Below are 72,089 nucleotides of genomic sequence, written 5' to 3' on the forward strand. Positions count from 1 at the left end.
AAGGTCAAGACTTATTCAAATCAACAGCCTTTTTCAATGAACAGATCGGCAATAATTAAAGGGGAAATTTAAATATGATCAAATCAAATTGCAAAGCAGTTAAAAGTATTCACAAGTCTGCCATAAGATGACCTCTGAGTTTGTTAATTTAGCTTCTGTGTAAATCATTGTCTGTTAGACTTCACAGTCAAGCTAAAAGTGTTAAATGAAAAACAGGCTAAGTAAAAATGACATCAAAGAAAGAGGGAAAATAAAACTGATATTTTAATTAAGTTTGCACCAGAACACCGACCTTGGCAGTCGGGACCAAACAATGATGTGAATGAGTTTCAGCGAACATTATTTAAACACTAATTTGAGATGTGTTCTGAGGAGTTTGGGGAATGTGGTGGACATCTATTAAAGTGACTTGAGTCTCAAATGGTCATACGAATGTTATTCAAGATGATGTGTCTTCATTCTGTCTTTGTCTTACTTCTTAACCACATGTGAATGTAGAGGGTCACTCTGTAAAAGGTCTTTAAAAATCCTCGCACCACTCTCGCCAGTCTATTATTATTAGGAGTGTAATTACCTGACGATTCGTAGTGCGTGTCTGCATTTGCATGACGCATTCACAAACCTGCATATTTTCTTTTCTTCCTTTCATTGTGCGTGTCACCGTGCTCCTCTCTATCACTTGTAACAATGAAAGGGCCTTTGTGCGTCTACTCATCAGTATGTCAAAGAAGCAGCCTGAGTGACTGTGACCTCCATCAAATGGGAAAATTCTGAGGATGCATTGGAACTCTATGGTTCCCATGGCCTGAGTGCCTTCTGACAGATGGACTCTAACGCAGCCTGAAAGGACAAATCAATCTTATTTCAGGAGATTAAGTGACCAAGATAATAACCATGTCATTGAGAGAGAAAAGTCCCACTTTTTCAAAAGAGCGAAATAAATGAATTCCTGCAGATGGCTCATTGTTGCGGCCGATTGTCACATCTCTAGGTGAGCCCTTTAACGGCAATGTTGTCTGACAAAAAACATGTGGCCATTCCAACAACTGGTTATTATTACACATAACAGGGGGGAAACTTGTGACATTTGCGCCGCGTTTCGCCGTATCTGAACACCTGTGTGCGTACATGTGTTTTCTAAGCACCGGCTTGAATGACAATATGATCAATGGGAGGGCAAGTGTCCTGTCAGCACGTCCTGTTCGGCGGTGGGCGGCGAGGGGGAGGGGGGCGGTGACAGTGGCTGTCTCAGGTGATCTCATTATTTGATGGACACCGCAGCGGAGAGGCCGTATTCATAGCTTCTCCTGGCGTCGCTCGCTTAATCAGGCCATTACTCATGCAGAGCAGCGGGGGGCACTTATAGGAAATATTGATCACATTTTGACAGAGTATTCTCCCCTCTCCATAATCAGCAATGCATTACTGCCACTGACGCCGATTCCGTGCACACGCGACAACATCATCAGTTGCCGTTGCAGAGGGGCTACACTTATCAGCATTCCAGAGCAGGCAGCCTGTATTTTGTGTGTTAAGATGTTTGCCTAATGATTTGAACTAATCTGTTTATTTCCAATGTTTATCTAAGCAGCCTGTGAGGGATGGGATAGTACAGCACGGAGCACAGCTTTTCAAAATCAAAGACTTCAAAGCGTTAATCGTCTGCGTGAAGATTAATGAATTACTCTTACGAATGCTCCTCTCAGTTTTCACTCATGCAGTTTTATTTTTTTATGTGTGTGGATAGAGTCAATACGCGTGCCGAGCCTCTTTATAGCCAACCCAAAGGCCAGGACCCTTTATGAGTTAGATCATCGTCCCATGGGACTCCGCTAAAGATACTGTGACATGCCTAAAGAGCAAAGCTCCAGCGGGGGCCCCCAAGGGCCGTTTGCATTTGGCAGGACAAGCCAAAAGTATCTTCTCTTTCCAAATTAAGCCTTGCCAAGGGTCAAGTGAAATCAATATGTTAATCCATAAATTGTCCAGTGTGATAATTACTAAGAGGAGCTGTAATTACAGAAGACATTAATTCACCTCTTGGATTTTGTGCCAGGGGAGTTTCACCCAGCCTTGATTCATCTGGAGACAAACAATTCAAGGAGGAAGCGTCCCCTATTTCTTTAAAGCAGTGGTCGATTCTTTTAGGAACAGTAGGTGCACACAAGCTCTCAGTCAAAGCACTTTTGGATATGCTGAGGGATTGTTTGAAGGTCTTTGAACCCCTGTGTAGTCAGCTCCAGGGTTCCTACATTGATCAGTCAGTGATGACAAAGGTTTCACAAAATACACACTTGTTCTCTCCGACAATGTGTCTCGGGTATTTACATAATAATAATATAAAAAATCTATACGGGCTATTAAGGGATAAAACCTTGATGTCCTCAGCTAAAGACACATGGCGCGCCATACAAAAGCCACAGTGCATTAATAGGGCGACAACCTGTATACATTTTGATCTTTTTTCTTCCCAGCCACTTTGAGGCATGGCACAAACATTGCTCAGGCATTCTTTTCGAAACCCCAGGTTGCAGCTGGTCTGCCACTCGCTGTGCACTGCCAAGTGCAAGAAATGGGTCTCTTTTATCAGGATGGAGCAAATCTGGGCTAATGTGTCTGGTAGAGAGTGTCCCAGGGAGCCCCGGTCTCCCATTCTTTGGCCATTCTTTTCACTTTTCTCCTCTCCTGCACTTGGGATAATTGCAGTTTAATTGGGTGACAAGAAATGAAAACTGTGTCCACATTATCTAGGATTATCTCTTTTTCCTCCAGCCTGCCATCAATTCAAAGAAGCCCATTTATCAGCACAGGGAAGCTGATGCTTGGTCAGCGGAGGAGAGGCTTTGAGCACCAGTTAGCAAAAAGAAGAGAGAAAGAGGCTGGGAGCAATGGGGGAGGGGGGGGGGGGGGGGGGGGGGCTGGCAGCTAAGAAAAATACTCTTTGGATCTTATCGCAACCGTACATTCATCTTCAAGATGCAAATATTGTGCACAATCAATAAAAAATACAATAATACTATTCTAGAGGATGATTTCTCCCAAAAAAAGAAATATACTGTATATTAAAAATACATATTTATCTGTTCTGCCATTGTCAGTTCCCCAAACTCAAATTCAACAGTGACAGCTTTGAATACTTGAGTTTAATTATCCAGAAACATTTCCCAAAACCTACATCTCACCACTGTAGCAACCTGGACAAAACGTGTTAATGAATACCAATAAATTCCCCGGGCATTGTGGCTTGGATGTGCGTTATAGTCAACTTCATTCATCTCCTCTGCATTCTTGAATCCTTCACGGCAAGGTTATAAACATTGAGTCATACTCAGTCCAGCCGTAGCTCACCTTCATTTTTGTTTGAGCTGTACTCAACCCTAAAAGCCTCTTTCAGGATGCATGAATGCACTTCATTTTCTCTCTGGGAACTTTGCTCTGATAGCTGAAAAAAGGAAGGTTGTTTAGAGAAGGAAGGAGAGACAATGAGGGGGAAATGAAAGCTTTTAGATTCCATTATGAGCATCTCTATTCTTTTCAGCTGTACATTTTCTTAATACGCTTCTCAGTCGCTCAAGCACAATTCTAAATGGGTTTCGCATCAGAGCTATGGTAAAACAGGAAATACTAGAAAAGTTATAGAGAAGTATTCTGGGGGAGGATCAGGGTAAAGAGAGCAGATCAGAAAACAGCTTCATTAATACCTTGCACTTTCATCTACTTCTGCACAGAAGTAGATGAAAGAAAAGAGACCTTGCCAATGCACTACATACATGCCTATTCAGTCTCAGGTGCAACATTTAAGATGGCCTGATCATTTGGTGGAAAGAGCAGGCTTTGTGTAGCACTAAAGCATGAAAATCTGCTGTACAATGACCAAGCTGGAGTGCCTTCCACTCTGAATGCAACGGGGGACCTACTCTAAACACAATACGTTTGAAGGTTACAGGATGTATTGTGTGCATGTGTGTGTGTGTGAATGTGAGTCTGCGTGTGTGTGCATATGCATGTGTTGCACATTAGGGTTAGAGAAAATACAATGTAAATAACAAAATAAGAAATACTACCAATACAACTTGTAGATAAAAAGTAGTCTTGCTCGGTGTGTAGGAAACTATGAACAACTTTAGAATCATGATACAAAGTTGGATCATATTAGCGTTAATGCCAGTTAGCGGTATTTGTCCAACCCAAACGTGATGTTTTTGGATCATTTTCCAGACTGTTCTCTTCAAATATTTAATAAAAAAACAAACCGTTTTTGAGATGATTTGGGAACTTATGGGCTTGAATCCAAACTATACCTTTTGACTTTTAGCTTATGGCTTATGAATTCCGCAAAGGGGCAGTAGCAAGGTTTGTGATGTCCTAGAGGATATTGAGAGGTGAATTACATCATGGTTTTTTTGGTAATGCTCTTTTACTTACTGTGTTGTGACCTCTTGAAGAAACGGTGTACATTCTGTAATTACTTCTATCGAGGTTTAATGAATATCAGGTGCATTTTACAGCTGCGATTCTAAGAGTTGATACCTGACACCTGGTTCAGAATCAAGGCTATGCAGGAATATGGTTGTGGTGAATGGCGGCCACATTTATCCAGGCGGTGTTAATAATGTTTTACGCAGGGCAGCAGTATAAAATTGCTTCAGCCAGGTCAGCTCAGGGAGCAGTTTGTCTAATCAGAGTGCAAATAAGGTTTGATCACTGTCCAGTCTAATCTGGCCCACAAGCAGCATTTACAGCACTAAATCAAGCATCGGGGAAGCTGCAGGTGCTGCCTCGCTGACAGGCCTCCCCCCCCCCCCCCGGGGGCCCTGAGCTGGGGAATAAACAGCAAATAAATGGCAGTGCTGGGAGAGCGATGAGCTGATTAACTCACTGCAGGGCAGTTTCTCATTATCCCCTTAACCCAGACGGAGACCTACCCAATCTTACACCCTGTCTCACTTACAGTAGAACGCTGTCCTGCGTCAGCCCGGCTGACATTGTCTGGTTTATACTTACAGTGAGATAGAGTCTGTATAGATGATGCATAAAAAAGTGAGAATATGTGGGTGTATTTGTGTGAGGGCGTGTGGATGTGCTAGCAGTGTCAGTGTGTGTGTGTGTGTGTGTGTGTGTGTGTGTGTGTGTGTGTGTGTGTAGGTGTGTGTGTGTGTGTGTGTGTATGTGCGTGTGTGTGTGCTGTGTGGTCCATCTCTGGGGAGACTGCTAATGTGTCAGCTCCATGGCTCATTTCTTTCAATTACAGCGGCTGGACTAGGAGAGCCCACCAGCGGTCCACTGACAGCTCCATATGGGTCCCATCACCGCTTATCACAGGCCACTCGTGGATAATTCATTTACCCTTCATTGAATATGACATATTACCATCAACAAAAGCAGTTATATATCACACAATTCACACATTGTTAATTAAGAGCAGGTTATCATGACAGTCATTTTAGATGCAAAATTATTCTATTCAAACAGAGGTGGAATTATTTATCTGAGCTACAGAAGAGCCTTTTATGATTTACCACAAAAAAAACTGGGGAAATAAACCAGGAATAATGGGATTTTCAAATAATGGATTTCCTATTCAAAGTTTTTACGCAAGTGCAAAAACTGTATTCAAATAAAAGGAAAGTCACATTGTAATTGTCTCTGAGATTGTTTTCAGAGAAAAACGAGATTGTTCTATTATAAAATGTTGATTTAGCATGTCACCTGAATATAAAGCATCCTCAGACATACTTTGAAATGAGCTGCACTGTTTTCAATTGTTCCTCCCCCTGTGGTTTCAAAGTGAATTAATTAACATGATACAGAAATAGGTAGAATACAAATGTTGGAGCCCTCACTTTATGCCCGGGTATCCCTTTGTTCCCCTTTATTGTACCAAATTATTTAATTGGGTCTCTCTGATTGTGCACATACACAGGAAGGAACACAGGCCATTGTTAGCTTCCATACAAGCCACAATACGGTATCAAATTCAATTCCCATCAAAACGGCAGGCAGCTGTAGAGCCCACAGCGGCCCCGGAGATTAATGAAGATCTGCATCAAGCCAAAGCGCTGGTCTGAGATGGGAGATTTCTCCCAAATAAAAGACCCCTTCACCAAGAACAAAGGGGGCCCTGAAAAGCAACGGGATGTTTTGAGAGGATGAAATAAATCAAAACAAAGACTGGAGTTTGGTGTGTGGGGGCAGCTCTGAAATAAACCTTTTGATTCACTTAAATCAGCTGAAATAGTTTAAATATTAAATTCCAACCTCAATATCTGACATGAGATTAAATAAATACAGATGTAAATACTTATTTTCCATACATTACCGGACTGTTGTATCATATAATATGAATCTACAAACAGCGCAAAAAAAGGGAATGATTTTGGGGCAGAAATGCTATCTCTAAAATCACGAGTTGGGTTTTTAAATGACATTGTGTAGGTACGAATGGGTTGTGAAGAAAAACATGTTACTCACTGCCAAAATCAAAACAAGTCACGGTTCACCTTGATCGGCTCTGTGTTGATCAAAGCACGAGGGACTAACAAGCAATGACTGAGGGTCTGGAGCGAATTAATACACAGCCTCTCTTTTTGTTTTTACAAATAACAGTCATCTGAGGAGATGCAATTCAAGTGTGTGACTGGATTTCTTCTCCTCACTCGCTTTGTACGAGCTGCAACAACTGGATGACTCGTTCTTTGAATGTAGCGTGTCGACAGGTGGTCTCTTTTACATTACATTACATTACATTACATTACATTACATTACATGTCATTTAGCTGACGCTTTTATCCAAAGCGACTTACAATAAGTGCATTAAACCATGAGTCCAAACTCAGAACAACAAGAATCAAGCAAGTACAATTTCTTCAATAACGTTAAACTACAGAGTGCTATCGGTAAGGGACATTTAAGTGCTACTACGGCTCTACCCTCCCTATTCAAGGTATAGTCGAAAAAGATGTGTTTTTAGTTTGCGACGGAAGATGTAGAGACTTTCTGCTGTCCTGATGTCAATGGGGAGCTCGTTCCACCAATGAGGAGCCAGGACAGCAAACAGTCGTGATTTTGTTGAGTGTTTAGCTTGAAGTGACGGAGCTACAAGCCGATTGGCAGAAGCTGAGCGAAGTGAACGGGCTGGGGTGTACGGTTTGACCATGTCCTGGATGTAGACTGGACCCGATCTGTTCGCAGCACGGTACGCAAGTACCAATGTTTTGAAGCGGATGCGGGCGGCCACCGGTAACCAGTGAAGGTCGCCGAGGAGCGGAGCTTGTATACTTAAATCCTAGCTGGTTTGGTTGACTTTTCAGACACTTGTGTAAAAAAGCAACAAATCGCAACTCAAAGTGTTCAAATTAGAAAGACAGTACAGACTAGCATTCTAGTATAACTAAATACAGCAGATACAGTAGTAATATAGCAGAGAAACCTTTCAGCTCAACTTAGCACAACGCTCGTTTGGTTTTTGCCTGATAGATTTACTACACGTTGGACTCTCATCTTTCGAGCTGCTTGGTAACGACACATTTGTTTTCGTCAGAAAATGGATATTTAATATCCATTTCCTTGCACATCGGATTATTATATATATATATATATATATATATATATATATATATATATATATATATATATATATATATATATATATAATTGTTATATTAAGTGATGTTGCATTACACAACTACATTTGGTGCCACCTTTTCAAAAAGAGACTGGAGAGAGAGCCACAAAGGAGGTTTTTAAGTTTTTGGTCAGTGCCACCTAAACGCTGCACTCCACTCTTTCACATTCTGCACATGGTGTGTCCCAGCCAGCCATATTTACTTCATTTCCCCCGATTCATAGATGCTGCTCGCTGGACCAGAACATTCCAGCTGCCACCTCAACATCTCATTATTTTTTTTGAAATATCAAGCTTGTATCTTCTTGATAAATAATTCGCAGTAGTATAATGTATCAGACTAAAACATATTTTCAGGGGGGCACGGAGGTTAAAGTGCCAATCTCACCTTTTTAATTTTTTTTCGCCCCGAAGACAGAGATTTCCATATATAGAGTGACCATGGTTTGTGTTGAACATGAGCAATCGGGATGAAGCGCACGGCGACACATATTGCTGTCAGAGATTGGAAATGAGGCCTGCTAACCTGTAGGCAGCCTCCCCAGACCAATCAGCTTTACACATTGCCAATGCATTCGCCGCCTCTAAAAAGAATTGTGACTGTGAAGTTTTTATCGGAGTAGTTGACAAACATTACTCTTTAATGCAGTTTTGTAGAAATGCATTCTTATCCCTCTCGGAAGGCATTTATCTACTTGAAACCTGCAAAATGGTTGCCACAGGGAAGGATTTCTTTTAATAGACTACAATAGGCTCAGTATGGGACACATTCTGATTTTTGTGATAGATAGGGGTCCCAGCCATATATTCATGGGAAATTGTTTATCTTCAAGCGGGAGGAGTGAAAGGCCATTTTACAATAGCATTTCAACTTTCATCTGAAACGATTCTTTTGACTCAAATAAATTGTTCCGTAGAATTTCAGACGGGGTGCTTTTCATAAAAAAATATCAATCTGCAAAAGGAGATGTCACAAAACATGAATAAAAACCACCTTGATAGAAGAAGAAAAAAACGCGTGTCTACATATAGCATAAAAACATACACATATGTATAAATGTGTATACACGCACACATTGTTATCTTTCATTTATAGCATATATATATTAGCATATATATATTTCTATACTATTTAATAAATCAGACATACATATACTGTTTAATAACAATTATGACATGATGATTAAATGGACATATAAGAATCCAAAGAGTTTAAAAACGCAGAAGGAAAAATGGCCCCCGTAGAGTTGATGTGTCCCACGAAGTCTGCTATTCAGACGGAGCCACATTGTGCTGCCGTGCTCCTGCTCGGCCTTCCTGCAGCTGAGGCCTTTTCTTGTGGGGTCCTTGTGATGCTTGGGCCTTTTCCTGGCCTGTCTCTGTAACAGAAGCCAGCAACCAGGCGACACAATGTAAGAGCAGGGCCTGAAGACTGTGGGGGGGGGTTCTTAATGGCACTCTCAGCAAGAGGGGACAATAAATCAATAGACTGTCCCTCTCCAGTAGGGGCCAAATGTAAACAAATTGAAAAGGATGGAGAACAAAACAGATTGGTGACTGAAACAGACATACTCAATAGGGTTTCTGCTACAAATGAAATGTCTTTGTGGTTGTTTCCTTCCAGCCTTCACCGTGATTTGTGTCATTCACAGCATCGTGACATGTGATAGCAAGTGTGACCAACTTCAAATGTTGACTAGAAAACAACAGGTGCAAAGAATCTTTTTAGGATTCCTTACAGGTAGCTGATTCTCGTATCAGTTCATGTGTCAAAATGAACATCTGCAATGCAATGAAATGAATTCAGCGTTGGAGGTACTTTAATCTTTCGGTGCACTTCTACTCAGAGACCCATGCCGATGAGCCACAGAAACATCTCACACTGTATAACATGTCGCGCTCGAGGGCACGAGCTCAGAACTCTGTGCATGTCGGAGCTGCATGCCACAAGTTAAATTAATGAATCTTTAAAAGGTTTAGGTTTTTTAATGAGAGAATCTGTTGTCGCTTTTTATCAAACCTCTTCATATTTCACTGAGGTGGAATGGTGCACCACATTTGCGAGGCAGAACTAATGCTATATAAATCTCAAGTAATAAGCAGGTCCTGGGGACATCATCTAAATGAAGATTTTACACCAATTTAAACCTGCCTGCGATTTGATTCCTGCCTTAAGTGCATTTGTTTAACAGGTGCTGGAGATGCAAGCGTTTCCCTCCAAAGTGTCGCTATGTCTCCTTTATTAATTTCTGGATTGCAAGTGGGTGGGGGAGTATGAAGAGAAAGGGGAGTTGACAAACACTAATCAAAGGTTCAGAGTGGGCTGATTCTACTATAGAACCAATGTACTTTTGCTTCATTTGCAAACTAATGATTTTAAACCCCCACAATCTGTTTGAGGTCAGCTCCTGTGTATTTTGGATACGCTTGGCTATTTGCATCACTGAAAGCTTCAGATGTGTCAAGTCTGCTCCCCCTGCAGTGATAGTCACCTACTTTAATTTCCCTGCAGGCCTCAGAGGGGGATGAATTCAACTAAAATCACAAGCTGTTTTGTTGGCAATCCTTTGTGGCCTATAATGAATCTAATGAATATAAAGAGAGGAGAGGGGAGGGAGGGGGGATAGGGATGGAGGCGAATACATTTCAACCACGCTGTGTTGCTTTTACTTGACGATTTGTGACCCTCAACAATGGGACAATGGCGAGTGTTTTTGTACCCTTAATTTGCCTTTGTGTTTCAGCTTCATCTCTTTCACCGCCAAGCATTGAAAGTCGTCAGTTGAAGAATAACTGCTGACTCCACGGTCTGTCAGACAAAGGGGAGGTTTTAAGATGAATCCCTAACTATCAGCCGGCTAGTGGAGCAGAAAGGGAAAGGGGCTCAAAGACAACAACAGACAAGTCAAAAGGTAGAATTAGCCGGGGTTCCAAAACATGCCTGAGGCACTTCCTCTCTCGTCGAACACGCCACAAACAGCGTTTCCACCCCCTAAAAGCTGCCGTACATTCGTACTCACCCTCTGAGAGGTGTTTGGCACATGAATTAAAGTGGCTCATCAGATAAGAGCAGAAGCTAGTGAAGGTAGAGGCCCAGTGGAGTTGTGGTGCTGCTGTTAAAGCTGCCATGTTTCTCATTTCACAAGCCCCTCAGGTGGTTGGATCCTATTAACATCCTTGTTGTTCTCAACTCCAACCCACATTCAGATGAGGGCTTAAAGTTGAAGGGACCTTTTCAAATGTTGGATCTGTTCACAAGCAAATATATGGAGGAAAAAAAAAAACTAAACACAAATAGCAAATTAAATAGAGCACAAAATGACCACATTTCAACTATGGCCTTACTAAACGTTTCACGTTAACTTTTTAGTGCTGTAGTGAACGCTGGGTAGATGATAACAAAGTTCTGTGTCACTGGTTCAATGCCGGTATGTTCCCCAGTCCCTGTAATGATCTCTATTCATAAACATGCAGTGTGCTATCCTCCACCTGGCAGCTGCCTCTGTGCATATGAGATTACTATTATGCATCTTCCAATCCCAAGGATAAACATCTCTCCACTTTTGAAGTTTGCAAGCATGAGGCATATTTTAGTGCCATACGACTTAAGCATCCCTTCAGGTATCACTTGCAATCTTTTCTCATTCTATATACATTGTTCAACTTTAATGGGTATCTAATTTGTGTTATCAGCTTACAGGGCAGTAAGTAATAATTTGCATGGCTGCCCTAAGCAAATATGCTTCCATAAGCATCCCATAGTATAGACACAAGAATGGATTAACCTCCATATTGGCTATGCCCCGGTGGTCAATGCTTTTTTTAGAAAAAAGTCGAACAGATAGCTCACTTTGGTAGCAATGGTGCTATGAAAAACTGACTGTATTTACCATAAAACCCATTTACCTACAGATGCTATGTTGGATATAATCCTTGAAGCCAAATGGTGAAATGCCATCCATAGATCTACATTTCCAGCAATGTCAACGATGGTTAAGACACCCTACTGGAATGAACATGGGTTTGTACTTTCCTCTTGTAACATACAGCGTGTGGTGTCATAAGTGGCCTTTTTTTTAAATCTCTTTTAAATCCAGTTGCCCTCTAACCTGACTCATAATAAGAGTGACTGAATGCCTTTCTGTGCTTCTCTATCTTTGCTATCTATGAATCTGTAGCACTCAGGCATTTTTAGGCTATGTCTTTTTTCTTGCAGTGATAACACACCTGAGCAGTGTGAGGGTCAGCATGATTTTAATGTGTTAGCTGTACACAGTAGAGGCCATCGGGGGCCGATAGTTTCAGTAGATTCACCACTAACAGTCCTTAAGACACAGAAAAGCCCATTGAATTTGTCTGACAGGCTCTTTTCACCCTGACAAGGTCTCACCCGTCCCACATGGTCGGCATCTCTGTGTATCGCTAGTGGATTTCAAATGTCAGTCGCACTCAACTTAAACCCCCTGTACCAATACTGGTGAGAGTAAAGGTCCAGAGCTGCAACTTAATCAAAATGTAAAATTAATCTGCACATGTGTACTGTGTGTTCACAGCGGCACCACAGGGTAAACGGGGGTACATCTACTGTAGGAGCTTGGTATTCTACTGGCTTGCATCAGGCATGTGTGTTACGCTTGTTAGCTTAGTAGACAGTTAATTGCCATGGTGGGTGGTTAGAGTGCTAGGAGCCTGATCTTAGGAATATGTCATATTTGTTAATCGGACATGCAGATGCAAATAATGTGTGACAGACTGTGACCAACACTACCGGAACATAAATACTGTTAACTTCAGAAATGTTCTTGGCTCAGAAATATCACTGCATAAAGGCTATAAAGACAACCCACTGTTTATCTATTTATTTATTTTGTTTAGCTATTTCTGTTCATGGGCCAATGTGACAAAAGAAGTGTGAGGACAAAAAAAAATCCTACTGGAATAGTAGCGTGCCAGATTACGCTTTGTTTTGAGCTCTGTGTACTACAATCCCACGCTAGTTGGGAATTGTTGGCCTGATTACATTAGCTGGGGCTGAGAAATCATATAAAGTGAAATGTGAGCTGTGTACACCATGAATGGAAGGAACACTCAGGGTTGCACAACCTAATTTATATTCCTAGAAGGAATTGTAATTTACGAAAACATATCAGGTATGTGACAAGAGGGCACAGCCTCTTTAAAACTATGCTATTCAAACTTGCATATAGTTTGCAAAGATCATCCATAAAGATTGATTAAAGTTATAAAGATTTAGCATCAAAAGGGGGGGGTTCTGATTAAAGCTCTCTCGGCCACCGAGACGATACTCTTTTGCCTCGGTCCTGTAATCTCTCTCACTTGGTGAAATTGTTGTTAATGCAGAAATAATATCAATGCAAACTATATTAATAACCATGGTGTGAGAAGCTGAGCAATGTCACTTAATCAATGAAAACAAATCATGTACACCTTGCTGTGATTATCTGGAGGAGTGTGAATATTAATGTCTCGGTCGGAATCAATGTTAGGGTTGCATATATTGCCTCCTGTATTTGCTCATGGTTAAGACATTTCTTTCTTTTAGATTGCGGCTCCGTCGCTGAGAGCGATCAATGAAATACTAAATAGAGATATGATACCGGCTATTATAGTAATTCCACAACAGTAACAAAACACTAGTGATTGTATTATGGTAAACTATAGAGATGGGATGTTCAAATTTCAATTAACTTGGGTTTGTATTTGCTGATATTAATTAAGAGGGCTTGCAGAAGGACACAAAAGAGACAGGTTTATTGTCTCAGTTTATTCTCATGAAAGCGGCATTAGTATGTAGCACAAGGCTACCTAATTAACTGGCATTGGAGGCAAGACATTACATTGGAAACCTTTTGATTTGTGGGAGGTACTCACATTGGGCAAGAAACAGATTCTTTATTTCATTATTTGATAAGAGGCCCTTTAATGAAAATATCTGGCCAGGAGCAAGCGAAGTCAACATCACTACTTTGGTATGAGAAAAAAATAAACGTGCTTCAAGGAGTATTGTTGCAGGCAATGAATTACCTCACGACTATAGTTCATTAAATAAAATGTGAAACCCACCTGGTGGGCTAATGGAGGTCAAATGTATAAGCAGCAGCATGAGCGTAAGGGGATGTGGCAATCAAAGACAAAGCAACATCTGGCCTCTCTCTGGCAGGTTAATGAAATGCCTGCTGCTAAGTGTTGGTGAAGTGAGGCTCTGCTCTGTAGTCTGGAGTCAGCCATGTGACGGTGTTGTATCAGTGTCACTGTCTTTCCTCCGAGTCCAGACGTTGTTTTAAATTCCCTTGGCAGCAGAATGCTTTAGGGGGTCAAACACACCAAATCTCCAAACAATAATGAGCCGACTATCGGTTACATCACTCGCCTGTAATCATTGGCCGGCATTAAAAGCATCTTTTTTTTCTGTTCTGCATACTTGACCGTGAATGCTTTTGAATCGAGTATAATTTAATCTGTGCCGCAGAAATCTTCTGCTTTTGTGCATCTATCCAAGAAGTGACTGGTTAGGCCTATCAATTACTCTCTGGAGGTGATGTATACGCTCTCTAGAACAATGCCACAAACAGATGAAGGCTATAATATGTTAGACATTCCCGCTCTCTCAATTTTCAGGGTTATTTTGTCTTCCTTTGGAAAAACATTGAAATGTGTCGCAATACTTTGGGGGCAGAAGATCTCTTTCTTCTAAAGTACAAGAGTCATTATTTCATCAAACTTAACACAATGAAAGCAATAACGTGGCCCAAGTGCTTTGGCAGCAACATCAAGAACTGTATTGTGAAATATAAAACCAGAAACAAAAAAGCTTTACACTGCACCAAAGTGCATACACTGAACCAAATGAACAATTGTAGTGGTGTTGCATCCTTCTACACATCACCTTATTCAATAAAATTGTGGAATAAACACACAGAAATCCATTTTAAAGCAACTGATGGGAGTCACAAGACATACAATTTTCATTACAAGACATATCATTCTGACATTATCTTCAAGATTTCAAAGTTTTTATTCTTTGACTGTGATGTGCGTCAGATTATCCATCTGGCTGTCTATCTGTATTACCTTTTCATTTTCACACTGACAGTCTGAAGAATAAAGACACAGGGTTTTAAATACATCGCCCCACTGAATGGACATTCTTCACCAGATGTGCAACAGATAGTGTCAGTCTAATCTTTCAAAGCAACAGTATCAACTTTACTATGTATTTATCAACATAAAAAAAAAATAATCCTCGCAGATTATGATTTAAAATCAGTTTTGTGGTTAAGTTAGACTCTTTTTCCAAACTTTCTTTTAATCATTATATTTTCCGAGAGAAATAATGCCTTTGAGGTCCCCACAATTAAATTACGGTGGTGGCTTTTTCAGATGATGGCAAGTTTAAAACAGATACGTACTCGGCAGAGGAAGAAGCCATTTGAGTAATTATAGAGGGAGATTTAGTACTCTGCCCCACTTTATCAGGCATCTCCAGCATTGTCCATAGGGAGTTAACTTTTAGACTGTTTACTCACTCAAAGGCCAGGCATGCATCTAAAGCCACAGAGGCAAGATAATGTATCCCAGGCTACAAAAGCAGGCAAATCACTGTGCATTAAGACTGGGCACACAATAGACAACAATGGCTTGCATAAACACTATTTAGAACTATTCACATGGCATTGAAGAGATGGGCGTCGACTCACTATTGCTGCAAAGCCGGCGCATTGTGCGGAGGTGAAAAGAAGTCTAATGAACAGGAAGCCTTATTTGAGAGAGCTGACAGTAACCATACAACAGCCGCATTGTGCACTTGCCACCAACCCTGTGGGTCTCTACATTAGGAGAAATGATGAGAAAGTAACCCGAAAAGACACAGTGGGCCCTTGGACCCACGTAAATGCAACCAGACAATAATGGGGGACACAAGCTGTCCCCACCTTTACCCAGAGCTGCACGTTTACATGCACAGAACATCAACCGCTCTCATGGCCAAGGATAAAAGCCCCCTGGCCAGATGGAACTTTGAAGTACATTTGGGTTAGTTTACCTCCAAAGACTGCAATTTGAGTGCAGCAGCAGTTAAATTATATGTCATACATTTTAAGTTATATCAAACTCTGGAGGGGGAAAGTTATAAACTCGTGAGTTTGGTGCACTCAGCCTCCTTCTCCACACTGACACACATTCTCACTCACATTATGCCCTTGCCTCAAGCTTCATCAATCTTCCACAAAGGGATGACATCACCAATAAGCATAGCCTTTTATAGCTTTAAGCAATAAGCCTTATTTACTGATGAGATAAGCCCCGGGGCTATTGTCTCGCCCTCCACTTTGCTTCTTTCTCTCGCAGTTGAAGAATCAAACGGCACTTTTGGAAGGTGACAGAGCATGTCTGGGATTTAAAGCTAAAGCATGCAAATAGGTTTCCTATTTGGTGGCTTTTCAAAAGGGCCACATTAGCCCGTTCAGTTCAAAGTAGCAAGGGGCAGGTGAAAATGCAAAAAAAAGAAGAAAAAAAACTTCTTTGCCACATCCTGTTCTGTTTCCTTCAGTTTCGTTTGACATAAATAAGGTTATATATAAATAAATGCACGCCTCTGTATGCAAATGTACATGCAAACTTTGAAATGATTCCCTGAATGTTAAATACGCTCACTCGCTAAAGAGTTTGAAACGAACCACAGCATGGGGAGTTTACGAAGCGCAGTCATCTATTACACTTTTGACCTGTAATTACTGTTTGTAGCAGTATTAGTCGGCCAGTCCAGGGTGGTCACTAAACTGCTGAGGCACCGTGATACAGCGTGGCTTATTAAACCTCACGTGTGCATGCTGGAAGGAACGACGTGCGCTTAGTGTCTCGTTTTTTTTTTTAGATGCAAGATCAAAGAGAAACTGCTTGTTGTTAGCCCTCTTAACAAGTTGGACATTTTGATAGTCACAAAGTCTGCCACGGGAGGAACTAGTTCTAACTAGGTTGAATATATAGCGTCAACATATTCCGAAATGAGAACCTATTTTTAACGAGATAAAAAAGCCTTTTTCTAACACACTACATCCAGTGTCACCACACGTATCTTAGAAAACGTGCCATTTGTTGTTTGTTTTTCTGAGCTCCACACAGAGTCATGTCAGGCCTTGGGAACTTGTCAGATATTCAGTTTGTAGTCACTTTAGAAAGGCTGAGCGCAGAGTCTCTGGGGAATCGCTCCAGTCTCCCCATCTCCCCCACCCCATGTCACCAGCTAGGAACAAAGCCGCCATAGTCAATTCTCCTAATTTCACTGCAGCCTGTCGAAATCCTGTTCTCCTTTTCTCCTTCTCTTCAACAAGTACTTTATGCTGGGATCAGTCAGGTCTGAGTCGCCCACAAAAACCTGAGGCTCTCGCTTCATCGTCTTTCAGCGCCGAGTTTGACACTCCCCAACTCCCTGCCATTCAGGCGCCTGCACCGTGCAATTTGTTTCCATTTGTCAAACAGCAGTATCCATCACAAAAGAATATGCTGGCACAACAGAAAGTTGGTGAAAAACATTGTCTCCTCAACCCAAAGTGGCCTCGAGACTACTTATTTGCTTGCCCGTAACAAAACAACCTTTAACAATTTAAACCACTTTCTGTTGTTGGAGATACTTGTTACGTTGTTCGTCTCTCAACTGACAATAAAACATCCTCAGCCGAATAGGACACGTATCGCACCCTGCAATCAGCACCAATGTATCGCTCCTCTCTTAAAAGGTGTGGATGGGCTAAATGCTCCGGTGTGTGAAAGCATCATTTCATTCATTGCGTTCCACATTGCGCTGACTCTTATTTTGTGTTTTATTTCTTTCGGATTAAACTACATTGTGTGGACGGACAGGTTTCTCCGACATGTATTTATTAAAAGCCATATCAGCACTATGTTGACGGCTGCTATTTTCACACCTATTCAGAAAGGTCTTAAAATGGCGCTATTATTGGACGACGTCGGAAAGGTATCTGGTTAATAATACTTATTGTGCAAACTTTGTTGTCGCCATTCTTCTGTTGGCTGTTATCGAGGGGAGAGCAGAGAGGATATATGCTGACTCTGATGTAGATAGTGCCATGAGTATTCCTATTGTGGCAGCTGCTGTGTGGTGCAGTCCCTGATAGGGTTTCGAATGCTGTCAATGCTGTGTCAGGTGCATTAGCACCTCAGAGACCCATGATGCTCCAGCTGCTATGTGCCCATGTCTCCCCGGGCCCTGGCCACCAGCCTGACACCCGACACAAAGTAATCACAGATCACAGCGTTTAATCACTGAAACAAGCACTCCAGAGGACCTCTCTGTCAATATCCCACTCTCTCATTATCTGTTTGGATTGCACATCCACACTGTCAGATAAACAGAGTGGAAAATTAAGATTAAAAATATGGTAATTTCATTTCAGGCAGCAGGCTCCTCTCACTGGCCCATTATGCTATTGATTACCTCTGAATTCAATTTCTCTTTTCAATGTAAACTTTAATCTATTCGGAGGCCAACAATTCAACTCCCGAGGGGCTATTTGAGAGTAAGTAACCATTTAATATGACGCTGGCTGAAGATTCACTGGCTTTAATGAATTGTGTAAATCACTCAGCTTTTAAAGGAACTGATGTCCCGCAGTTCACGACCCAAATCTGAGCTTGGTTAAATACAGCCTTTTATAGCAAGCTAAGTGTTTACTGACAGCCATCTCTGAACGTGTAATCACCGGCTTTGCTCTTTTCTGTATGGAGGCAAATCAAATAGCTCTTAATTGAGCAGGGGATGACAAAATTACAATTTAATTGGAGACTTAATTGTCATATTGCACGACCACGCTAAAATAATAGAGTAAAAGGCAACACCACTTTTAACACCATGGAACTGAATTTAAAAATCACTTGACTCAACAAGATAATCACCAGGTTGTTCTCCTTAACCACTTACCAATTTGTAGCATCTTGGTCAAGACCAGTTGTAACCACTGACCTGAAGCAAACACACCATTCAGACATCTGACTATATAGTATGAGCAACAGCAGGAGGAAATGGTTAGTGATGCAATGGAACATGAGACGAGACAATGTTTTAAAGGCAAAATGAAGACAGTACTGAAACAATCAAGCAATGCTGTTTTATTGTATGGGGTTAGAATTTTATTTGCTGTAAATTATCAGTGACCATTTGTATCACTTATTTATCGCTAAACAACTACAAAGTGCAAATCCCTGAGATATTACTTTGAACAAAACCATATGCAAAGATATAGAAAACAAACAATGTGAAATACATAGCTTTAAATAGAAGCAACAACAGCCCATTTATCAAAAGAATTAAGAAAGAAAGTAGATATTACACTGGAGAATATTTTCCAAAGGCAATAACCTTCTGTCCCATGTTTCTTTGTGTTATCGTTGCCAGTACACAACATTTTGCATTTAAAACTTTACTATTCTCCCCTGACAAGAGCTGAGGTAGACATTAAACCACTATCATCAACGTGCTGGAAGACTACTTAATTAAAACAGTGCAATTACAAACAAATAAATAGTCTGGTTAAGGCACAATAATTACTGAAAACAAGGCCGTCTCCTCTGAGGTTCTCTTTGTCTTTTCAAGCATGTTCCAAATAATGAAAAGACTCCTTCTACCAAGCAATGTTTGCCTCAAGAATAATTTAAGCCACCAATAATTTATTGCACCAGGATAAACACATCCAATATCTGCACTCTTTTAAGCACCAGTGCAGGATTGAAGCTACCCAAGAGGCCGGAACACATACATAAACATAGCAGGGTGTAATCAATAAACAGCCATGCAGTTATATGCTGTCAATAAAGGTGCGCCCCTGCCTCAGATACTTGCCCCTTTTCTGTTCCACACCAAAGGACTACGCCAATCTAATACAGCACGCGCTACGCTCTGCCTGTTGGGAGACTAAACACATTTTAATATACTGGAAGGAAGGAATATCACAATGTCTGGTGAAGATTTGGTCAGTGATGGCGAGCACAAGGGCCACAGCGTCTCTCCAAACCGTCAAAGAGACGTCTCGAAGATGACACAGATGTCCTCGGCACAGCGCACGTCTGTCACCCGCTTTTTGTTCATGTAAACCTGGAAGTGCATCAGGGAAGCAGTGTCACAGAACACAAGCACACAGTCCAATCTAAGCTACAATCTGTTAAGGCGGGATTCATGACAGATCCAGTCGGAGCCGGGTGAAGGGATTTGTCACCCGCTGAAGCGTGCAAACGTGGCTTATTTAGCGCTGTGAAATTCACAGGAGAAGAGAAAATCACGGAAATTATTTGTTTCATTTTGACTTGTGTGTTTGCTCAAAGTGTCTACAGGAGGCTTGATTGCTAAGCACAAAGAGGCTCTGACAGACCAACGATTTCAATGACAGAAAGTTTGAGGAAGAGAGGCAAACGGGTGAAAACAGGTTGGCCTCAGCATGAGATGTACCGTCTACTCTGGGATTCTCTTTCAACATGGACAAAGGAGCTAGAGGTTGATATCAGATTATTGAATGTATTTAAACCTTGACTGACAACTATAGAAACTTGACACACAACATGTGGACCATCTCAGTATTTAATAAGTGGTGCTAGACAGTTATGGATGCTGCAGTAATCTGATCTAAGGAGAGCACCCTACAATAAAGAAAGGAAAACGTAAGGGATTGAACAATGTCACTACCAATCCGCCAGTGTGCAGGGTAAGACGAAACCAAATAATACCACACTGTGCTGAGTCTTTGAAATCAGTATTTTACTCATTTCACTCCTCTGGCTGAGAAGATACAGTTCCGCTGATAAATTTGTGCGAGGGACAGAAAGAAAATGAAATGATGCCTACTTTTTTCTTATTTCACAAAGACCTGTTTGAAGTTGCAATATGGTATCTGTATGCCCAGACAGATGCACATAAAATGGAATTGAACAATGAATAGCTGGCTCTTATCTGCTCAGTGTCTGAAGGGGAAATACATCACAAATGAATTTCACAGGGAAAAAATATGGACATTCTCTATTACAGTAATCCCCATAGAAAGTTTATCCCAAATCACGATGAAGTTAAACCCAATATTTCCAAATAGATATAGTGCAAAGAAAGCTGCTTTTCTAGAATCATCTCTAAAATGATCTCAAATTTACATTATGAGAAAAAAAAGATGATACGGAGAGTTTCTTGGATAAAATCAGAGGATGTAAATCTACAAAGGGGACAATTTCTCTCTCGAAATTAATGTTATGGTGTTGCAATGCTCCAAGTAGGCACTTTAAATTAAAATGATAATCAAGTGTCTTTGCATTGTCAGGGTAATGCACATCTCCTCTTGCTTAACTGTATCATTTGGAGGTGAGCAATGAAGTCTGGAGTTAGAGGGAGAGTCTGGGATTAGTGTGCCCTGGCTGGACTCTATTTAGTGACAGCCCCGTCCTGGGACAAAGATGGGTGTGGTTACCTGTTTGGCTGTGTGCAGCAGGGAGGCGGCCTCCGCTTTGCCTGTCTGTTGGACCATCTGGTAAAAGAGCCCTTCCTGGTTCTGGAGCAGCACGTATGGCTCGTCATACTCCTGGATCCTGCCGGCATCCAGAACCTGCAATCACACATACAATGCTGGGTGTGAGTGTGTGTCACTGCCTGTATACTTTACTTTGGGGAAAACTGACATTTCAGCTGTTTCACTGCTGAGTTATGCATGCAGACAGGCAAGATGAATGGGGAAACACTAGTTCTCTGCACACTGGAACCATCCATTTCATGTGACTCATGCGACGACAAACACCGGTGCCTGTTTGTGCTCGACAGGGCCACGGACAATAAGCTTAGCCTGTTAGCAGTGTGAAAGTCTAGTACGCTGACTCTGACAGACTGAAGATCAGGGATCTATCCATGTGTTTATCGTGGCATTTCAGCGGCTCAGGGGTGGTCCTCAGTCAAATCCAACAATCACACCTTTCAGACACTAGAAAATTACCATCATTTCTGTGTCATCACATGCCGTATAAACCACACAAAGAATAGTGCCAATTCAAGCAATTTGAAAAAGACTACAATTATATTATAGACAAATTTTAACAAGCTTGATGCCCTTAAAGCAATGACGAGCAGTGTGTTATCGCTAAAGCCCAGTTTTTAAAGGGAGACTTCTGCAGCTGCTGTTATAAATCGACCAGCTACTAGGAGATGCGGTTTGTATCTTGGAAAGCATTCTGCGTCTAAATACGGCACAACTTAAAATCTGGACACGGCAATTCAGATGGGCCCCAATGTAGTTCTCCTAGAGTGTGCAACAATCTGGGGGCATTTAACACGAGTGTAGGTGTGAAACAGTCCCCGCTGTGTGACATTTGGCTTTTCTCAGCCACCCTCTCAGTGACCGAGCAGCCACCAGGTCGTGCCCTATCCTCCACAGACGCTTAACAAATGCTGCCACAAATGGCACTAATTGGCACCTCTGCAGGCAGTAGCAGGAAAGGGCCAAAGATCAAGTGGCCCGAGCCAAGGCTCAATGAGAGGGAAAGCTGTGAGCGAGAAATCCGCCCAGCTGTTGCAATAAAGAGGAAGTGGATCGCATCTCTAAAGACAGTACGGTAGGCTTCTTGAAAAGAAAGGAAGAGGTGTTTGTTAACTCTGAACCTCAGGTGAGTTTGACGTACAGCAGTGAGAGTGAATACGAGGTGTCTGTTTGTGCAGGCTAATTCCCCTTCTACCACATATTCTGTACACAATGGGTGCTTAATTTATCATAGTTGAAAAGATAGAACAAGTTTGTGAAGGGATTTCGCAAAATGTTAGGACTGAACGCTCTGAACTTCTAGCTGTTCATATTTTTGTTGGACAATGGCCATTTGCTGCATTCTTACTTACCAGTATTCTGTCACAGTCAATGATAGTATGGAGCCTGTGAGCAATGGTGAGGACTGTACACTCTTGAAACTTGTCCCGGATAGTCTGCTGGATGAGGCCGTCAGTTCTAAAGGAGCATGGAACACAACACCTCAGCACAAAAAACCTGCTTCCTACAAACCCTTGGGCAGGGGGTTTTACTTCACACTGAACAATGGCTCATCAGCAGTGAGGTATGTGCAGTAGTCAGTATAAACAACAAAGGATAGCAGCGCTCCTTATGTTAACAACGATAGGTTCTGCTTATTTTTACTTTTATTGTCAATTCTTTAGATTGGGATTCAATACCAAACCAATTCCACATCATATTTTGATGTATAAGTTATGTAAAAAGCATAATTGTTTTTATTATTTATTGACAGTTAACTGCAGGAAGGCTAAATGTGTGCATCTGTTCTATGTGCTATTGAGTTATTTACAGAATTCCATGAACATTTTGGGAATAATTTTGGTGTGTATAACAGTGGTGCTACAGTGTTATTAAACCGAGCTAAATAAACATCTGGAGTAGCATTAGTTTACAGTATAGCAACAAGTAAAAAGGAGTGTTCAGACATTGATTTCAGATGTTTTACTTGTAGACTCAAGTGTCACCTGACCTTGGGTCCACATTGGCTGTGGCCTCATCAATGATGAGGATGTGGTTTTTCCGGAGGATGGCCCTGGCCAGACACACCAGCTGCCTCTGGCCCACACTGATGTTAGAGCCAGACTCAGTCAGCACCGTCTCCAACTTATTGGGCAGGTCCTCCACTACGCCCTTCATCTGCACCTGCAGAGAGGGAGAGCAGAGCCCCAACCCTTCATTACCCCTTCATAAAGGCATCCTGTGGGGATGTCTTTAAAGAGCTATCTAAACACACCCATTAACCGCCTGGCACAATACAGGGCCAGGACCACTGATGACCTTGGCCAGTGCTCTCTTGTGGCCAGCCTCTAGCTTTAATCCAGGCCACCAAACCCATTCAGAGGCAGGACCAGGAGCTGAAGCCCTTCACTGTGGGGGGAGCCTTCATCCTGGTTGGCCTGACTGCCCAAACACATCTCCCCCAGCATTTTCAATGGTTCCCAGTTACAAGCCGCACATTGAGCTGGGCCCCATGGCCCTAATGGGATTTCCCCCCATGACTTGTGGCGAGCAGGGAGGCTGAATGGCAGCATTGTACAGCGGGACAGAGGGATCCCCCCCTGGGCCGGCGAGGGGGAATCATTCAGAGCCACGCTGGAGTACCTCTTGGAGTGCATTCCACAGGTCCTCATCTGTGTGCAGCCTGAAAGGGTCCAGATTCTTCCTCATGGTGCCCGTGAAGAGAACTGGGTCCTGTGGATAGATGGATATAGAATGAGAAGGCCGTGGCCAGTTAAGATAATGACAAGAGGGAATATGTATGAAAGGGTTAAGACAAGCTTTATAGAGCGCCGCTAGGCAATGTTTGAGGGGAAGATGTTCACAAAGGACTTGCTACACTCAGGAGTTCTATTCAATGCTCTTGCCAAATATGCTTCAATAAGTTGATCATTTCACTTGGAAAACGAGCACTTGTGCACTGGCGTTGGTGGATAATAACTGTGCGACATTGTCTGAATATGGCAGAAAAAGTGCCATCTAGTCACTGTTACGAGACAAAGGCTTTCATACAGTAGCTGTATTAGAAATGATAATCTCAAAATGCCAAAAGTAACATCTTTACTGCACAAGCATTTGTCACAAGGGGTTATCGTATCAGTTTACTATCCTCATATAAGGACCGCCTCAGATCTCAGATAGCTAGGATGTCCAAGATATGGATTTATGTTGCACCACACACACCTGTATCAGTTTTCATTGACAGTCATCTTTAAGAGAGTAAATAAAGCTCTCAATTACAGAGCCGAAGAACGAGCCTGCGAGTCCTAATGCGTTGTTCCAACATGCCACTCTGTTTGCAGTAAACCTGATAAACAGGAGCAAGCCGGCATCGCAGATATTTATTCATAAATGCCGATCCAGTGTTGAAGAGATGACTGGAAAAAAAACTTTGGAGGACTCTCCCAGCTCGTCATACGGACACCGTCCTGCCTCTCGTGGTACAGAGCTGCTGTAGATAAGCTTTTCATATGGCTTTTTTTCCCTTCAGTGAACAAATACAGCTGCGCTTTTCTTTGAAAAATAACACAGCTTTTATGACACTTAAATGGTTATAGTGATGATTTAAAAAAAGCTTTCGAGAGATATGGCAGAGTCTATCACAACAATAGAGGTGACGCGTAGTAAGTAAATGCCCAGAAGAAAAACTGACTTCAACTGTATCCTCAACAGTAATGCCAAACGTGATAACTTAAGTTTACTCAACACATTAATCTAATTTCAAATCAAGATAGGTATTGTTTACCTGGCAAATTTGAGATTAGAACAGGAGAAAGAGAAAAATACACAATGGGTCTGAAAGGCGAGTGTCTTGCGTTAAGGTTACAGTACTTCTAGTGTGACTCACTATCACACTTTCATCTGTGCTCATTTACAGGTCAGCACCCAGGGCTGTGGTGAAAAAACACTCAAGCATAAACTCAGGTATGTATGCACACAGATTTATGCAGCACACACCTCTCAAATACAGTCAGAAAACTCAGGAAAAAAGTAAAGCTTGCAGGACTTTCATGCTTGCTACCTGTGCCTTAGAAAAATGTTACACCTCTTTACTTCCAATGAGCTTTTCCTTCTGTCACCAAAATACCGCCTTGTCATAAAGCCAACTGAAGTCCCAATTCAAACTAGTTTTGTGACACACATTAATTGAGGATTCAATGTTCGGTCAGAAAAACTTCTTTCAAGCACAGCTTTCCATGGACCGATTATGTGCTCCACCAATTCTAAGCTCTGTGTTTGCCACAAAAATATTTTTTTTCTAAGTCATTTCTGAGAATTCAATAGAAACTGAAATAGATCCTCTTTTTTTTTTTAAACGCACTATGCTAATAAGTGCTTATCAAAATCAAATCTGTAGTTGGCAAATAATGAAACTACACACTGGCAATGTATAGTATACATATCACACTCAAAATTCCACATGAAAGGGTAACGCAACTAGCAATTTATATCAAGATTTTATTTTCCATTTTAAAGGCTGACTGAATATCATTTCATCTCTGACATTTCAGAGGAGAATATAAAGGCTTTCAGATGGATTAGTGTAAATCTAAGGGACTTGGCCTATACACGTGTATAAAACTAAGAGCATGATACAGATAAACTCTACTGGTAAGAACTTATATCATAAAATTGCAATACATTCAGTGTGTGATACAGATTGGCATGCAGTTAAACTTCTGACTGGTAAGCTGCCACTTTTTGCAAGTCTCTCCATGGAGAAACAGAAAGAGTAAACAAAATCACATCAAACACACATCACATCCATCTCAAACTACTTTGGATGAGGAAGTAAAACTTTATCTGGAGTAGTAGCAATGCCAGAGACCTATCAAATCCACTGAAAAGCATTAATGAAACTGTTTTTGGGCATCTTGGCTGCACCCTTGAAATGTTTGAGACTTGGGCTAAGTGACGGTGTACAAGGGGACTCTGACTGTGAGGATGGGGGAGACTTCTTCTAAGCAGCTTTCCCATGTTTGGGGGGTAGAGGGCTAATCCTCTGTCAGGGATGGGGAACTGCTCTCTTCACAGTACAGGCCGTGGGAGTCTTCTCCCCTCCCTCCACTCTGCTGACACTCACCCGCAGGCTGGCATTTTCTTAATGCCGTATCAGTTTCAAGAAGCGGAAATAAAGTTAAACTGTCTCAAGGCATCCGTTTGTCTCACTTTCAAAAATCCCCTGAGAGACGACTGTACATTTACTCACTTGTTTTAGCTTTTTAAAAGCCAGGCGTATGAGAAAAAAAGGGCCAAATCATGAAGGTGTCTGTTACCAGTGTTTATCTGACATTTCTCACTCTTGAGAAATCAAAAGAAGGACAGAAGAAGTTAAAGTAAAGGTCCAGCCGTTTTAGAAAAGGACAAAGACATTAAATGCAACCTATTATTATGCTGTACTGCTGTACATAGGTTCTAATATATGATTATGTCTCATATTTTAGTATGAGTTAACCATTAGTATACCATTTTATATGTCAAGACAGAACAGCTGAGACTGAGCAATTTAAAAAGGGCACCTGTGGGATGATGGACATTTTCTGGCGGAGGGTGTGCAGACCAATCTCAGAAGTCAGAAAACCATCAATCATTATTCTTCCCTCAGGTTCTGCCAGCCGGAACAAGGCAGAGATCAGTGAGCTTTTACCAGCACCAGTGCGTCCAACGATGCCAACCTACAGTGGAGAAATCAGAGCTATTTTTATATTGGTAGAAAATTCCACAAATTCACAGAAAAAGACATTATCATCATGCTTCTTCGGGTTATTAATTAATACTTGTGTTCATTGTGTCATGTCACAGAAGAACATGTCATATGGCTAAGTACAATATAACTACTTGTATTGTATGTTGATACAAAAAAAGATTAATGGAAAACATTATATTCTACAAGCAGGTATAACAAATCCCTTTTTTTGACATTTTGTGTAGAAAATGCTAGACATTTAAAACAATAATGATTTAAGCTTTTGAACATGTATTAGTCACATTGCAAAACTAACAATATTTTCATATATTAGTTGTATAATTTTTAAGCTTAATAAAATGGCATCAGACAAACCCATCTTTGTACCATCAGCATCATTTTGTTTTGGACCTTTTGCATGTTTATGATTCAAGGCAGCTATTTTAAAGTGTTCTTTAGTCTATAAAGTGCTCATTTAATAGTACAACAGTGGTCACGTCTGTAGGTTGGGAACTTTTAGTTACTCACCATAACTCCAGTTCTATGATAACTGGTGAAATCATTAAACACGGCTCTATGAGCTTCATAGGCTTAACCACTGATCTGTTTGTGTCTGTGTATATCATGTACTGTACAAGCCAACCAATCAGGACGTTAGACAAAGGCTGTGTTCAGTGAGCGGAGGCCTGCATGAAGAAATGTAGCCCTCTCATTCCTTTGAATGAGGCCTATTGCCACAGTGACATCATCCAGCAAGACCTGCAAGCACACATTCCTAGTAAATTACTTTGTACCAGGTAAACAGTGTCTCAACAGCTTACCACAAACTTGTTATGAAAGGCAAAATTGCTGTCATTCTGCTAACTTCTGAGAGTCTTTTCTGTCAGTACTATAAGCCGCTGAGCAGCATTTTTGCATATGAGAATACTTCAAATTCACAAATCTGTTACTTCCGTCTTAACTATACCGGAAGCAATTAGCCCACATCAGAACACACCAACCCCCACCAACGGAGCCCTTTGCGTATTTTAATGCATGGTTGATTTCTTTGAGCTTAATGCTAACGTCAGCATGCTAACATACTCACAATGAGTCTTATTCTTTAAAGGCATAATGTTTACCATCTTCGTCATATTTTAGCATCTTAGCATGCTCATATTAGCTAATTCCCACTAAACACAACATAACTAGGCTAGAGGTATTTGGTCATAAATCAAGTATTGCACAAATTCTAATTGTGACCGGTTAGTAGGTGTACTAGATCAAGTTAACTTCCTCTTAGTGGGTCAAGTGGGATTCACAAGTGAAGATTCAAATCCAGAGGCTTTATATTCCTCTCCATCCATCTCCATCTGCACTATAAGAATGCCACACTAATTCCTGATTGGCAGTGAATGAAAACAAAGCTATTTGAAAAAATTACCAAAATAGTTTTTCTCAAAAGAACCGTCTCGCAATGCACTTGAAGCCGCATGGATCGGCCCCTTTCCTTGGCTTTCATTTATCAAACTAAGAAAAAGTGCTTTTCACGTGTTACTTTTCCCCATCTCATTTCACACAAGCAAATTTAATTTAATAAACCATATTCTGCAGTTACATTTTAACTGGAGCATGACAAAATGGAAAAGCGAAGGACTGTGCATTATCGATCTTAGAGATGAGTAATACACCCTTACTAAGCCATTTCTCACCAAGTTAAAAAGGTGTACTCTGTGTAGATCTCCACCAGGTGTGTCTGCAACTACCACTGCTGTATTATGTGATTAAATGGCTACAGCCCACCCATCTAGACACACATGGGCTATAAGGCATTGTAAAACACACTTCATTCAACCTCAAAAGCAAGCGGCAATCTATGCAGGCAATCATGAAATTGTCGTATAAGACATACAATAATGCCACAAACAAAATTAAACTCACCAATCTGTCTGCCCACATAGCAGTGGCAACAGTATGTGTACTGGTAGTTCCGTTTGATGTTAGCCAAACACACTGTCTAAGAAAATACCCCACTGTGTAGCGGCTGTAGTTCGGCAATGCACTCAACTAAGTTATCATTAGCGGCCCCTACCAGCCAGGGGACAGTTAAGAGTTGTAAGTGAGGAGCCAGCAGGCAGTCAATGGCAGTATAAAAGAGGCATTAAAAGGTGTTTTGAGAAAGTGGGAGACACCAAAAACCCAAGAGGTACTGGAAGATGCAGCCATAAATGGCCACCGCCACCCAAAATATTATGCTGTTTTCTGCAGCAGAATGCGAGATTAGCCTTGGACAGACAAGGGTGTGGACACACACACACACACACACACAAAACCAATCACATGATCCTCCTGGTGTAGATAATAACAATGGAAGATCCACTGTGGTGTTGCAGTGAGTTGTGTGTTTTTATATGATTATGTACACTAAGTGACTGTAGTGAGTGAATGGATTGTGTACTGTTGGTGTAGGTTTCCTTGTGAAAGGGTGTCAGGGGAACTGTCAGGATGCACTAAGCCTTTGACACCCATGGCATGTGACAGAGATCCCTCCCATGGGCTGTCAGAGCCAGGGCCTCTACACTTATCAACCCATCCATTGTGAAATCAGCCGCCCTGGCCAACCATAGCCATGCAAAGTACACCCCCTGCATTAGACACAATTTCAATCATCCTCAACCATCTCCCTCTGCTTCTCTCTCTCCACCATCGCCCATCTCCCTTGGCCTCTCCTCTCCTCTCATAGTGAATACACAGTTGTCACCGTCAGGTAGCTCAAAATGCAAATTGGGAACAAATGGATCCACTTGAATAGTCTTAATTACATGATATGTATTCCATGAATCACAAATGGTATAGTCCTGAAGATCCAGCAGCACAATACGGTGTCCCTTTAATAATTGATTTGAAAATAATGCCACATAAAAAAGAATCATATCACGCCTTCTACACCAGCTGCATATAAACCTAAGTCGCGGGCTGTGCACACCAGTAAGCATGCACAGGTGGGAATAAAGACAATGACCTTTTCTCTGGATGAGAAGACGACAGTCAGGTTCTTCAGGACCAAACGCTCATTGACACTGTAAGAGAAGTTGACTCTGTCAAAAGTGATGGACCCTGCCTTGGGCCAATCCTTCGGCAGCTGTTTGTCCGTCTCCCAGGGTGCTTCACTCTCCAGCTCTGCATACTCAACCACTCTCTCCACTGATGTCATCTGCAAAAGATAAAGCAATGCTCTTTTGATCACTTGAAACTACTGAAAATGGCAGTACCTTTTATCTTCAGTACACATGACAAGTAAATATGACAACATGTCCTACTGGTATTTCAAATGTAACCATCATAAAAAGAATCATATTTAGCCATTGGTGTTTTATAGGAGTACTTCAGTAATGTAGTATTGCACTTCCATAACTAAAATACATTGGCCAAAAGCAGAAGAGGCCGACACAAGATATCTTTTAGTCTTGGAGTCCAGAAACACTGAAGCCTACATTTCCCACAAAGCTTAGCTGTGTCTTTCTTTAGAGTCTCTTAATAGGTCTTAATTTTCTTAAGTTTACACTCAATTAATTAAACACTTAGTTAATTTTGTCCTTATTGATTTTGTTGACTTTGTGCTTAGTGCACACCCATCAGCAAACAGTTCAGTGATGACACATGGCTTTAGTACCATGGTAATTATAGTTCATGTAGTTTATATTTGTAGCACAAGCATTTAGTTGTGCTTTACTTTGTCTTTAGATAAATTTGCCTTAAATCATTGTAATTAATTTTTCTTTGAGTTCTCAGTGCTGAGGATACCGCTGCTGGTTGTTACTGCTGGGGGGAAATCTGGTCATGCTGGGGCAAGAGATGCACCCTTTGAAGCAGAGCTGTTTAATAAAGTGGCCATTTAGAATGTACCAAGTGCCAGCCACCTCATGGGGGGATTTTTAGTTTATAGATTTTGTTTATTTCTTTAGACTACATTGGTTTGTTGGTACTTTTGTTGATTGCTAAAATAGCTATAGACTAATCATATTTTTTATTTTATGTTATCCCTCTGCTTAAAATAGTGTCTAATCAGCTATTATGAGTTAAGTTCTGTTGACCTCACGTCACATATTTTATAAATTGTTTGTTGAATTTTTGGGTAAATAGAACTCTCTCTCATGAATGAGTTTAATGATATCAGGAAAAAATATAAATTGTTAAGTGTTCAAATGTAAATATTCTCACCATGTTCTCGATCTCTGCACTCTGTCTGACGCCCCACTGGAACATGCCTGTAAGTGTCACTGCATAAGATAAAGCCAACCCCACTGAACCTGGTTCCAGTCCTGAAAACAGAGTACACATACATTCAGGATTGTATCATCATAGTTTCACTAAGAAAGTCTCACATGTCAACAATGTGTCACAGGGTTTAGCCAAAGTCCATACCATCCCTGAGGTAAAGGCAGCCAAAAGTAATGATGGTGACAAAAATTGAGCAAATTCCATCAAGACGGACGGCAAACCAGCGAGACGTAGTCAAGAATAAAAACCAGGCCTCTGTTAACAAACAAAAATAAACAGATTATATAATACGTGTAATCTCTCCAGCCTAAATATTGCTAATTAACATTAGCCTGAAGGGCTTTGAATGGGTTTGATAAAAAGTTATTACCCTTAACTGAAATATAATTTTTCAATCTCACCTGAGTGAAGATCTTGATATTCATCAAACGTTTGCTGAAACCTCTGCTGAACCTTGAAGGCACGGATGGTCCTCAGTCCTTGGAGAGAGGATGAAAGGTGGGAGAATACGGGACTGCGAGCTTAAAGACATATACAACACATCGGTTAGTTAGCATTTGATCAAACATGCATCAATGAAACATAATCAAAGTTGATGAACAACGTGTCCCTGATGTCAAATATTGGCAAGAAAACCATTTTGTTTGCATGTGTCTCAATGCTAATTCAAAATGTTTGTCATGTTTTTTTACTTTTGCAGCAAATGGGCAACAACTACATGTTGTTATGCAACTCTGTGTTGAGTAATGACAATAAATGATCCTTGAATCTGTAAAAATCCACTATCTATGCATCTAAACAAATGTCATTCTTCAACACAAATGCAATTCTTATTCTATTCTTAGAACAGTTTTGAAGAGTTTGAACATATTTGCTTTTAAATATCCTGCTTTTATTACTATTACTCTATGTTTCAACAGTCTGTAATTTTAAGTGAGCTAGTCAGTCACTTTGTACTTGACGTTTAGGGGTTTTCGTCTCAATATATATATTGACTTTCAGAAGGCAAAAACAAAGAAACTCAATAGTGCAATATGTACTGCATCATACAAATATTCAATATGTCCCCAATGTCAAAGAGTTTGGATTTTGGGAAAGGTTTCAATTGAGTGGTCTTTTGTTGCCATTTGTTAAGCTTACAAAACCAAAGACAAAACCTAAATGTTTCCTCTGGGCTATTTAATGGAACTCTTGTTCTTTAAGATGATAGAACCTGTTGGCCAAAGTGCATTTGGGCTCTCAGCCCAGAATAAAATAGATGAAATAAAGCCTGCGATGGCCTAGTCATGCCCACTTGGCATTTTTCCCATTGTATGTGATGTCATGAACTCCCGTCTCTTGAGGAAACTGCGTGTGGCCGAGCCATAGGCCACCGCCACCTTTAGCCTTTATGCTAATGACCATGGCTTTCCTCAATGGTCTATTAGCATTCCTGTGGTCTGCTTTTGTCTCTTACCACAAATGGACATGCCCACCCCACCACCAAAAAAAGAAATTACTGGTAGACTCTAGGCGCTTGATGTCTCTAGAGGTCTGCAGGAAGTAGCATCGCAGAAACAGGAAGACAGCAAGTAGAGGAACAACAGGAATAAGGATCCAAGGGATGATGACGGCAGCTACTGCAATCACTCCGATGACTTGTAGCATTACCTGTGACAGAAAGAGAAATAGAAAGGAACACAATACTAACTCATCTAAACAGCATCCGAGTCAAAGGCTCCACTGCTGCTGTGTGGGCTACCATCAAGGCAGTGAGGCCTATTTCTTCTTAAGGCTAAACAAGAAAGACTCTTTCAGTTGTATTAGTGTGAGACCATCACAGACATACTGGAAGGTAACAGCAGGTTGTGGGACTGAGGTTATGTGACTCACAGTGTGAAAGGAAAACGACCACATCGCTAATTCTCACTTAGTAGCAGGTGAGAATTTACCACTTGGCCACTGCAGCTCATATCCTTGGCTCCCTTGGGCTTTCCCTTCAACACTTCTGGCCTGTAAGCCTTCCTGGCAGAGCAGCCAGCCAACAAGCATGGCCACAGTGACTGGCAGAGGGTTCTGGGAACCACACTGTGGGTATCTGATACATCACACTCAAACCACACAGCCCTCAACAACACAGTGACTCATCACCCGTGTTAATGGCTCTGTGACACATCTAGACCAGGATACCAGAGCTGCCTAAACAGGATTGACGGCAATGACTACACCAAAGCATGCAACCCTGCCCTGTATTTAAAAACAGATTTAATCTTATAAATAATATATATATATATATATATATATATATATATATATATATATATATATATATATATATATATATATATATATATATATATATCTCAGTGGGCCCTTTTTGTGCCGTACATGTACTTTTAATAATTTGATACAATGCACATTTTACTGACAATATTTCTATACTTTTACTCTAGGATCTTTTATATAGGACTTTTAGTGGAGTGTGTTTACTAAGTGATATTGCTACTTGTTTTCTTAAATAAATCATGTGAATACTTCTTCCACCATTGCACATGTGAGAGACCATTTCTTCTCAACTGAAAGGTATACCGTGTTACATATTTCATATTCGATTGATAGATGATAAAATTGAAACCTCACACCCTGAAATTAGACACATCCTAAGAGATGAATCCTAAAACGTGGAGATTAGGATCGTACTGTTACCTTCAGTGGTCTCAGACTAGCCCAGAGAGATGGAAATTTAATTTAGCACCTTAATTACGGATGTTATCTGCCACTTAAGCACACATTTAAGCATGATCACTTTCAGTGTAGTTTCATGATGAAAAGCTACTCAATTCCATTTGCAGTTCAGATAAGAGGGTATTACTAGTCTAACCATTGCTGTAGTGGAGCCCACACAATCAGACAGTGGGTGGGAGCTACTGAGCACAACTGATCCCAAGAATTTCACAGTACATAAGTTTCAATCTTAGCCTTGATGGAAGGCTACCAGACTGCAAAGTGAGATGGTGGCCCACGAGCCATTACTGCATGTTATCCAGCCTTCCCTTGAGGGGATCAAATATTAACTGAGAAACTGTCTTATCAAATGTTTCTATTTTTCTTTCACTCTCCCGCTGCTGATTGGTGACACTGCTCATTCATGTCTGCCGATTGTTTCCTTAAATTCTAATTGGGCCCATTTCAGTCGCAGGCCACAGAGGTCCGAGTCAGGCTTATCTGACAGTGGGGTCATCTGTGGGGACAGAGGAGGAACAGGAACCATTAGATAGGAGTCTTGCCTCCTCCTGCTCCCCAGGGCCCACTGTCGCCAAGGCCCTGTTTGATGTGATCCATTTGCGTGGTCTGGCGCTTATCATGTCAGCATCGGGAACACCGTGGCCCCCCCGCACCCACACTACACACAGATGATTTAGATAAGTGATCCTACAAGCATACACCTCACCCCCCCGGACTACATCCATATCTCCAATTAAACCACACAGGAACAGAAAACTCCCAAAGCCACATCCCGCTGCACATAAAAGTGGATAAAAGGATGAAAGGTTTTGTATACAAACAGTTTAAATAAAGAATTACCACTAATTGCTCTTTAGCAAGAAAAGAAAGCTACCGCACGCATCTGATTTAGTCATTCAAGCCAACTAGCCGCACTGCTGTGTCCAAAGACCATTGAGATTTCTGCTGACCCTAATTGCTTTATGTTCTCAATGATTCTATCAGCTCTTTGATGTCAAAATAAATGCAGAAAATTGAAGTTAATTGCTATATTTGTGCTCAGCAATGATATCGACTGTTGTTCCACAGCAGAAAATAAACACTTGCCTTTAATTAAACATCCCTCCGGACACGAAGAATCGGTACGCTTTTTACAACCTTTTTTTTATCCTCCCTTTATTTACTGACAGTGTGCAATATTTGCCACAGGGAAAAGAAAAGTGCAAACAAAACAGGAAATGAGTGGAAAGCATGGCAAAGAAATTCCTCAAAAGAAGTCCTCTGTCATCGTTGGAATTCTTTTTCACTCCACACTTTTCCGTGACAGAGCGGCACAATAAGTTGCAAGGGTCAGTGGTACTGAAACAAAACAGGGCTGTTCCACTCGGGCCCCGGAACAATAGAAGTGACCCAGTCCATTCTACTCTGTCTTTGGGCTTTATTTTAGCATTAAATGCCCAGATGCTATGGCCTTTCTTTGGGAGAAATGACTGGAGGACACCTCCTTCACATTTTCTCTTTCTGGGCCATTTTCACTTCATAAAGCTGCAGTCAATGTGTTTTGTGTGTGGTGAGGAGGGTCTGACACATACTGTGGTGGTCTCAGTCGCTGTCTACATTGGTGGCTCAAGTAGTCCTAGGATTAGGCTTTTGTGTGCTGTGAAAAGGTAAAAGAAGTCACTTATTTGGGCTCAGTCAAGCTGCTGATTTCCAACCCCATTTTGGAAATAAGAGAAAGGCTTTGAAATGCGGTCTCTCTCTCTCACTCTCTCTCTCTCTCTCTCTCTCACTCTCTACTATAAATCACTTGTGTCCAGCAAATTCATTCATTCAGTCATTGCTCCTTTCTCTCTCTCTCTCTCTCTAGAAAACAACAAAAAAACATTTTTTTTGTACAAAAACAGCGATTCACAAATACAAAAGTCATTCACAGAAAGCAAAGAATGCATTATCTTCATCATATTGACATGAGGTGAGATTCTAGATAAGATTGGGACTTTGTTATGTAAGTTCCCAGGCTCAATGGACCCCTGGACTGGCCTGTATGTCTGAGTAAGAACAGCTGAGTTGCTGGACCGCAGCATCATGGGAGACCACACATACACACACTGGAAGCTTTTGCTGGCTAATGCTCGCCATCAAATGACCATGTGTGGTATTGCTGAGTCGCCAGTTAGGCAAAGCCATAAGCACACACACACACACACCATTTGCTGGTTTATTTTTGACAGTAATTTGACTAATAAGTGCCTATAACAAGTAGTCTAGTTAATCTTTAGACTTCTCATCTTTCTGGGTCACTTGTATTTTTTCCCTGTGTCCAGGGAGACAATGGCAGTGTCATAAAACAATGTCATAGGGGATTTATGGCACAGCCTATATATTTCCACACAGGACCATCTCCTGTGTTTCTCAGTATAACCTGTGTAACGCCTGGAGCCAGTGAATTCTTCACTTCTTCTGTCACCAGCAGAAGAGAGAGAAAGCCGGTGAAATCCCATCCTACAGCACTCACGGTTACGTCAGCAGATCTCATATCCCACAAAGCCAGTGAAAAAGCCTGACACACAATGTGCCACAATATACAGACTCACACAACGATCGACCCGCAAGTGTTTTTCGACAATGGCCATCTTTGCTGTGTGCTTGTGTGTCTTCTGTGCTGGGTTTGTGTCTGCAAACCACACACATGCACTCCCTCTTTTTCTCACACACACACACTTGAAGCAAATGAGCCAGTGTTTATGCATCTTCATATGCCATTAACAGGCTAAATCCCACTCAAATGAGAGTAACTGTCATCTGGTGTCTTGGCATGCACATGCTGTCAAACTGAATTTGTATGGATGGTTTAGACGACCTATGAATGTAGTTATCGGACCTCACAGTTAGTGATGTGACTTGGTCAAGAGCCTTCACACAAAATCCTCCACTGAAAGACCTCTGTACTCACCCCTCATTGTCTTGCCCTCCTCCTCTGCCCCCTCTGTGAAAATAGAGGCAACCCAGGATTTAAAGGTCAAGTCTGCACAAAAGCAGACAGTCCCCGAAGCCTGAGGTGTTTTTAATTGACATTTCTGTCTTTGTCCCCTGACCATAAAGAGAGAGGAGAAAGAGCCTTTTCCCCCAATACACTAAATTAGTACTAAATGAGACCTGTGAAGAAAATAGGGCTCTGGGGTGTAACCAGGTTCCCCCAGCTTGAGGGAATCCCCTTGTTAGGCGGGTATGGGGGCAGTGCTGAGGGGCTGTGAAGTGCTTACTCCACCATAAAGGGGGAGGCTCTGGTGCAAATCCCCACACAGAAGCGGCCTCTCCCCATAGAGGGAGATAAACCAGTTAGGGCATTGTTTATGAAGTTTCACTTTATTCTCCCCTGACAACCATTTAAACAATGACTATGGGGAAATGTCCCTCCGTGAATGAGCAACAATAGTCAGGATCAGCAGCTTTTCTGCGCAGCTAATACTTTGATAAAAAAGAGTGAAAATCATCCTTCCTGAAAGCATTAAAGGCTGCTCCATGAAAGACACCTGCAAACAAGAGCAGAAAGCAGCACAAACAAAAGTGTTCTGTCCAGAGGATGCCACCTTTGTGCACTCTCCCAATCACTTCCCACTTTGCAAATAAGGTGCTTATGATAAATACAGCCATATTCTGACAGTTTACTCTTCAGTTATTTAAAGTTAGCTTTCCCTGCAATACAGACACATGGTTATATTGTATAATGTCTTGTATTTCATGATTCATAAGACATGTAATAACTTATATGGTGGAATGGATAAGTCAAAAATGGTGTACAGTGGGTAAATACGTGTTTTCAGATGGACCTATGCGCCTTCTACAAACTTATTATTTTACTCCAGCCATTATTCACCTTATTATCAAAATGAGGGAAACTATAGCAGACAAAAAGCTTTTGTGCATATGATCTTTTGTGCTTTCAGCATTTAAGATGGCTTTTGTCTACTGTGAGATGGGTATCTGCCACAAACATCACTCAGGCATTGTGAAGGGGGGATTCGTTTTCAGCACGCCTTTGTTCTATTCTTTGGCCCTAACCAAAGAGCCACGCCTGCTCCTCTACCTCGAATTGTGCAGCGAACATTCCCTTCTTTGTGGTGCGAGGTGCATGAGCTGGCTCATCTCCGCAGGCTTTCGTGGGAGATGGCTGTCACGGTGGCAGGGTGGCATTTGGTAACCCAACCTGGTTATGCACCAGGGTGGCCCTCGGCTACCAGGCCCATAAGACTGTGGAGCATTAGGTGAGTGGCACTGAGAGGGGCAAGTCCCGCTCTGGATCTGTTCCAACTGACCTGTCTCCTTTCCCCTCTACCACGCTTCCAGCTCCACTCCTGCTGCTCACATCGTACGCCTGCTGCTCACATTTCTTCTCTTTGCCACTCAACACATCATCCTTGTCAACCCCTCCTCTCCTCCCAACTGTTTTCCTCCATATCATCCCCATCATCCCGTGGCCTTTATTTCCTCTTTGGTACCTTTCTCTCTCCCAATCGTCTTGCTTAGTCTCCAAACACATTCTCTCAAGATGCCGCTTCTGTTGTGTCACATTGAGGGAGCCACGCCCTCAGCCTATGTGCACACTTTTATTAAATCTGTGCAGGCGCTGGGCCGCGCTGGCGGGTAATCCTACAGTAATTGTTTCCAGATTAGGGGACCCGGACCACAAAGCAGGTTTAGCCAGGCATGAAATGGCCTTCCCATGCTGCGGCGCCAGCGACCAAACCTGCCGAGGTGAGACTCACCTGGATAAAGTCCACAAACGTCCATGGGAGTAGAGAGTCCAGGTAACCAATGTCCTTCGAAAACCTGTTGAGGATTCTTCCTGGAAAACACAAAAGCACAGATTAGATGGCATTAGAGTAGATATATGTAAGACAGAATTACACAATTGACAGTGGAATTTTATGTTTTTTGGTAAAAAACTTAAACCAGTCATATCATTACCGATTGGAAGAACATATCCAAGCAAAATAAAAATATACATGTATTCTTTATCCCTGAGCTAGTCTGCACCCATAAAAACTATATTTATCTTGTTTCAATATATTTTCTTCCTTCTAGTCTCATTAGACTATTGAGCAACTGTTACTAAAGTCCCCTCCAATATAACAGAAACGAGTTTATACACTGAGTGTGATATCAGCAGAAAAACACAGGTCTATCTAGATTAAACAATGAATCATTATTTGTCTAGCATTTTATAAAGACTGCCCTACTCTTGGCTGAATACACAAGAGAACCTTTTGTTTGGAAACAAAAGGCAACAGAAGCTGCGTACCTGCCTTTATGCTCTGACTGGCAGTGTCGGCGGCATTAATTGAGTTGCCTCCAATCTGCTCAGGTGTTCATTATTTTGACTGGTGCTCTGCAGGTGCTGTGGCGGCCCTTTATTGTGACTCTTGAAGTAACTTCGCTCCCCTGTTCTGATCCCACAGCACATACGATTACACTCCAGCTGTTTTCACACACTGTGTATTGCCGGGGTCAGTGATAGCAAATCCGTACACTACACTACCTAAAGGCAGGCAAGTCAGAAAGGCTTTCTCTATCTCCGTCCCCGAAGGAAGCCCTCAGACTCTCAGCGGCAGACAAAAAAATACAGTATTGCAACTACAGGGGCTGAACTCAAGTTAAAAGTCACGGACAGGCTGTGTAGATCCGCTGTGTGTAGGGTGTATTCCTTGTTAAAGCGCCTCTAAAATGGTGTCATAATGTTTCAGCAACCCAAGGTGACACATCACTGAGCAAACAGTAATATCTATCCGAGGAGAATATCAATAAAGCAGCGCTCACATATTTTGTGTACAACCCCTGACAAAGTGACACTAATCACACAAGCATGTCGATGAGTTTATCAAGGCTCACAGAACAGATCATGAAACAGGGGTGAGACTTATTACGTGACAGAGAGAGGGAACGGCTGAGCGGCACATTGGCAGAATGTGGCGGCATGGCACTATGGAGGCGTGGCGGAGCCATTGGCACCAGTGACCGAAAAGTTGCCTCCCAGCCTCCCAGTCAGTCCTACGGAGGTGGGCCCTGTAATCACCTCTCTCCACAGCCATAAGCAGCTTACAGCTTTATCCAAAATGCCGCTCCCGCCTAAAAACATGCATGCAGACGAGGCCGGGCTCCCCATAACAGCCATTGCATAAACCCAGCCAGAGCATTATTCCCCGCAACAATCCAGCAATGCTCCAAATCAGTCCTGATTCAAAGTCAAGTGGCGTAAGCATGTTGTACACTTGGAGGCAGACTAATCTTATTCACAGTGTGAGTGCCCCTTTAGCATACAGACATCCTGAGGGGAGGGTTCATGCAAGGGGGTAGAGCTGCTACTATACTAGTGGAGAATATTGCTGCTTTAGTCTGGGAATGGGGGGAGTACTTGTCAAACTGTGTTTGCGGAAGATCCAATAATATTTTATGTAATTTTACTGTCTAAGCCCTAGATGACCTACATTCATGCATATCTGACAAACAATGCCAATAAGAAAAGGATAGGTTTCTCTGGGTTACATCATACCATGGTTAGAGGGTGTTAGAGCAGAGAACATCAGTCAGCTATCAGCTGTTTGACAAGCAGCTCAGTTAACAGAGTTTCAGAGGGGATGAAGTAAAGACCCTTCTCTATCCTGTGCAGACTATAGAGGGGATACATTACAGTGATGCAGTTACACAAAGACATTCACTGCATGGAAATGCCTATGAGGTAAGATCGGCATGGGACAATGGCTTCAATCACTATGGGTGGTTGTCAACAATATCACCTATTGTGTCGAGAGGGGTATAGACGTTTCAGGATATCAGCAGCATTAGTATCAAACAATTTCTCATGGTCGAGGACTCCAAGGGTGATTTGCACCACTTTTTCAGGCTCAGGAAATATCAAGCCCTCCCAACTAAGGTGGCCCCTTAGGTGGAGATATTAGGTGAGCAGGGCCCCCAATCACACTTAAAGAAGTGGAACAGTGGGGTCCGGCTAGAGCAAAGCGTGTGGCAAATCGCTGTTCCCTGTAAACATCAAGATAAGGGGACGACTCAGAACCGCTCCATGTGTGGGCCCCAGTGCAGTTGGAGGGGCCTTTCAGTCAGGCATGTGCGATAATGAAGGAATACTGGGGAGGGGGCTGCCAAGGCTGGAGGTGGCACAGCTCACCTGCACTTCCATGAAGGGCCTCGGGGCCTGGGGCAGCCTCCCACCGCCGGCGCCTTGCTGCCAATACTAATACATTCTAAATCCATTCTCTTCGCTCTCACCGCCAGGCTCCTGCAATCTCCTCTGCTTCCCTTTCATGCAATTAAATAGTGGAAGTGCCGAGCGAGGGGGAGCCCTATCAGCCATACTGCACACACACACACGGCTCCATCTCCACATTCAATTTACACACCTCGATATCATCATCCACTCTGCAGTACTTCTTCCACTTTGCTCTTAACACTCTTGCATCCCAGACCTGAAATACAGACATTAAAAACATTGCCTGTGTAGACACAATTAGAATCTCACATCACTGACTACAGAAGATCTAATGTTCCCTGCATCAACAGCAACTGAGTGACACCTCGCACGAAGATGGCCCACTATGCCGATGTGAAAGGGGGACGGTGGAGGTGTGTGTGTGTGTGTGTGTGTGTGTGTGTGTGTGTGTGTGTGTGTTGACTGAAACTCCACTCCTTGACTGTGCTGATGAGCTGAAGCCCTGGCCTGCAGTCTCTGAGGGGATTAGCCCACTCAATGACACTAAATTATAGGGATCAACATCAGCTCAACACATCCACCGCTGTCTGTGCTGCTCTAACTGAATCACATTTGGATGAACAGCTGTAATAAGACTGTACATATTGCTAAAACTGAGCAACATGAATATATTAAGTCCTGTGAATTTATATAGTCAAGGAAAAAGCAATCTGTAGTCTTATCAAAATCATCTAGATATCTTCTTATCAAATAGCATTGTTATGAAATTTAAAGATTTCAATCACCCAAAACCCCAACTTGGAAATCAACTATTTCCACAGAACACAAAAGATAACACAGACACAGGATTCAAATGGCGCAGTGGCATTCAGGGGCTGATACAGAAGAGCTACAATGCCTCTCCTTCGATCATAATTCACCAGCGCTGTACTCTATTGTTAGAAACCACATTCACAGAATAACAAATAAGACATTTGTGCAGTGACTCTTGAAATGGTAACCTTTAACTCCATGAACAGTTATCAAACACTGGGCCGGTTCAGCAGCAGCACACCTATCACTTACACATGTAAACAGTTGTCAAATCCTTAACGACACATAGACACACAGTTGCAAATTACTCACACTTATTGCATGAGAGAAGTGGATGCAGAAAGCAGTTGCTATGCAAGTGGCAGTTATTGTTGTATATTATTAAAAAAAACACTAACAAATTTGAGACAGAAGCAAAACAATAAGAAAGACAGACGAGTGAGAGAAAGACGGCAGAACTGACAACAGCTGACGTTGTCCTGGTCTTTTATGATTGTTTTTACTCAAGTGAATGAATGAAAAATACAGAGCAGGAGAAGAAGGAAAAAACATGTAAATCAGTGAAATGTATTGTTTAAAAAAACCTTGTGGTCATGCTTAATCTACTGTTGACTGGACGAAGGACAAAAGAAAGGCACTCTCCGGGACAGTTGTCGATAAATCCAGTCAGACACATGTTTGCCAGCCTGGAGCCCAAAAGGTAATGACTGGACTGGTCATACAATGGTTACTGATAGCAGCACAACAGCAATCAGATAGCAGTGTCTGTTAAGCCTCTCCTTTGCCGCGCTATTAAACTGATTATTACATTATTCAAAGTGTTTGTCCTCCTCCCGTGCGTAGATTACCAAGTAAGGCACACCCAGATAAGCCTTCAGGTAGTCCAACACGTAACACAACGGCGGCAGTAAAAACAAAAGCCAAAGATTAAGACCTGTGGTGTTTGCTCCAAACACAGCTTTGCAAAGGAAAGCTTTGTCACTGCACCCACTTCTAATGCCAGAAGAAACCACAAGCTCCTGAACAACCCTCAAATCATATTTAGACTTGTGTTACCAGCTTATTATGACTCATTATACAGATACAAGTTCCCTTCTTGTTGAGAATTCCCACCCGAACTGATTGTGTTGTACATGCATGTCACTATGAAGAGATTAGACTGAGTAATTATCTTCTGACAGGTGAACAATGCTCCAGAAAAATTAAAGTTATCAAAGTGGGGCCACTTGACAGTTGACTTTGGGTATGAAAGACACATTGTAACTTCACCTGATTAAAAGAGGTATTTAATTGAGAACACAAAATCATAGAAGAACAAACTATTTTGCAAATGATTTAAATTAATTGAATTACTCTTGTTTTTTGTGTTTTCTATTAAAAAAGGGGTGTGCAAAACACGTCTGAAAAAGAAAAAAAACAGCAGCCCCCCCGGAGTAAAATCCGACGTATTTGTAGTGTTTGCACACTTTAAAAATGGTGTACATCTGCCTAATCCATTGACCCAGCAGCTACAGCCTGCAAAGCTAACGAAATAATCAAAGATTTCTGATACAGCGCACAAGACAAATATGTCAGTATTTACACAGCTCGATAGTCCAAACACAACACTGCCCAAGATCTAGTGCAAACAGTATTTATTCATAATGATTGCTTGCTTTTTGTTTGGGCTCACAATAAAAAGATAGCACTCTATTTACAATTTTCTTTATACATTATGGCAAAATATTAAGTCATATCACTAGGCTTTTTGACTGAATTGGCCTCTTGGACTTCACTTCCCTGCAGCGACTTTTGTGACACCAGTTTATTTAAATACAAACCCATAACTTCAACAAACAAAAAGCTTGTACCAAATGCAGAGCCACTATATTATATATTCAGATTAATAATTATCAGTTTTTTTATTCTATTTCTAGAAATTAAATTACATAAACAAGTCAATAATATTTGAAAATATTTGAATTATTTTATTATCATTTGTTATATAAAAATTGTAACATTTGAAATCGAAAGTTATCTTTTTTAAATTTATTTTTTACTTGATAGCAATAACAAACTATCGAGTTTTAGAACAAGCATATTATGGATGTTTGTAAAGTGGATCGAAACATGACAAAGTAAGTAACAGGCTGCTCTCTAGTGGTGAAATGTTAGCACAATAACTTCTACAGAAGAGCCCACTGGATGTTTACATCTCATAATCATATCATCACCCCTGTACAACCTTGACCATGTTATAAGGAAGTAATGAGTTATCAATCATCTAAATGAGAACTTGATGAAGAAATGAGCAACGTACCAATTGGATTGATATCAAAAAAGTGTACTGGGGTCCGAAGGATGGCATTAAACATGCGGTTGTGTAGGGTTTGGGCCGAGCTCACCAGGACATTAAAGAAGACCAAGCTGCGAAGGAAGCCGAACACGACTGAAGTGGCTGTTAAACCTGCCAAAAGCAAAGAAGAAATATATATAAGAAAACCACAATGCTATAATTGTACCTGTTCCAAGGTCAGCTATGCATTTAAAGTTCCATCTTCCAAAGTAGATATATTCCACTTAAGTTTTTCCTTCAATGATGATTTGTTTTAGTCTTCATGCCAATCTATTACTGTGAATACAAAGCCTGAAAGAGTGAAGAGGCTGGGAGTCACAAGGAGACATTCAGGGCAAAGCAATAGCAGAGAAGAAGAAAGGCACTGCTATCTCTCTGTACAGCTGAGACCCATGTACACATACAGCGGGCCTTGAAGGCCTTGGGCCACAGCCAAAGAACTCTGGATCTGTTCATTGAATGGCTGGCATATTCAGAGCCTCAACAGTACATGAAAAGCAATGTGCGTTCAGTGGGCTTCACCTGCGTAAACACCTAGGTACAGGTCAAGGTCCAGCTGCTGAGGGAAGCTGCCATTGAGGTGCTCTGTCACATTGATGTTCTTCTGTTCAGAGGCCCTGCAAGTCAGCCACAAAAGAAACAAAAATTCACAAGGACAAATAAACACAAGGAAGAAAGGACGCTATAAGATGAAGGCACAGTTTAGAACACATCCCTCCTATCCTGAAGCTCAAGGTCGCTTTCAACAAGTGACAGATAATGCCAAGAGAAACAGTTTGGTTCAGTCCTCTTTCATGAAATCATCAACCATTTCCAAGCTCAGAAAATGTCAGTTTGGCTTTAAAAAACGTGCTGTTCTCGAGCATTCGTGTTTTTCACAGTGTAAAAGAAAACAAAATCTCACCAGCAAGCAAGCCACCAGTCCTGTAGGACAAATGTAATCTAAACAAGCAGAATAAATGTCATGGATAAACAGTTATCAAGACAATGTATTACATCGTTCATTTCCTTCTGAATTTAAAGAATAGTAAAGATAAATTATGCGTTGTATTTTTCCAAAATTGATAGAAAAAACACACAAATGAATTGAAGAAAATTGACTCACATGTGCTAGGGCATTGAGTGAAATGAGGACCAAGAGGACCAGGAAGTTAGCGCCTGCCCTGAAATACTTCACATACATACGCAGGCCGACGTTTCCTTCTGAGCGGCTTTCCTCCCCCGTGGATTGCACTACCTACAGATAGACACTAGTGTCAATGCCAGTCTTCCAGCAACACTTCAGATCTGGCTGTAATGAGCAGCAGGGTAAGGGTGAGTACCTTCTGCCCTCTAGTGGCTGATCGAATGGAGAACAAGCCTTTCCCCCACAATGAGACTGCTATAAATGTACGCTTTCAGCTTGATGAAAACTGCTTTTGAGCAATTGAAGCCAACTATAAGCAATTTATTGTTTCAAATATACCTACCAGTGCAGGTGGCTCCGCTCCCTTAATCAAAGAGTAGCGAGAGGAGGAGAGGGAGGACAGAGAGGACATTGAGTTGTCAGAAAGCGTATGTGGGAAGTTGGAGACCGTCCCATGGATGGGAGTACCACCCTGCCTCTCCTCCTCCTCCTGGTCCTCCTCCTGATCCTCCTCCTCCTTAAGCAGGGAGGTGAAGTCAAGTCCAGAGCCCTGCAACTCACTGTAGGTCCCGCGTGCCACCATCTGACCCTGACAATGACAGAAAAAAACAGCACAAGAACTCACACACACAGCCATGGAAATGTCAGCATCTGTAAGTGATATGATATCTAAACCGAAGAAGGCCCCTGTCAATATGAGTATAAAGAACATGTACAGTATGTAAACAACATCAACATTATTATTCTACTTAATGACTTAAATGACTCGGATTCTAATGCTCATCATTGGTATCCACTGTCACTGTGAATCCAAGCTGACTACAGCTCATGTCCTTGAGTAACTACAAACTTTTTAAAGCAAACTTTAAGTCTGCAGGGTTTATTGTGTTTTATCATGAGATTCATTTTGGGTGTACTGTAGTGTTATCAAGTTTTGACACAAATTTGACATAAGGGATGCAACAAGACAGAGACTGTTAACAGAATTACACAAGTTATGCATAAGGTCATTATAAAAACGTACTTGGCGCATAATAACCAGCAATACATCTTTGATCGGCTTATTTGATACACTAAGATTCTGTTTTATCGTCACCTGAGCACCTCTCTTTACATGTAAATACAAACATAAACACACACCTGCTTTAGGACAACAATTTGATCTGCAGCCTTCAGATACTGTAGTTGATGAGTAACCAGGATACGAGGCTTCTTCCTTAAAAGTCCACAAATGCACCTGGAGAAAACAAATATGACAAACACCTGATTAACTGTTTCTGGATTTCTTCATGGTAAACAATGGGGAGATGTTAGAGACCAGACTTACTCCTCAAAGAGGTGCCTTCCCACCTCAGCATCCACCGCACTGAGAGGGTCATCCAGCAAGTATATGTCTGCATCCTGATATACTGCTCTAAAATTATACACAAATGGAGGTTATCTCTGTCACTTAGTAATACAAATGTGCATTGCTGCATAGTGATTTGGCACACCTTGCTAAGCTGACCCTGGACTTCTGTCCACCACTGAGGTTGGCTCCTCTGTCCCCGACCATCGCCAAGTCACCACCTGGCAACAGGTCCATGTCCTGAACAGGGTCCAAATGCAACCCTTACCAGTCATTCACAACAACTGGACTCACCACTAACACGTTTTTCTATTACCTAGACTACAGAGCAATAAAATGCAGCGGGGCATGTGATAATCAACAGTGATTCTCACTCTCTTGAGGGCGCAGGCTCTCAGAACTCTATCATACTTCTTGGGGTTGAGATCTTTGCCAAAAAGGATGTTGCTTCGAATCGTGCCAGGTAAAATCCAGGGCTGCTGAGAGACATATGTCAGCTCTCCTTTGACCTTGACCACACCACTTTCCTGACTCAGTTCTCCCAGGATGGCACTAAGGAGCGAGGACTGACATCCACAAACACAGAACAAAAGCTTCGATTTCAACAACAATTTTGAGAACCATATGGGAGATATGCCTAAAATCCATTTCTTTCCGAGAGTGACATATGAAGGTACCACTGGAAATAAGTATGGAACCGAACCAGGACGTAATTAGCTTAGCCTAGCGTTAAGTTGTTGTTCTGCAAGAAATTGTTACAGCACATAACTCCCAGTAAAGCCACACATTGTTTCTGTTTGTGTGATTTCTTGACTAACATTAAGAATAACTATATAGAAATAGCCAATCGTCTCGCTGATTGTCTCGTTTACTTAGGTAGCTCATATAAAGTCATCAGAATAATTTGTATCATAGTAACTTTAAACAAAAGAATGCATTCTGCTGCCTGCATAAAAGCTAACTATCTAGCATATAGCTGCCCTTTGGCTTGAACAAGAAATGATAGCACTCAGATACAAAAACAGGATTCATTTATGTTAAAAAGAAGAAATCTTGCTATTTCCTACTCATTATAACATCTTTGTCTCCATTGTGTCAGTCAAATCTAATGGCCCCAGTGACCTTTTATTTGGCATTCAACTTCTGGTAAAATAAGTCAAACCTCAGCACTGACTCAACGCTATACTGCATATACAACATTATATTATCAATAATTGAGTTACCAGTTAACATGTCTCAGATGTTTCATCGTGTGTGCATGACTACTAATCTTAGACGACAAAGAAGATCTGACCTTTCCAGCCCCAACAGGTCCAATTACCGCCAGGAGCTGCTCTGGCCTCACTGTGAAAGACACGTTCTGTAAAGTTGGAGCCTCTAGCATCTGTAAGAAAAGGTAAATGAACTAAAACACGTGTCATGTCGAAACTAATCACTAAGTCTGTTATTATTGGTTTTACTGACATCAACAGACCATTCTAGAGGCGCCTCACAATCTGTATAGCGACACTCTTTATCCTTACTTAGACCCTCTCAGGGAGATTTAAGGCATATTGCATGTGAGCAATATACAGATAGAAAGGACAGACCCTTTGTCACAATAATTCTTACCATATCCCAGGAGCATATTAAATCCTGAATATTCACTATACATTCCTTCTTTTCTACCATAGGAAGCCCCAGATGCTGAGGAGCAACTTCATCCAGCAGAAGCAAATCCTGAAAAGAAGAATCACATCCAGATCTGTAGTTTCTATTCTATTCAGTGATCAACACATACTGGGTATAAATATGGCCTCCGTCTGTGGTGCATTTACCTGAATCCTTCTAATGCTGATGAGAGACTCAGAAACCTTTTCTATGGCAAAGGGAAAGAAGAGCGTGATGGTGAGTCTGACCGCCCCGTAGAGGGAAACAGCCATAAACACTCTGCTAGCAGACAACTGGTTTCCAGTCAGTACGAAGATGCAGACGGTGATGAAGACGATGATCTTGCTGGCCACAAAGAAGGCTGCCATGTTCAGGCCACGCAGGTAGGAGCTTTTCATGATCTTGGAGATTTCCATTCTGTACAACAACGAGACATGTTGTCAGTAAACACTGTGTAACGTTTCAATCACAATAATGGCCAACATTTGTTTTTATATGCTTTTCAATTAAAGACCAGTGTGCAGGATTTAGGTGGATTCATTGGCAGAATAATATTCATTACTATGTTTTCACAAGTGTATAATCACCTGAAACTAAGAATCATTTTGTTTTTGTTTAGAATGAGCCCTTCATGTCTATTTAGAGAGATGGTCCTCTTCCCCAGAGTCCACCATGTTGCACCAGCATGTTTCTACAGTAGCCCGAAACGCACAAACCAAACACAGGCTCATGAGAGGGCCTTTAGCAATTTCACATTACCTGAAGACCTCTGTCTCTCCGACGCACTTGGAAAGGGAGGGGTGAGGGAGTGAACATTCAATTGGTTGCAATCTGCATCCTCACTGCTAGATGCGACTATATCCCACACACTGCTCCTTTTAATAAGAGGATATTACAACGACGTGTTAATAGATTTCAATGAAATTTGATAAAAATGGGACTCCAGGTTAGTTTATGGTGTACCTTCTGATCTCATCCACCAATGCAGCAAAAGGCTTCTCCCATCCATACATCTTTATAACGCGGATCCCAGAGATGACTTCGTTCATTGTGCGTATTCTGTCATCTGTTAAGACTGCGGTCTCAGCCCTGAAACAAGTGACACAAATGGCACAAATGGCACCAGTGGAACACACAATGCTAACCTAAAAGAGACAATAGTTTTCTTTATTTGATGAATCTGGCGAATGACTACAAACCTGAGACTAGAGAACAAGCGTCCGAACATAGTCTGTACTGGCATCAGGATAAAGAAGACAGCCATTCCCGCAAGGCATGATGGGCCAATCGCATACATCAACAATAATGTCACAGTTGCTGCTTGTATCGGACCAATCCACAGGAAGTGCAAATATAACGTTAGCTGTAAGAAAACGATGGAGATCAAAAAGTATATAACATGTAGGGTTGGCCGATAATTTAACGAGATCATTTATCATCTTTTGGTGGAATCGTATCATGATGACATATTGATACACAATACGTCACAATACGACACAATTACGTCATCTAAATTGATAAACACAAACACATACAAATCTGATTGCAAAGTCTGATTGCATTTAAGTTCTTATTAAAATGACAAACAGCTCAGTACTTTTCATTTGTACAAGTATTTATGGTTACTTGGACAATTTTTTTATGGAATTACCAGAAAACATGTTTGTACGGTGATTTATATTGTTATCAAGATAAGAAATTACTTATTTTTGACAGAAGGTTTTGGCAATATCAAGTCATACATTGTGTTCATATTATATTGAATGAGTCACATGTAAAATATAGAAATAAATATATAAACATGAGATATTTTCAGATAATTACCTCATCAAATTTGTTGACATCATTGGATAAGAGGTTCACAATTTGTCCAGTGGTAGTTTTGGCAAATGCTTTGCTGTTAAGACAAAGAGCCTTTGCAGAACAAAGTTGTTAAATCAAGTCATATGAAAATCGGGAATATGACATAAGGATATGAGGAATATGAGGATAACATTTATACACACATGAACCTCATAATGACTGACCTTCTGATATATCATGTGGCACATGGCCACACGAATCTTCATGCCTGCTCGCTGGACGTGGTAGAAATAGAGGTGATGAAGGACGGAGAGGATGATGGTTGTCAAGGAGATGCCAACAGCATAGCTGTACGCCTCATGGACTGCTGTGTTGGTCTGGTCATTACTCTCAAAGTACTCAATTATCTTCCCAAGTAGCACCGGCTGAATGACTTTGATAACTTCCTGATAGAAAATGAGATGGAGGGAAGATGTGTGGGTGTGCTGCCTTAAAACAGTTCTCTGTAGATATTTGGTTTCACTGTAATATTGCACTGTACCTCTATAAAGATGTATATTCCAATTTGTGCATATGATCTCCAATAACACTGAACAAGAACTTTGGCAAGTTTGGGTGGGCGCAGATCTTTTGCCGCCTGTTGAACCTCTCTGTTCCAGTACCTTTGAAAAGTGAAAAGAGAAGCAATGATTACTCCCAGTCAGTAATCTAAGATATTGATACAGTGTTAATCGCAATAATGAACTGTTGCACTAGGAAATGTTTCTGGAGAAAAAACACAAGAAACATTCAGTTGTACATATTTCCAGCAGAATAATGTGCTTGTGTGGATGTTTACAGACTAAGTATAGGCTATTACAGATTTCGGTGTGGCTGGCTGCGGTTTTACATGAGACTATATTTACTGATTTAATTATTTGTAGCAATGCATTGTAATGACACAATAATAACGATATTCTATTTTAGGCTTTTGGATTCGATTTCATTCTAATTGGATCTAACTTAGTTTTGTTGCTCAGGTTTCTCTCTTTACTGCCACAATGTAGAAGTACTTTCACCTTGGGTGGTGGAGGAGCTGATATTTTAAACTTGTCACACTTAGGTTATTATTAATTCAGTAATCTCTCATGTGATAGTTTGAGATGTATATTGAGATTGTTATGTGTATGCCATACGTAACATCTATATATAAGTGGGCTCCCCTCCAAGCAAAAAGTGACTCTGTACCTAAACCCTCAAAGGGGGTGTTTTGTCCCCTATTCAGAAGATGTCCAGGCTGAGAGGTGCCAGGTAGTCCATGAGTTTCTGGTTGGCTACTAAACACTTGGATGACGTCCCAGTGGAGAAGGATGGTACTCCAACATGGCCACTGCTCAGTATGAGAATATAGCTCTGATTGTTGTTTGGATGTAGTAGTTTTGAGTACTATGCCTTTGCTGAAGGGGTTGTCGTATCTTTCAAGCGGCAGTGATGTTGAAGAATGAGGATGAAGGAATCTCCGCGGACACTGTTCTTTCTGGTATAATAGAGTTTATTACAGAGAGGAATCACAGGTCAGGACGAGCGTCTAGATCGCTCGGAGAAGCTTCTCAGCCAAATGGAAGATCTACTGAGACTGCACCGCAGCTCAGTTATATACCCACTTTGTCGTGCTCAGTTCCTGAGATCCATAACGTCACTCAGGACCCCCAATCTAACCACTTATTTTCCAGACACAGAAAGGAGGATCCTATAACAAGATTTGGACATAACAGATGTGGTCGCACAAAGGCCTCTAACACATGACCTCCGGGCACAGGAACAGACCCCCCCTCCAACAGGTCATTTGTTTTGAGGGGCCACTGACCAAAAGTACATGTGAATCGGTATGCTGGAAATCGATCTTTTAAGGCAGCTGAGAATATACCTCAGGGTCTTAATTCAATCCCTTACCATTGTAGCTCCTCCCCCAGTCGATGTGACGCGTCCTCTGGGAGAACATTATACATGTCATCTTCTTCCAATTTCCTCTGGTACCCAATTCTGAACAAGGGATTCAGCCAACTGGAGAGAAGGTTACATGAAAGTAAGCTCAGTAGTTGAAAATAATAATAAACAGAAACTATTAAACCTAGTTTTAGCTCAATGAGAAAGCACTGAACATTTACATTCCACAGTGATACTTTGCAGTGTGGCCCAAACAATCATTTTCTAATTCACTATGAAAATTAATTGACTCACAGTTTTTGTATCTTTAATGTAGGTGCCAGAGTGCATACAAAAACATACAAATAGACTAACAGAGCTTGTTTATAAGAAAGGTGTCAGGTGAGGATCCCCCAGACTCCCGCAAGAAGTCCGGCCTAAGGCCCGAATCCATTTGATCTAATGAATATCATTTTGTTTATTAACTGGTCCCTGGCCTGCTGTCGTTATGCAAAAGTGACCCTCTGGGCAAGCAAGTTTAGTATCCTTGCCATATATTAACTTGTTTTGTAAACAGAAGTGGAATGGTCCATTCTTGTAGTACACTTCCAAAACTTTATACATTTACATAAAGTAATAAACGTATACATGTTTATTTCTGTCTCTTTACGTTGTCTGCGTATGCATGTCGAAAATAGTGCTACACAACTGAAGTTATTATTATAGAAACTACTTTTACTGTACTAATGAAACACTTTGTCATGCTCCATGTTGCTCCAGACATAGGCTACTTTGCGCAAGTCAGCCTGTTGTGATTTAAGACTACGGGGATATATTTACACCCAAGAGCCGGCACTCTCTCCTCCGTGGGGGAACAGTGTGGTTGATGTTGACGCACGGACGGATGCTCAGGCAGCGACCTGATATCACATCCAGGGGACAGCCCGTCTTTTCAATGGCCACTAACTGTCACACAGGAGAGCTCTCCATTCAATTAACGTCAAACACGGCTGTCACTGCCGGCCTGCGTTTCTTACCAGAAGAAAATCTTGGAGAGAAGATTAGCTGAAGCCGACGGATTATCCTTCACCTCCTTCCGCAGTGGTTCCATGCCCCCCAACAGTTAAAGCAACCCAAGGCCTTTCTCTGCAGGCTATGAGGCAGGGGGGGTATCGACAAAGACTCAGAGGAGTAAAACCCTGAAAGACAGCTGCTGTGAACTCCAATGTGTGTCAATATCCCACCAACAGACGTTCAGGACAGGATTACTACGCGCAGCCGGCTTGGCGTCAGTGTTGCCAACTCCTCAGTAAGGAAAGGAGCTATTGGCTGTCCTTAAAGTCGCTAGAAGTCGTCATCGCCTAATTTGTATAATTGTAATGGAAGCTGTAGGAGACAGGAATATAATGATATAGTAATAATATATAACCCTTTTTTGCAGTGTCAATTTCTTTACTCATTAATGGCAGCTTGCTTTGGGTGGAACTGTTACAAGGCTTTGCCTTTTGAATATTTTCTACAGTAAACATTCAAGAAAAAGTTAAAGTAGAACAATAAAATAAATTATGTAATTAACCCTCCTGTTATGTTCGTTTCTTAGGTACAGCAATGATGTTCCCGGGTCAATGTGACCCGGTGAATGTTGAATCATCCAAAAGTTGTCAGAAACCAAAAATTCCTAAGGAATATAGTTTGTACCTCATCACCAAAACCTTTACTAACAATTCAATTAGTTTTTAGAGGAATGGAGTTATTCACCCTTCCTTAGATCAGAGTTCAATTAGGATAACTGATTCGTTTAAATGAAAAATACATGTTCAAACAATTGTTTAGGTACTTTGGAAAGATCTAGATATAAATTGCATTAGTCTACCATAACATGTATTTCCTCCTAAATTTTATTTGCATTTTGAAACTTTTTTTTTTTCATGGGGCAGTCGTATGTATCTGCAGTGTGTACTGTTGGGAGGACTTCTCAGCAACCCTTTGGGATGTTTCGCCCCTCCTCTGCTAAGTGTGGGCTCAGTTTTCCTGAGGGGAAAAATAAAGGTTCCCGTCAAAATATTATTTGTATTTCTCACACAGGTGGGGTCGTTAGAAAGAGAGTGTGTGTGCGTCTGAGATTGGGATGAAGTAGGGTATGTGTCACTCTGTCAGTCAGTCAGACAGTCTATTATAAATCATATAGCACCATATTTATTAGGAGAGACATGAAAGAAACCCTTACATTAGTGTTCCATGTCCAATAAAGGTTTATTTAAGGGGAAAGTGAGAAGATAAGAAACATTGTTTAGTCTGGAAAGTGTGGTTCACGTGGACTGATGGGCACATAGCAGGATAGAGATGGGTTCCCATAACAACCACCTGATTTATTTGTTTGAAGTTTGAAATGTGTACAACTTTATATATGGGGCTGTGAAGTGGTGTGTGTGTGTGTGTGCGTAGGTGTGTGTGTGTGTGTGTGTGTGTGTGTGTGTGTGTGTGTGTGTGTGTGTGTGTGTGTGTGTGTGTGTGTGTGTGTGTGTGAGTGAGTGTGTGTGAGTGTGTGAGAGAGAGAAATGTGGTGAAACATGGTGGGAGGGAGTAAGAAAGACTGTCTCACATTTACAAAGAAAGAAATGGTCTAAACCTCTTTTAGCCTCCACTTTCACTGCTGGGTCAAATTGACCCGAACATCATCTCTGTAATATAAACCAGCAGGGGGGGTTGCAAATACATGATATTTTTTAAAGTAAGATGGCATATACAAGGAGTTCTTTGTCACAACCTGCACTATGTGGCTTGCCTGGCATAGCCTCAAATAAAATTTAGGAACCCATAAACTTTGAAAATGTACATTGTCTGTTCTAACACCATTTTCTTTCAAATGCACTGAATCACAATTTGGAAACGTTTGATGTTTATTTGTTCTCTATATTCAACTCCACAAACTTCACATAGAGTCCTAACACATTTCACATGTATCACACACATTTCATGTGATGATAGATTAGTTTGTATCACCTGTTTGTTTGTGTTTTTCCTATTCTGTAATATAAAAAAGAACAATAACATACTACAAAAAGTAAACAAGTGCAATATTTTCAATCCACGTTATCTTTTAGGTTTTAGTGTTCATAGTATCAGATAAAAAGGACACTCTTCTCACGTGGGAAAGTGAGTAGTGAATATTAAAAACAACATGCATGTTTACATATGAGCTGGTAATCATTGGTCATTCAGTTGCTAAATATTATGCGCAAAAATAGACTAACCAACTGGACTTTGTCCCACTGCTCCTTTTTGGGGGGATTACTGATTACTCCTTTATTTTCTTTAATGTTAATATGATACTTGACCTTATTTGGGGACCAAAACGCTTACAGAATGTAATGACTAACTGCCAGCTCATACTTCCTTCCTATTATTTTACCTTCAGACACATGTGTCCATCCCTCGCCACTAGAGACGCAGGCGAGATGTTCTGTCTGTAAATCATCACAATGAAACACATGTCCACCGTGTAATTTGCCTGTCTGCGGCCATTTTTTCTCCCATTTTCTTGGATCTGTTAAAAGACAGTATACATATCTTAAACCTCCAAATGTCAAGCTTGCAGATTCTGGCTTTTGTCAGTGGCTTGGCCGGACTGGGCGCCACTATTGGTGCCACAGTGTCCAATGAATGGAGGGCTACCAGCCGGGCATCCTCAGTCATCACAGCGACCTGGGTGCTCCAGGGTCTGTGGAACAACTGTGCTGGAAATGCCATTGGAGCTCTGCACTGCAGACCACATCATACTATCCTTCAGCTGGAAGGTAAGCTAAACTGGGGTCAGAGTTTCACGGCGACCACAAAACAAAATGTCTGTTGTCACACTGTTGCGTGACACGTTTGTCAGTGTTAACGTAGCGGTTGGAAACACATCTAGTGGGTGAACATTGTCCATGTACTGATATATGGCGAGGTATTGTATGTATACTGCATGAAGTGTTCCTAAATATGTAACCTAAATATTACTCAACACAGACACAAATGTATCACCTTGTGATGTATCAAGAACTATTAAGCTGCTGACAATTTCTTTCAAAACTCAAACTCAGTAAATTCAGTGCGTATTTTGTGCATATATTTTTAGGTGTAGCAGATATTCAAATAATCTTTTCTATCGTGCTAGTTACCACTTTTCAATGGGTTTGATACATAAAGAAGTCTTTGAAAGTACTATTATTAGGTAACCGGGAAAGTTTTTTTGTAAAAGACAACATTTTATAGTGATTGTTTTGCAAAGAAAACATTACTTAAGGTTCATCATTAGGTATCTATTGTAGAATATACAGACTGACAGTGTTTTGTTATTTGTCAATAAAAGAATGAGATTATCTTTGTTTGAAAAATGATCAGATTGTGTCATTTTTCATCTAGTTTTCTTTAAATTGAAACTTTTTTGTTCAATTTCTTTATAGTAACATTGTATCATTATCTTTGCTGATATAATCACAAATTACATGTTACCTTGACAAGTATTGTTTCAAATTTATAGAAAAAATATCTAAGTAAATAATAATTTATTTGACAGATTATGGCCCATGTGTTAACTGAGGCAAATGAGTAATCCTTCGTTGGAAATATCAAACTGAGCGTGTATGAGTCACAGCTTTGACAGAGAAAGTAAACAAAGACCTGTTGTCAGTAATGAGCTCGTGAGGGAGAAAATAACGGACTACATTAAATTAAAATCATGAAATTGTGTGAACCCTTTTCACCAATATTAAATGTTATATATTTGTTTTATTTATTTTATATTGAATGGATGTTGCTCTTTGCTTGTAATCAAGTATTTTTAGAAATGCACACAATGTTCCAGTGTTCCTTACTTTATTTTACTTCTGGGAAAATTATGAATTGTTTTGTCAGGAAAATGTTGTTGTTGTAATTGTAATTCTGGCCACAAGAGGCTGAAGTGTACCACTAACCCATGCTCTAAATATAACTAAAAGCAATTATGTATTCCCCAACAGCAGATTAGCGCTGATTGAAAATACATTTCAGGAAAGTTACGTCACATAACTTGCTAACAAACAACATATGTACCTTGTGTTTTGAGTGCATGAAGAAATGACTTGTGGAAGAAAACATAAATGATTTAATTGATATTTACAGTGGAACATAGGGTTTTGGTTTACTTCAGCCTCTTGTGGCTGAGATGTAACAAATATTTATATCCCAAAACGTACCTGTTTTTACAGGTAAATAGAGATTATCCGAGAGAATCTTTTTTCCCTGTTCCCCTGTACGAAAAAACTATTTAGATTTTTTTTTCCTCTCACCTCTTCTCAGGGCTTCCGTATAAGAGTGAATGAGACGCTGTTAATAAGTGATTTGAATCCTGCTACTTTAGGCCTAGTTATGCAGGTGGCAGTGCAAGGTGACACATTCCCTGCACTGTATCCTATCTCAAATATCTGCTGTGGATCAGATTCGATTCACAAAAAAAAAACGTGTTTTAAATTGAGAGTGGAAGAAATTCACATACACATACAAAATAATAACAACATTTGTGATGTGTAATGTTATTGTTTTGTTGAGGTTGTCGGAAAAATGCCGGTTTAATTTTCACATAGTTTGTGGTGGGAACGGACAAAATAACAGGAACACCTTACAATTTACCTTTGGCTCACGCATTGTGATGCATTTTAGTTTAACCTACCCTTGAGTAGGAATGACCATTGCACCATTTTACTGGTTAATACATTAATTATGTAACAAACCTGTTAATGAATACTATGTTTTTTATGTGGGAGTACATTAACTTTTACTTTAGTCAACATTTTACTTAGTATTTTTACATTATGGTATCATAAGATTTACTTATTAATCAAGTTGTTTGAGTGTTAGGTCATGCTCATCACAATGTCCAAATAATTTGCACACACAATCACAGAGCAATACAATAATTGTGCGTGCCTACAGTTTGGTTTTAAATGTCAGAACTCACTGGATGAGGGTGTGGAAGATGTCATAAAGACCATTGGCCACATGTTGATGTTCAGAGCCAAACTCCTCCCTACAGAATATAACAGTCCACAACACATTAACTATCAAGCGCAGCTTATCCATTGGACTTACTAGTGTAGCACAAAGCTGCCTTTTCAACAAGCCACACTAGCCAGGGAACCATTAATCAATTCCAGATCTCACCAACTTAATTGGACGTCACACAGCGGTGTGGAGGAGTCCTCTCTGCAGAACAAGCAGCATGTTTCAGGAGATCTTGGCCTTTATGCTAAGCACTTCGGGGTGGGTGCTGGTGTCTTCTACCTTGCCGACGGACTACTGGAAAGTATCTTCACTTGATGGAACGGTCATCACCACAGCTACCTACTGGTCCAATCTGTGGAAGGCCTGCGTCACTGATTCAACTGGAGTCTCCAACTGCAAAGACTTTGCCTCGATGCTAGCACTGGAGGGTCAGCTTTTTGCCTTTTTTGGTCAATCATGTTGAAATTATTTCCTGTTTTTCTTTCCGTTAAAGAACACATGTTAATGCCTGAAAGGGTTGCTGTTATTTGTATATCTTTAGACTAATGCTGACTCATTCTCAGTTTCCAAGTGTCTGTTAAGTGTTCCTGGCTCCTCAATGCTGGAACGAGCTCCCCACTGACATCAGGACAGCAGAATGTCTCTACATCTGCTGTCGGGAACTAAAAACGCATCTTTTCCAACTATACCTTGAATAAAAACAGAAGTGACAGCACTTCAGTGGCACTTGAATGGCACTTACTTATGGTATTTTTGTAGTTTGGCTTTCTTGAAGAAATTGTACTTTCTTAATTCTTGTTGTTCTGAGCTTGTACTCATGGTTGAATGCACTTATTGTAAGTCGCTTTGGATGAAAGCGTCAGCTAAATGACATGACATGTAATGTAATGTAATGTATTGTAATGTTCAGCTCCTTCTCTGTCTAAACTTTGACATTTCTAGTTGAAGCTCATTGCTACTCAGGACTAATAGATACCCTAAGGCACAATTCAAGTCTTCAAGGAACAACTCATTTACCTCCACATGTGTCAATGTTTAGCCTTTGTTCTCACAGCTTGACATTTATAAAGGAGATTTACTCTGAACCTCAGGCGGTTTTTCCCCACGGATGACTAGTTTCAGGGGTTAATTTCTAAGGTAATATTTGCCACAAAATCACATCTGAATGACAACATTTCATACCAAGTGTCCCTAAACTACTCCGAAGTGTCTGAAAACAATTTGGGTTACTCATGACAAATTGTTTTCTTGCTTTAAGTGTAAATTGGTCACAAGGTCACTAACCCAGTGACCTTGTGGTGTGCCGGTGTGAGGCGACAGAGAATGCAAAACCACAGAATGGAGCATGACACAGTAAAACTCTTTGGATTGCATATACATTGACCTCTATTTTACATGTGCAGGCTACATTCAAGCATGCAGGGGATTGATGATTGCAGCTATCTGTCTGGGCTTTTTTGGTTCTATATTTGCCCTTATTGGAATGAAATGCACCAAAATTGGAGGAAGCGACCAAAACAAAGCCAAGATTGCCTGCTTGGCAGGTGTAAATTTCATTCTTAGTGGTAAGTACGATGGAATTATCTCTGCAATATCTGTACTTATATGTGTGATTGATTTTGATTGATTTTTTTCTTGTTCTGCTCAGGCCTCTGCTCACTGTCAGCATGCTCCCTCTATGCACACCGGATAACAACAGAGTTTTTTGACCCAATGTATATGGCACAGAAGTAGGAACTGTCTCGTTATTTCACAGAGAATTTATAACCTATTCAGAAAAATGATCATCAATAACAAGTATTGGTCTTTGTCTGTAGGTATGAACTGGGAGCTGCTCTCTTCATCGGCTGGTCAGGGTCTATCCTCTGTATCCTTGGAGGCATCATGCTCTGCTTCTCCATCTCATGTTCTTTCACCAAAAGGTGCTTTGAGTACTACATTTATGGTATACAGGAGATACACAAATAATTAGATTATTTTGAATCATAATTTAATTTATGAAGACAAATCTGTGTTTTGTCTCTTTCCAGCCACAGTCAGACAAAATATATCTACAACGGTGCTGCCTCACGTTCTCATATCTCCTCCTACGTGAGAGGGCAGGCCAAGACTGTAAACCAGAGCCCGCCTCCACAGTACAGCAACTCCTCCAGGACGCAGCACTTTGATAAGAATGCATATGTGTGAGGAATGTGAATATAACACTTTTAGTTTATGCCAATCGTGAGTCTTAAAAGAGCTACCGTAGAAGTAGATGATATTAATCTGTGGCTCATCAGGAAGTAAGTTTAGAATATTTAAATGTTTCTGAATTTAAATTGTATGATGCTGTTTACTCTCTGGTGTTGGGGGATTTCTATTTTCTGTACAGCAGACAGCTTCTGTATTTGGCAGTTGTACATATTACTGTGCATTGAATTTTAGGACTACGTATGTATTATGATTAAACAGCTAAATCAAAAACATACGTATGCATGGTCCAAAATGGGCCTCTCTAATAATTCTTTTGCATCATTTTATATTTATATTTTCTTTGTGGCAATTAGGTGTGCAATATTTGACAAGACATTTCCTTTGTTGGTTGTATCTTTGACTGTAAGTGACCTGCACATTTTGTTAATCTGTAATCACAATATGTATAACAGTGTCAAAAATGTAATTATATAACCATTACCTATGATTTTGTAATAAAATAAAACTTGAAGAGGGTCAGAAAAGGTCTGGATTTAGTTATTTTTTTAAATGTGTAGTCATGAGAAGGCTATGTTTTTTCGAAGAGTATATGAGTAGAAATAAAATAGATACAAAATAGAATTGAGCTACATCATCCCATTTTTCTTTTTTTCTCGTTTAATCAACATATTATATCTACTCTTCAGTGATCACATCATACCTGCAGGGGGCAGCAGTTTTGCACTCTGCTATGTTCTCTAAAGAAGATCTGTGAGTCACCCTTGTTATCATAATGATGTGTTCGACAAAAATAATCAATCGCTTTGAAGTGGTTATAAGCATGAGCTTTCTTACCATTAGTATTGCTACATACGAGTAGATGCAAATCTTATTATTTAAGCCTGAAAAAAGTAGCTAGAATTGAAGGGAATTACCTCAAGTGGTTGGCACACTCCAACAAGTTTACAGTAAACATTTCATCCAATCGTACAGAGCCCTCATCAACATCAATGGCAAACGGCACACACACAATGTTATCCTGTCCGGAAGAAGGAACCAACTTATCGTCCTGCTTCCACTGAACAGACGTTCGGTGTATTATGTGCTTCTACCCAACTGTGTGGTGGCTACCTGGTTTAATTGAGTGATTTATGAAATGAATAAACGTCTGATCCAAGTACTCGGCTTCTTAACTTCATCGCTTGGATGGCTGTTTGTGCTGTGCACCATGGCCATGGACTATTGGCGGATCTCCCAACTAGGAGGACAAGGAGGCTCCTATATCATCAAAGTGGCCTGGTACTGGTCCAATTTATGGAAGGATTGTTTCACGGACTCCACAGCCGTCACCAACTGTAGAGACTTCCCTGTGCTTTGGACGGTCACCCGTAAGTACACCACACCTCAGAAATTATGTTTTTAATACCATCTCTTTCACTTTGAATTCATAGACAGGTTGTCAGACCTGTAGTTCAACAGGCAGAGTGTGGCACAGTTATGGATGAGTGTGCACAGTGGCACTTAGTTCAAAGGCTTAAAGTGATACTGTGTTACTTTTGAAAGAAGAAATAACATTATAACATGTTTTTTGTGGAAATTAAAAGCATTTAAAATGCCCCCGTGTCAATTTCAATACATCCATGGATGTTGCCACTGCAGCTTAACTTGGTCTGATATGACCACTAGGTTTGGTTGTTAATGTTATCTAACTTTAGCTAGATATTGCTACACTGTGTAAATAAAATAACTGGGTCAGTTAGCTTACTGAGAGTCTTCTCTACCTGTGCTATTGTCATCCTAGCCTTTAGCATATAACATTATCCCATTATTGATGCTTCACATAGACTTACTTTAAGGTGTAGAGGTCATCAAGGTCAAGTTAATATTTCTTTGTTTCAGTTTTGGCGTAAATTTCTATTGTTAATATGATGGACATTTTTGAAGGCCAATCCTATAAGATGATTGCATTAACATGTATTGTAATAAATGCTGTTCATTTAACAAACTCACAGTAGACAGCAGAGCTTCATTTGTCCCAGTGAAATTTACAAATATTGTGAGATTAAGAATACAACTGATAAATACTGACTTTGACAGAGAACGCCTAAGTCAAGGAATTTAACATTCAGTTGTGTGTGAATTTATGGGTCACTTCAATTCACATTTCAAAGGGAAATATTCTACTTTATACTCCATAAACTCAATCTAAGGGCTTAGGTACAATTTATGTGCATAATAAGGTTTTACATTCTGAATGAAAAGAAAAGTGTGAAGTCCTGTTCAACGGGGGAGCAAAGCAAAGCAACAGATGAGGGCTCTCAGTGACATTTAGTTTACTCCAGAGCTTAAGCTGAGTGCACACAATACAATTAATAATAGTATGTAAAAGTGTAATCATTGTAACAACTTTATCAGAAAGCTGTTGATTCAAATGACTAAAGTCATTTTCGGTAAAGTTTGAATTTATCAACCCTGCTTCAAAAGTTACCATTCGGCTGAATCAGAGCCTTGTTAAGACAAATCTCAGCAGAACTGAGAAAACTATTATAAGCATGAGCAGTATTTGGTGTAGTTGGGCTTTGCATTGTAAAAGGGTTCACATTAGTGTCTAGTGAATAAAAGGAGACACCTCCATCCTCCATTTCATACTCACATTAGCGTGAGTAAGAAATGAAATGCGTTCCTAGAACTTCTTCTGTCGAATACTATGCCTTAACTCTTTCTTTCTGCCTCCCACAGCTTTTGTCCAAGCAGTACGAGGATTGCTAATGTGCGGTTTAACTTTGGGGTTTTTTGCTGTTGTACTTTGCTTCCTTGGGATGGAGTGCACTTATATTGGTGGAGCACAGAAAACCAAGGACAAAATGCTTTTTGCCGGAGCAGTGTTTCATATCGCTGGCAGTGAGTACACAACATACACGTTTGTCTCTATAAATGACAGAAATGTTTTGCCCTCATTATTTCTTTATTTCAACAACGCCTCTGCATGCAGGTGTGTCAGATGTTGCTGGCTACTGCTTGTACATCAACCGGGTTGCCAAAACAACCTTTGCTCTCCGATTAGAGCCAGGAGTCTTACGGTACTTTTTTTGTCACACTTATTTATCTACAGAACAATATAATCTAAACTTCCACAGTAAAATATTATGCTAAATCTGATGTATTTACAGCATGTACAATTGCTCATTACTTTTTGTCTCACATTTAACTAATTCCAGGTATGACCTAGGACCTCCTATATTTCTAGGATTGGTGGGATGTTTTCTCATTCTTTTAGGGGGTATGTTCTTCGGTGTGACCGTCTTCCGGGTAATTGTCCCTGAGAGGTATTGAAATTCATCCATCTTCATCCTTTATCCTGTGACTACTGAGTTCATACCACAATATAAACATTGAATTGTTTCGTTCTTACAGTAAAGTGGTATATGCCTATGGAGGAGGCACATACATGAACCCACGCTCCAGAGGCAGAACTCTGTACACCGGATACTACAGACCCTCCAGGCAGTATGGAACTTATGTGGGCTCATCCAGCAGCTCCAAGAACTCAAAGCTCTCTCAGACAATAAATACAAAAATCTCAGAAAGAGATGCATTTGTGTAGTTGCACAAAACTCGCTTTTCATGTATAGTTTGACTAACAATCAGCATATTGCATACTGTTAATATAATGAAAAACCCTCTGCCTTCTCTTGAGAGCATCATGAACAATTGTATTTAGTTGTTTTTGCTGTTGTTATTTTCATGATCTGAAGTTTTTATTTTGGAAAAAAGGTTATACTGTATACTATGTATAGAATACACTGTCTTGTACAACTCGTTGTTGTTGTTGTTAACTTTCATTCTTGTAAACGTTGTTGTGATTTAACAAAAGCATGCATTACAATCAATAATGTCACTGTACATTTATATAGTAAAAAAACTGCTAATATGAATGCCAATGAGAAAGTGCTTTTTTTTTTGGTTGAGGAATTACTTAATAAGGACACTGGTATCTCAATGGTTTAAAATGAACGTCAACTATAAAAATAACACCCAAGCTGTATTAAACGGACATTTCAACAATACATGCTCTATTTCAACCTCTGAACTTACTCTGTTTATCTTTTAGTCTTATACAAATTTAAATGGAACATTAATACATTTTTCTGTAAAAAGCCATATTACACAAATTGCGGCCTAAACTATGTTTTCTACTGAACTATCAGTAGCTGCAAACAATTAGGCAGACAAATGATGTACAGACTTCCTGGAACCCACATCGGCTTTGATGAATGTGTTTTTAAAGTTTTTGCACACTTTTAAACTAGAAGATTTTATAAGCATGTGTGATAAAAAACGATTAAAGACTATTTGAACACTGACTGGACGTGCCTTTGTACTGAATGACACTGCTAATTATTTGGTTGATTCAATTTGTTGTTTGTTTTATGGGACATTTTGATGCTGTTTTTAACTTTTTGCTGTTTTTACATCTGTTTTGTGTGCTTCTTGTGTGAAGCTTTTATGCTGCTGTCTTGGTCAGGACTCCCATACAAAGGGATGTTGAATGTCAGTTGGACTATCTTTTGTAAATAAAGTTTCAAATAAAAAACAATAGTAATTGCCAGTTGTGTTCCTGGATCTTTCTCCTATGGCTGATCTTCAGTGTCACTGACAACGAAGCACATTGGATCCAAAGGGAGAGTGGGGGAGAGACAATAGTTGTATCACTGCATTAGGATGAATGCTCAAGAAGCTCACAGATAACTCCTCCTTTCCCCCCTAATGATGTTGAAAAAACATGCTTACTATTTCATTATAAAAAAATATGCTAGTCGTTTAATACAAGCCATTGTTTGATGTGCTGATAAGAATCACAGACTCAGTTTTTCCATTTTTTCATATTTGCTCCAGTTTCCTCCCACAGTTCAAACACATGCATTGGTTCATTGAAAACTGTAATAAATTATCTTAATTATTGCATCATGTCTTCAGCTACTTCATCTTGTGTCCCTTTGTTCAATTTAAAGGACCTTCATCAGAGCGAGATGTGAATTGAAGAACCCTTGGTCATATTGAGTCAGCAAGAAGAATACACTGAAGTTAAGAAAAGGAATAAAATAGAGATACATAGATACTTGGAAATGAAGCACGTGGTGTTTTTAAGAAAATGTTTCCATATGAAAGGACTGCAATACACCTGTACTTAATTAAAGACTATTGTCAAGATCAGTGTATATGTACAGTTCTTGTGACGACGACACTGCCCGTGCTTCCTAGCCTTTTAAACCTCAAGCTATTTTCTAGGTTTCTGCTTAAAATAACATACCCAAACTAAAAAGGTTGTATCTCTGCAACCACAAAGGCTATTTGAATAATGTTGGTGTTATAATAAAGGCAAACCATGTGTGCTTTTGTTCAGATGTGTAAATAGTATTATATTGGTTACTTGTTAAGAGTAAGTAAAGATGAAAGACAGCAAAAGTTGAATTTCCAGGTTCGCCTAGGGAAAAAAAGCACTTTCAGGATGATTATCTCTTGGAAAGATGCAGAGCAAAGGTCAAACACCACTGAGATCATAGCAACATATGTGAACGGTCTCTCTGCAAAGTTTGACTTTGATAAAGTAAAGCAGAACAAAGTTAGAGAGGTTTTAGTACAAATTAATTAGGCGAAATGGGCATTTGGGCAATTTGAATTTTCTCAAGTACCAAACGATATATTTCACTTGTATATTACTTATGGTGTTCAATACATCCAAATATAGCAGTCTTTGTTGATTAGAAGAAAAATGAAGAAAAATGTAAAAAAAGCCAAAGATAAGCAACATTTGTGACTGTAAGCGCTAACGCGATTCATGTTGCTGTGTTCCTTGGTTCATATCTCGGAGATGCTTTGGTGCAGAAGGATTTTGACATTTAGAATCTGTGTGGAGTCCTCTTGCTTTTTTTTGCTATCTGGCTTTTTCTGATAGCACCGAGCTACGGGTTGCTAGTTCCGGAAACGTGCTGAGTGGGCTGACTCCTGACAAAATTATGATTATGATATTTTCATAATTCTTTCAGTTTGAGTTGTGTGGAAATGGCTTACTGATTCTTGTAGCCCAAGTTCTCTTATTTAATTTGATGTATAACATCAATATATTTGCTCATGTTTATTGTAAGGTTTTACACCGTCTAACTATAATGTGTAAATTGGCCCCTAATTGGGGGCCATGGGGCTTAAAAGGCTAGGTTGCTTTACTTCCTGCCATTGTTTAGTTTTGTTCCTCACTTGTGTCCCATTGCCTCATCAGACCTCCCATTACTCATTCCCCTCGCTGTTGGGGACCCATTTGCCAAATTGTCTCAGTTCTTTGCAGAAGACTAGCAGTCCAGCCATTGTTTGCTCCTGGTGATTTACCTCAGCCTGTTTCTGGATTTTGATTTTTTTGTATATACCTTTTGTATGCAGCAGTGACTATTCTGGTTTTTTTTGTATGCAGCGTTGACTATTCTGCCTGTTTTGTCTTTTCTGACCTTTGGATTTATGTACTTCACTTTCTTCTTGTGTGATCCTTGCAATTGAGTCGTTTGTCTGCTGATCTCCGTTCAATCAGGTCCACTATAGGCAATTTGTATACATTAATAACACCTTCAGACTTGACATTAAATATACAATTTGCTCTCAAATTAAGGGAGAGTGTGTCGTAATGGGCTTTTTTTATGTTGAAAAATGCCTTAGTTGGAAAAAATTTATGCTGGCGGATGAAGCTGGTGCCCTTGTTTTTTTTGTTGCTCCTCCCCCTTAGGTCAGACAGTTTAAGACCGCCTCTTCTTCTCACAGTCGTGGAAATTTCTGATAAGCTCACTTTTAATGTTCCTCAAAACTAAGCGTTGCAGGTAATTTGCATGACTGCTCGTATTCTTCATTCCTTTCAATCTGTCTTTCATGTGATGAAAAGGCTGCAATGTTGGCATGTTATCAAAGAGTCGACAGCAATACAAAATATTTTATTGACCATTTCCCACCTTTATTGACTGCTGACTCTTCACTCCTCCTAACAAACCTTTAGCGGCTGCAAGTGATAAGCAGCTGCTTCTGCAGCAAAAGGCATTTCTGGAAATTTTAAACATCCAGACCTTTCAGTCTCCATCTGTGAAGTGTACTGAATAAGAGGGTGGAAAAGACACCATAAAGTTTGTTTATGTTCAGGGCCAAACTCCTCCCTATATGATATAATAGTACACAACATATTTTTTATCAATCGCAGCCTATCCATTGGACTAACTAGTGTACCGCAAAGCTACATTGTTAACACTCCTCACTAGCCAGGGAACCACCTAATCACGTATCAGCAACTCAATTGAGTTGCTAATCAGAATGTTTCTAGAGATCTCGGCCTATATTTTTACCACTTCAGGGTGGTTGCTGGTGTCTTCTACCTTGCCGACGGAGTACTGGAAGATACATACAGCTGATGGAGCAGTCGCCGCCACAGTTGCCAACTTTTCCAATCTGGGCAAGATCTGTGTCACTGATTTACCTGGAGTTTCCAACTGCAAAGACTTTCCCTCGAGCCTAGCACTGGAGGGGCAGCTCGCTGTTCCCTTCTTATTGCATGCATGTTTATTAACTGGCTATTTCTTAACCTTTTTATTAGTTTTGGTCATAAATGTTAAATTAATTTTCTGTTTGTTTTTTTAACAAACAGAAAAGGCTTGTTGGAGTTTCTCTTTTAGCCTACTTGTCCATATTTAGACTAGTGCTAATTCATCTTCAGTTTTCAAGTGCCTGTTGTGTACATGTGATTCTTATTGGTAACTGCAGTGGAATTATCTCTGCAATATCTGTAATTATCTGGATGGTCTAATTAGATAGAATTTTCTTGGCCTCTGCTCACTTTCAGCATTCTCCCTCTATGCACACTGGATAACAACAGAGTTTTTTGACTCAGTGTTTGTTGAGATGAAGTAAGCACTGTCTGACTGAAGAGCCACAATGTTTTAATAAGACCAATCAAAAAGAAATGATCATGAAGTATTGGTCTTTGTCTGTATGGGAACTGGGAGCTGCTCTCTATATCTGCTGGTCAGGTTCTTTCCTCTGTATCCTTGGAGGCAGCATCCCTGAAGGTTCCTTCACCAAAAGGTGTGTTTACTTTACGTATACTATGTCTATATTTTACAGAAGATACATGTATGAATCAATTACATTGAATCATATATTTAAGATGTTTGATTTATGAAGACAAATCTGTGACAAAATTTCTATCTACAACAGCGCTGCCTCACATTCTCATATCTCCTCCGACCTGAGAGGGCAGGCAAAGTCTGTAAACCAGAGCCTGCCTCCACAGTACAGCAACTCCTCCAGGATGCATCACTTTGATAAGATATGTATGTTTGATTAATGTGAATATAAAGCACTGAATATAGCAGTCTATAAAACTGGTGGTGTCTAATAGCAGAACAATTTGTTGATATTAATGTATTTTTTTGTATATATTTTGTATATATGTGGCAATGTGTGTGTTATTTTGTATTTCATATGTTGATTGTATCTTTGTATCTAATTTAAATTTAAAACACAACATTTTGGTCTGTCAGACCATAATAAGGTATTTTAGCAGTAACATTACTAGATTACTAGAATATATACTGTATGTATATATATACTTATACATGCTCCTCAATCAACACTGATTATCACCTTCAATTTAATCAACTCATGTACGTCATCTGTCAGACAATAACATCAAACAGTGTACAAATATATAAAGTAACTCATTATAATGGTACTAATACATCTGAGATCTCTCCAAAAGTTAAAAAAAAAATAAAGAAATAGACAAGAATAAGTAAATGTAAGAGAAACTCAACTAATAAATCTTACAGTGTCATCAAACATATTTAAAGGTAAGGTGAAAAGTCTTAATATGTCCCAGAGCATTTTCAGTGACATATTTCGTAAATAAACAATAAATAGACCAGGGATAACAATTGTGCAGTGGACCAATAAACAATATATGTTTGCTTCATTTTATAGTGACATTGTTCACATTATTGTATTTAATCCCTATAGTTAATATAAGGCACTTTGGATATCCTCGATTTCATACTCATATCGGCTTCTTTTCTTTCTGAGGTAATTTGAACAAGGTCCTGAAAGTTGAATTTATTCTGTTAAATACGTTCTCATTTTCATATTGCCTGAACTATTTCTTTCTGCTTCTCCCAGCTTTGCTCCAGGAAGATTGCTAATGTTATTAACTTTTGGGCTTTTTGGTGTATTACTTTGCTATGTTGGGATGAAGTGCCCTTACACTTGTGGAGCGGATAAAACCAAGGACAAACTACTTCTTGCTACAAGCAGAGCTTGAAAAGTAATCAACTCTTATTATTTCTTAATATCAACAATACCTTGAGTACATTTTTTTCTGTATTTAATGTAGTGTATTACTTAGTAATTTTACTAATGATAGTCCTCACAATTTTGCACCAGCATTTCCTCAGTTCAAACATTTTACACAAATGAGTGAATTATGCTTCTGTCAACATAATCAATGTATAACAAAATAGTGTAATCATTTATAAATCATTTCATATCAATTGTAAATATCATCAAAATAATTGTTAGACTTTAACACATGATCTGTAGTAAGAGATGAATGGTACATAAGATTGAACCCATGCTGTTCGGCTCATGTGTATTATACCAACAAAAAACACATCATCAAAGTGGCCATCACAAAACAGTGGAAACACAGGTCAAGACACAACATGTGATGATGTACACAAACCAAGTGTGGCCTATAGTGGGTGTGTTTCCTGCGGGGCTCCTCAGTTTGTGATCAGAAGCTGTTGAATTGTACCTTTCTCTGCATAGAGGCTCAACTTTAAAGCAAGCATGAGTTACAGGACTGTGGTGATGTACACGGAGATCGGCTGCTTTGTAGTCTGTGTCACAGGATGGATCCTGGTTTGCTCCACAATGCCCACAGAGATCTGGACATGGTCTGAGGTAAACAGCATTGTGTTGACCACCTCAAACTACTTCTCCAACCTGTGGAAGGATTGCATTTCTGATTCAACTGGAGTATCTGACTGCAAGGGAATTCCATCAATGCTCGCTCTGCATTGTAAGTAAAGCACAAGGCATGATGAAGAGTAAAAACAAGACCCATAGTCTTTTTTACTGCACATTTTAATGGATGCTGCGTATTATTACTTTGCTGTTCTTGGACAGGGGACATTCACATGTGCCGTGCGCTCATCATCATCTGTATTATCCTGGCTTTCTTTGGATCAATTCTAGTCTTAGTGGGAATGAAGTGCACTAAGATTGGTGGAACAGAGATTATTAATGCAAGAGTAACATTTGCTGGGGGCATGAACTACCTTATTGGAGGTAAGCCATTACAGATTTATTTGAAATAAGTAACATAGCAATACACTATAAGATTAATTTTAACATCATTATGTTCCTATTGTTTTAGGGATGTGTTCTATGGTTGCTTTCTCCTATTATGGAAACAAAATTAGAGCAGATTTCCAGGACCCTAACTACAAACCTCAAAAGTATGTGCACATTTGAAGTGACATTGATAAAATATACTACAAACTCACATTATATCATGCATCATCATTTACCAGAGTACTCTATCAAGGGAGAATTGTACATTTATATATTATTCTTGTATTTATTGCCAGATTTGAAATAGGTGTTGGTGTCTTTATCGGCTGGGGAGGCTCCACCTTACTTGTTGCTGGAGGCCTTATTTACAGTATCTTTGCAGGGATGGAAGGGTGCGACTCAAGGTAAAATTATGCCACTGTCACTGAAATTTTCATTCCAGCATTTCTAATATCTACAGTAAAATAACTGCCCATTTCATGAATCCTAACCTCACAGCTCACAAAAATACCCTGACTACCAGGCGCCTGATGCCTACACAGTTGTTTCGACAAAAAAAAGCATTTCTTCAGGTGGCACAGGGACTAGTGGGAGCAGAAAATCCGGGACCACCAGGGGCAGCAGCGGCAGCAGCCTCTCTGGAATCACCACTACGACCAAGACGACAGCTACAAATGCATACGTGTGACTTCTTTTCAATAGTCTGTGTTTCTGTCCTTGTCCATAAAATGTACGTGTGGCTTTATTTTCGTGATCATTCTATATTTCAAAATCCATATTTTAGCTTTAATGTCCGATTTAGAAATTACCTTTTTCCACAGCAAACATATTAACTAGTCATAGAAGGAAAAAGCACTGACTCTGTGATAATCAAGACGCAAAACATGTGTAATTATTTGGATGTTTTGCTGTTGTTGTTGCCACTAATAAATGTTTTAATACGAAATGTAGATAATAATAATAATAACTTGATTTAGATATAAATATAACTATGTATGAAATATGAACACAGATATAACTACTGTATTAATGGTCGGACTTTACATTGACTAAACATGTAAGCCACACATCTCTAAAGCTTTAATTAGTCAGGTTTTTATAAAATGTGCCATTAACCTAAATGTTCAATGAATATGTGAATTACACCTAGTTTTAGATAGACTCATCAGGATTTAAATATTGCTCATTAAATATCATTGGTGTAAAGTAACTAAGTACATTCACTCAATCGCTGTACTTACATATAGTTTTGATGTACAGTACTTACTCTACTTCACTACATTGCAGATCTTCTTTTTTTAAACGTTTTACTTAACTACATTTATCTGACACCTAAAATTACTAGTTAATTGGCAGAGTAGGATTCTTCATGCAATAACTGATCTGTTTATATATGTGCTTGGTTATAGTTTAGTCTATATAGTCTATATAGCAGTTAAAGTTAGCTAAACCTCGGCTAACTAAAACATTATAATACTGCGTACA

General features: G+C 40.4%; 4 protein-coding genes across 5 annotated transcripts in view; 3 read left to right on the top strand and 1 right to left on the bottom strand.

Annotated features, from left to right (window-relative positions):
• Positions 1–19,673: 19,673 nt before the first annotated feature.
• On the bottom strand, positions 19,674–53,151 carry LOC117750368 (multidrug resistance-associated protein 4-like). Its single transcript, XM_034561557.1, has 31 exons — positions 53,072–53,151; positions 52,062–52,172; positions 50,671–50,791; positions 50,354–50,575; positions 50,151–50,240; positions 49,526–49,689; positions 49,290–49,415; positions 48,494–48,743; positions 48,288–48,395; positions 47,971–48,060; positions 47,051–47,242; positions 46,822–46,916; positions 46,656–46,742; positions 46,469–46,565; positions 45,672–45,917; positions 45,308–45,439; positions 45,107–45,144; positions 44,725–44,819; positions 44,167–44,313; positions 38,596–38,675; positions 32,626–32,776; positions 31,528–31,647; positions 31,271–31,381; positions 31,067–31,167; positions 29,868–30,059; positions 26,700–26,855; positions 23,785–23,874; positions 23,153–23,325; positions 22,515–22,620; positions 21,106–21,240; positions 19,674–19,751 (listed from the first exon to the last, which is right to left on the bottom strand). Exons 1-31 carry the CDS (start codon positions 53,143–53,145, stop codon positions 19,674–19,676), a joined length of 3,978 nt encoding a protein of 1,325 aa, XP_034417448.1. The 5' UTR covers positions 53,146–53,151.
• Positions 53,152–55,595: 2,444 nt separating this feature from the next.
• On the top strand, positions 55,596–60,616 carry LOC117750636 (claudin-10-like). Of its 2 annotated transcripts, none has more exons than XM_034561907.1 (5): positions 55,596–55,831; positions 59,459–59,620; positions 59,704–59,785; positions 59,873–59,977; positions 60,086–60,616. In XM_034561907.1, exons 1-5 carry the CDS (start codon positions 55,618–55,620, stop codon positions 60,240–60,242), a joined length of 720 nt encoding a protein of 239 aa, XP_034417798.1. In that variant the 5' UTR covers positions 55,596–55,617; the 3' UTR covers positions 60,243–60,616. The 2 variants fall into 2 exon arrangements, with proteins under 2 accessions (XP_034417798.1, XP_034417799.1); XM_034561908.1 differs by lacking the exon at positions 55,596–55,831 and adding an exon at positions 58,218–58,483.
• Positions 60,617–61,289: 673 nt separating this feature from the next.
• On the top strand, positions 61,290–64,777 carry LOC117750659 (claudin-10). The gene is made up of 5 exons (XM_034561938.1): positions 61,290–61,615; positions 62,967–63,128; positions 63,220–63,307; positions 63,446–63,553; positions 63,642–64,777. Exons 1-5 carry the CDS (start codon positions 61,384–61,386, stop codon positions 63,829–63,831), a joined length of 780 nt encoding a protein of 259 aa, XP_034417829.1. The 5' UTR covers positions 61,290–61,383; the 3' UTR covers positions 63,832–64,777.
• A 5,294-nt stretch (positions 64,778–70,071) lies between these two features.
• LOC117750486 (claudin-10-like) overlaps positions 70,072–72,089 on the top strand; it is a 2,944-nt gene continuing 926 nt past the window's right edge. Inside the window, exons 1-5 of the mRNA XM_034561723.1 lie at positions 70,072–70,329; positions 70,437–70,598; positions 70,687–70,768; positions 70,901–71,008; positions 71,103–72,089. The exon at positions 71,103–72,089 is cut by the window's right edge and continues 926 nt beyond it. Of these exons, the coding sequence (XP_034417614.1) occupies positions 70,098–70,329; positions 70,437–70,598; positions 70,687–70,768; positions 70,901–71,008; positions 71,103–71,292 (774 nt within the window). The 5' untranslated portion in view covers positions 70,072–70,097 and the 3' untranslated portion in view covers positions 71,293–72,089. The remainder of the gene's footprint in view (positions 70,330–70,436; positions 70,599–70,686; positions 70,769–70,900; positions 71,009–71,102) is intronic.

Source organism: Cyclopterus lumpus, chromosome 21 (assembly GCF_009769545.1).
Source record: "Cyclopterus lumpus isolate fCycLum1 chromosome 21, fCycLum1.pri, whole genome shotgun sequence".
NCBI lineage: Eukaryota > Metazoa > Chordata > Actinopteri > Perciformes > Cyclopteridae > Cyclopterus > Cyclopterus lumpus.

Excerpts from the sequence above, each read along its gene's own strand:
- LOC117750659 (XM_034561938.1), top strand. The coding sequence starts at position 61,384 with ATGAATAAACGTCTGATCCAAGTACTCGGCTTCTTAACTTCATCGCTT. Across the intron at positions 61,616-62,966 it reads TGTGCTTTGGACGGTCACCC|CTTTTGTCCAAGCAGTACGA; the intron begins GTAAGTACACCA and ends TGCCTCCCACAG. Across the intron at positions 63,308-63,445 it reads TTAGAGCCAGGAGTCTTACG|GTATGACCTAGGACCTCCTA; the intron begins GTACTTTTTTTG and ends AACTAATTCCAG.
- LOC117750636 (XM_034561907.1), top strand. The coding sequence starts at position 55,618 with ATGTCAAGCTTGCAGATTCTGGCTTTTGTCAGTGGCTTGGCCGGACTG. Across the intron at positions 59,621-59,703 it reads TGTAAATTTCATTCTTAGTG|GCCTCTGCTCACTGTCAGCA; the intron begins GTAAGTACGATG and ends TGTTCTGCTCAG. Across the intron at positions 59,978-60,085 it reads TCATGTTCTTTCACCAAAAG|CCACAGTCAGACAAAATATA; the intron begins GTGCTTTGAGTA and ends GTCTCTTTCCAG.
- LOC117750368 (XM_034561557.1), bottom strand. The coding sequence starts at position 53,145 with ATGGAACCACTGCGGAAGGAGGTGAAGGATAATCCGTCGGCTTCAGCT. Across the intron at positions 46,917-47,050 it reads GAGCCTGCGCCCTCAAGAGA|GACATGGACCTGTTGCCAGG; the intron begins GTGAGAATCACT and ends GACCCTGTTCAG. Across the intron at positions 46,566-46,655 it reads GGAAGGCACCTCTTTGAGGA|GTGCATTTGTGGACTTTTAA; the intron begins GTAAGTCTGGTC and ends TGTTTTCTCCAG.